The sequence below is a fragment of the Magnolia sinica genome, chromosome 12 (genome assembly GCF_029962835.1).
Source record: "Magnolia sinica isolate HGM2019 chromosome 12, MsV1, whole genome shotgun sequence".
NCBI classification, from domain to species: Eukaryota; Viridiplantae; Streptophyta; class Magnoliopsida; order Magnoliales; family Magnoliaceae; genus Magnolia; species Magnolia sinica.
In genome coordinates, this window is record NC_080584.1 from 67,722,315 (window position 1) to 67,794,403 (window position 72,089).

Sequence of the window (72,089 nt, forward strand, 5' to 3'; positions counted from 1 at the left end):
AACGTATAACCTAAACCTATAACCTAAACTCAATTCCCTAAACCTTAACCTATACCCTAACCTAAACCTATACTTATAACCTAAACCTATCCTCAAATCCCAAAACTCATAAACCTAAACCTTAACCTAAACCTAAACCTAAACCTATTACCTAATGCTATAACCTATAACCTAAACCTGAAATCTAAACCTAAACCGACACTTATAAGCTATAACCTAAACCTAAACCTAAAACCCAAACGTAAACCCGATCTCGAACCCGAACCCGATTTCCTAAACCTAAACCTTAACGTATTCTCAAATCCCTGAACCTAAACCTATAACCTAAACTCAATTCCCTAAACCTTAACCTATAACCTAATCTAAACCTAAACCTAAACCTATTCTTATAACCTAAACCTATACTTATAACCTAAACCTATTCTCAAATCCCAAAACCTATAACCTAAACCTATAACCCAAAACTTAAACCTAAAACCTAAATCTAAACCTACACTTATAACCTATAGCCTAAACCTAAACCTAAAACCCAAACGTAAACCTAATCTCGAACCTGAACCCGATTTTCTAAACCTAAACCTTAATGTATTCTCAAATCCCTAAACCTAAAACTACACCTAATCCTAATCTCAACTCCTTAACCTAAACCTAAACTTAAACTTGAAAACCCAAACCTAAACCCGATCCCAAACCCGAACCCGATTTCTTAAACCTAAACTTATAACCTTAACCTAAACCTATTCTCAAATCTCAAAACCTATAACCTAAACATAAACCTAAACCTATATAACCTTAACCTAAACCTAAAACTTAACCTATAACCTAAACCTTAACCTATAACCTTAACTTATAACCTAAACCTATAACCTAAACTCAATTTCCTAAACCTTAACTTATAACCTAACCTAAACCTAATTCTAATCTCAACTCCCTAACCTAAACCTAAACCTAAACTTGAAAACCCAAACCTAAACTTGATCCCGAACCCGAACCCGATTTCCTAAACCTAAACTTATAACCTTAACCTTAACCTAAACCTATTCTCAAATCTCAAAACCTATAACATAAACCTAAACCTAAACCTAAACCTTAACCTATAACCTAAACCTATAACCTAAACTCAATTTCCTAAACCTTAACCTATAACCTAACCTAAACCTAAATCTATAACCTGAACCCGATTTCCTAAACCTAAACCTTGACGTATTCTAAAATCCCTAAACCTAAACCTATACCTAATCCTAATCTCAACTCCCTAACATAAACCTAAACCTAAACTTGAAAACCCAAACCTAAACCCGATCCCGAACCCGAACCCGATTTCTTAAACCAAAACTTATAACCTTAACCTAAACCTATTCTCAAATTTCAAAACCTATAACCTTAAACTATAACCTTAACTTATAACCTAAACCTATAACCTGAACCCAATTTCCTAAACCTAAACCTTAACGTATTCTCAAATCCCTAAACCTAAACCTACACATAAACCTAAACCTACACATAATCCAACTCTCTAACCTAAACCTAAACCTAAACTTGAAAACCCAAACCTAAACCTGATCCCGAACCAGAACCCGATTTCCTAAACCTAAACCTATAACCTTAACCTAAACCTATTCTCAAATCCCAAAACCTATAACCTAAACCTAAACCTATATAACCTTAACCTAAACCTAAAACTTAACCTATAACCTAAACCTTAACCTATAACCTTAACTTATAACCTAAACCTATAACCTAAACTCAATTTCCTAAACCTTAACCTATAACCTAACCTAAATCTAAACCTATAACCCGAACCCGATTTCCTAAACCTAAACCTTAACGTATTATCAAATCCCTAAACCTAAACCTACGCCTAATCCTAATCTCAACTCCCTAACCTAAACCTAAACCTAAACTTGAAAACCCAAACCTAAACCCGATCCCGAACCCGAACCCAATTTTCTAAACCTAAACTTATAACCTTAACCTAAACCTATTCTTAAATCCCAAAACCTATAACCTAAACCTAAACCTAAAACTTAACATATAACCTAAACCTTAACCTATAACCTTAACTTATAACATAAACTCAATTTCTTAAACCTTAACCTATTACCCAACCTAAACCTAAACCTATAACCCGAACCCGATTTCCTAAACCTAAACCTTAACGTATTCTCAAATCCCTAAACCTAAACCTACACCTAATCCTAATCTCAACTCCCTAACCTAAACCTAAACTTGAAAACCCAAACATAAACCCGATACCGAACCCCAACCCGATTTTCTAAACCTAAACTCATAACCTTAACCTAAACCTATTCTCAAATCTCAAAACCTATAACTTAAACCTAAACCTAAACTTGAAAACCCAAACCTAAACCCGATTCCGAACCCGAACCCGATTTCCTAAACCTAAACTTATAGGTTATTGTTTAGGTTTAGGTTTTAGGTTTAGTTTAGGTTATAGGTTATAGGTTATAGGTTTTAGGTTTAGGTTAAGGTTTAGGTTTAGGTTTAGGGTATTTTTGTTTATGATGTTAAGCTTATATGTATTTATGTGTGAATGAATGTGATGTGGATAAGATTGTTTGTATTTGGATGAATGTAGTTTATGTTTGGATGGATTTACTAGTTTCGGTGTAGATGGATGTGAATGTGAATATGATGAAATATATTATATAACAGTTGTATATCAGGATGAATATGATGAAATATATTATAACAGATGTATATCAGGAATTTTGTGCGAAATTTTACGTTGGAATATTTTTTTTAAATTTAAATTCAGAATTTTATTATTATTTATTTTTATTTCTAAATTTAATAAGTTAAAGGAAGTTATTAATTTGAACTTTGGATACTATTTTTTTTTTCAATTTTAAAATAAATCTTTTATATATATAATTAATTCTAAGTATTATAAATTATTGGAATTTAAATTTTTGGCTTTTTTTTTTTTACTTGATTTTTTTTATATAATTCGGATTAATTACACGACTAAATTTAATAACTAACATACTCATTAATTAAAAATATTTTAAAAGTAATTCAAATTTACTAATTTAAATAAATTCATAAATTAATTTGAATTTAATCTATTTTTAATAATTTACTTTCATATTAATTAATTTTTAAAAATTTAGGAATAATTTATATTTAATTTTTAATCTTAACAAAAAAATTTAAGAATTAATAAATTAAAATATAAACTTAGATAAATTATATATTTTATTCTGTATAATTTTTTTTTTCTCTCTCTTTTCAAAAAGGACAGAAATAAAGCAATTAATATTTACTCTAATCAAATAAACTTAAATTAGATATTCTAACTTAGAATTAAAGTCTAAATTTAATAAATTTAATTTAATATACCTAAAACTAAATTTCAGATCTGATGTTAGAATAAAATTGAACTTTATGAATAAATAAAATTAAATTAATATTAAATTAAAAAATATAAACATCATGTATAAATGAATTTGATAATTCTATTTATAAGAAATTTATTTCAAATTTTAATTCTCAGAAATATATAAAAATAGAAAATTCATAAATAAGTAGGATTACCCATATAATAATCAACTGAAATAATAATCCTATTAAAATTTTGAAAAATAAATTTTATAATAATTCACTAAAAATGATAAATTTCAGGATAAGATCACCTACCTCAAAAATCTGATGATCCGGCCCTGCTCCAGTCTCTCTCTCTCTCTCTCTCTCTCTCTCTCTCTCTCAATCTACAAAGTTTTCTCTCTCCCTCTCTCTCATTTCGATATGATTAAATCTTTGTTTATATCTTTCCTTCGTTTTTAATGGATGTGAGGAACGAGGCGGAAGAGTGGGGAATGTGGGCAGTTTCGTTTCGTGGGAGGGTTCGGAGCCCATTACCGTACGAAAAGGAAGGAAGAATGGAGAAGGTGGGTTAGACAGTGGCGGAAGATAAAATTTTTATTTTTATTTTTTTATTTTTATTTTTTTAAGATATGGTGGGTCCCACTAACATTGATATAAATCTACTCCGTCCATCATCTCGACTTGGCCATGAGAATATATAAGGTCAAAAATGATGTTGATCCAAAACTCAGGTGGGCCACACACAAGCAGACGGTGGGGTTGGTTTCCACAAAAAAAATGGGTTGTTCTCGAATTTTATTTTATTTTTTAACAACAATTTAGTGGTTAAGATCAGTTTAATCTTAGTGCACAATTAATAGTTGACGTTGGCTAGATTTGGATTAGTTAATAATTAAACATGTGGTCTTGAGTATATGAGTTGAGAGAGTGCATTATAAATAAACTTATATATATTCTACCAAAATCATGTAATCATTAATAACATTAATTAATAGTTCGCACTAAATAAAACGATCACACATATCAACAGTCACAATTTGCATGAGTCGATAAATGCATGTGTGCATGGATGCGTGGATGTATGCATGGATCTATGTGTGTATACTCCAATGAAGGCAATTGTACATACATGTATGTGTATGCACGTGTACTAAAATCCTGGGTCATTACATCCTGTGGATGGGCTGCGTGCCCTTTTGTCCTTTCCTTTTTTATTCGGGTATATGATATGTGAGGTCTGAATCTTTTTGTTGGCTCCCGCCTGAAAGGTTGTAAATCTTTTACGATTAATAATTATAATACTTTCCACAAAAAAAAAAAAAAAAACTCAAGTTCCACTTTTGGGTCCAACTCTTGAAAAGACATTTCTACACAAAATCAATCTTTTCCTCTAATAAATGAAAATTAATCCAATTAGTTTTCATTGAGTGGGCTTTTATAGATTTGGAAAAAAAAAAACCATTCAGGATACAAGCAATGACCCTCGATATTCTATCCCGAACCAGGGTGTCGACTGAAAACATCTTACAGTGTGTCCAAACGAGTCCTAATGCAACTCGACTCAAGCCCTAAGGGTTCGGACCAATTGTCAACATTTACAAAATCATTGCTTACCGGAGGGAGCATCAGTTGATGATGAAGGAGGATGACGAAAGGCGGACAGTGCAGTAGCAGAAAAAGGGAACACCTTGTACCTCATAGCACAACTCGCCTCTACAATAATAGCCCTGTCCTTTCCGTAGCAGCACACCGGAATCTTGGAAATAGTTGCTTCTAGGCATGTGTTGCAGTCACTTCTTGATAAATCAGCGGTACACTGCATAATCGCATATATCTTCTGAGATGCTGTAAAATTAGCTTCTCCCATCGCCAACATCCGAACAGAAGGACTAAATGCGACCTTTGAAGAAAGATTTTTCAATAGACCATTCAGAGTGTTTGGTTAAATTGTCGTGGGTATGATATATTGTGTTGTCTTCACATTAACGCTACCGAATTGATTGATGGATCATACACGGATTGGAAGTTATGGTCTGAGTAAAGCAACATACAGATATCATACCATATGACTGCTTCTCTCCTGTTGGGACACTTCTGTTTGATATCTTGAGTCGCCTGGTTGATGCAGGCATTGCAAGTAGGGGTGTACACGAGTCGATCTGAGTCGAACTGGGCTTAACCCGGCTCGACCTAGCCCGGTCACTAGCCACACCCAGCCCGAACCAAGTTCGCCCCGGTCACTAGGCCAACATGTCCAATCCGAACCCGACCTGGTCAGCAATCGGGCGAGTTCGGGCCACTTTTGAACCTTACAGCAAGTTCATGGGAAGGGCTTTGGCAGGTAATCCACATCCCATTATAAGGCCCTTGAGTATTCCTTTTTGTATTTAGATGAATCTAGGCCGTTCAAGTTATACGTCTGTGAGGTGGATGAGTCACTGTCACTTCAAAGATAGGCGGTGAACTATCCCAGAAGGGTAAAGAGGAAAGGGACATGTAGAGTTTTGAAATATATATATATATATATATATATATATATATATATATATATATATATATATATATATAGGGAAAAGGTACTATGCGGTCGACCTCACGAGTCCGTCCCATGAGGTCGAGCTATGTGGGCCCCACCGTGATGCGTTTTGAACATCTACCCCATCAGTCAGATGCACCATTCCATCGTGGGCCTAGGTCTCAAAAATCAAGTCAATCCGTGACTTGTGTGGGCCACACCACATACAGAAGTGGGGAGGAGCCGTGCATCATTAAAACATTCATAATTATTTTTTGGGCCCACCAAGATATGGTTTGCAAATCCAGCCCATCCATTATGTGTGTCCCACTTGGATGAGGGTTTAGACCAAGTTTCAGCAGCATTCAAAACTCAGGTGGGCCCCACCAAGTGCTTTTATATGTTTTAACGATGTCTTCACATGATTTTAGATGGTATGGCCCACCTGAGTTCCGTATACGGCTGATTTTTGGGATATCCACATCAAATGCATGGTGTTGATGGTCGACACACATCACGGTGGGGCCCACAAAGCTCGACCTCAGGGGAGCTTATCGTGAGGCCGAGCACATAGTACATTTTCCCTATATATATACACACACACCTATAAAATGCAGTAAATCATGGAGGGTAGAAGGGTTGAAAGAGGCATTAATGCCTAGATATCAGCTATCTACGGGTAGCGTGTCAAAACTCCGACATGATTCAGTGTGCAGAGCATGCGAGAGAGATAGGCAGAGAGAGGAAGGAGGGGCTATAAATCCCCCTTTTGTAATTGCAAAATGACCGTTTTACAAAAAATTATCTTCTAATCGAAGCTACAATTGAAATCAGAAAGAAATTGAAGAGTCGATAAGAAAAAAGATTTAAGAGAAGTACGAAGAATAAAAATTAAAAAATTAATATATATATATATATATATATATATATATATATATATATATATATATATATATATATATATATAATTGAAAGCGTCATTAGAAGTTACCGTTTTTGTTAGATTTTTTTAGAAATATAATTTTTTAATATATTTAAAAAAACTGCTGACGTGGCAATACAATGATGTGGAACAAAAGTCAGCCACTCGTTGTTTCCAAGAAACTGATGATCCGCACTCCCATATGAAATACGTTTTTAAACAAGTTTCCTTGCACTCAGATTTTATACTCTCTTTTCTCTTCATACAAACCAACGAAGAAGAGATGCGTAACTTCCGCTCAAAGCCGTTGGATTTCCACCTCCATCTAACTTACTTTCTTCTTCTACTCTTCCCTACCCTTTCTCATGCCCAACATCTCTACCATATCTGCTCAACTAGAGCTAATTACACTGCTAACAGCACCTTCAAAACTAACCTCAACCAGCTTTTTTCCGTTATAACTAACAACGCTCGCTTCATCAAGTACTTCTACGATACCAAGGGCGATGATGCGGAAATTGTCCAGGGCCTCTTCCTCTGCAGAGGAGATATCACTAGTGACCTCTGCAACACCTGCGTCAACCAGGCCTGTCAAGAAATCCAACAGAAGTGCCACATGACGAGAGATGCAGTCATATGGTATGAGAACTGTACGTTGCGTTACTCAGACCATAGATTCAAATCTGTATACAATCCCACATATAATTCCATAGAGCTGTATATGTGGAATACGGGTAATTCGTCAGACCCACAACAGTTTAGCGCGACACTGAGCAGTTTGATGAATAATATTTCTTCTGTGGCCGCGTTCGATCCTTCGGTTCCGAAATTTGCAACTGGAGAGGCTAATTCTACGGTCAATCAGACAATATATGGACTTGTGCAGTGCACCCAGGATTTAACAAATGAAGATTGCATCGCATGCCTGAGAGATGCCATTTCTAAGATTCCGGTGTGCTGTGATGGAAAGATAGGTGGGCGAATTCTCGGTGCAAATTGTATTTTGAGGTTCGAGGTCTACCCCTTTTATGAATCTTCAGCTGCCGTTACACCAGCCGCTCCACCTCCACATCCACCTCCACCTCGACCTCCAACTACTGCCCCTACTGCTGGTAAGCATCGTTTCTAAGCTGTTCAGATTATAAAACGGCCGTTGCGTGTCAATATTTCTTTCATACCCTATTTCATATACAATACTTTATTTCCGTTGCGTGTCACTTGGGTGGAATTTCCCAGTAGTGCAGAAGGTGGGGCGCACCAGAAAGCCCACCAATGATAAACCCACTCATTAGGCGCGAACCACATCCATTCAGGTCATCGGCTGTCCATTGACTTCAGCAATGAAGGCTGCCATGCACACCTTGGGTGGGAGCACACCCATACATTAAGTCAGACTATTTTCCGTCCATTCGTTTCAATAGGATAATCATGCTTTTTAGACGCCGGTGAATCCTGTATGAGTCATCCAAGTTGACTTGGACTACCCGGCGCTCGCTCATGGAAAGGAAAAATGGAAGTAGGTGAGTTTCAAGTGGGATAGATACCCAAAGAATGAGAAAAACTGTATTTCATTAATCTCACTTATGAGAATTTAGAACAACTAGAATTTACAGTTTAGGGCTTGTCACTCCCAACACAGGTGAGGCGATCCCATTTACCCTCAATCCAGTTTGAGTCACAGCTCAATTCAAGACCATATGAGTCAATCTGGGTCGCCAGGTCAATTAAGCACTGGAGTCGATTAGGTAGCCTGCCCCATGAGCATGATCATCAAGGGTGTTCACCATAAGTTAAAAATTCGATATTTAGGTGGGGCTACACCCATACATAGAGTCAGGCTGCTTGCGATCCCTTCATTTCAGCAGTAGCCGGCACACTTTTGGATGAATCATATTTTCTACACAAGTGACGTATTGGCGATAAGGAGAGCACTATCAATGAAGGTACAACATTTCCGTGTAACATTTTGCATCTACAAGATGCAAATGATGCAATTTTAATAGGATTTTTCAAATGGGACCCACTAACAACTCTTGAGTACTATTCTAATTTTGATTATTCAAGCATGTATGGATTGCCGGTGAATATTCAAACTTGTGGTACCTTCCATCCTTGTGCAGTGCATCAGTGCTATCAAAATAGTAGGCCCCACGACGGAGATTTTTTGGGACAAAAATTAGATTGTTATGCGCATAAGTTCGGCCACATAAATGGAAGCAACCGACAATTGATGGTTTGACTCAATATACAAGTATGCCATATCTGTTGATCATATTGTCATGACTTTCAAGAACGTTGATCTTGATCATGGGGCCTACTATTTTTGTGGTGCTACTGTTCTACACGCCCAACTTAGTGAATAGTGGATATTGATGGGCGGATGAATAATATTTTCTACAACATACACGTTTCTGTATGAACATCTTGTAAATTCAAGATGCAAATGATGCAATTTTCTAATTTAAAGTGGGTCGCGGACAGTTTTTTGGCCAAGATGGATCAAAAAAGGCCCGGTCAACAACAGAAGTGATTTGAACCGTCGGACCTTAAATTGGACGTATCTCGTAATCCGGAATGAGTTATCGGACGTAAAATATATGATTTTGGGGTAGAACGAGCTACTTTAGCTACCCAACTCCACTATGCCAGGTTGCGCAAGCCGGATTTGCGAAATACAACCAGATCGACGGTCGTTTCCCTATTTTAATTTCAGTTTTACTATAAATAGTAAGTTTTAGTTTGTTTATAACTCTTCATCCATTGGGATTTAGAAGTGCTTAGAATAATTAGGTGAAGCCAAATAAGACACTTACTATTTTTGGCAGAAAACCTTGCAGACTAGTTGACATCACGACCGTCTAGTAAACTAGTTTACTACTTATAGTAAGTTCCGAATTCTAGTAGTTTTAGTTATAGTTTGATTCTGCTTTCCCTCTCATTACTTGGTATACCTATTTAAAGGGTTGTCAAATATTTTTTTTTATTCATCAATCAATTTAGAAATTTATTAGAATTTATTTTTATTTTCTTGCTTTCTTTCCTCGTGAATTTGAAAATTTTATGTGGAGTTCAGAGAAGCTCCATGGATTCGAAATAGTTATCCTTGAGGAAGACGGTGATCGACCTCATCACATTCATCCCTAGGTCATTTTCATCAGATTTTTCAAATAGGACCCACTAACAATTCTTGAGTACTATTTTAATTTTGATTATTGAAGCATATAAGGATGACGGGTGAATATTCGAACTTGTGATACCCTGCCATCCTCGTGCAGGGCATCAGTACTATCAAAATAGTAGGACACTTTAGGTGATTTGTGGGACATTTTATAGGATAATTTTAGGGCTTTAGACCAAAAATGAAGTATATCTAAACCTAAATTAGACTACACCACAGGAAACAGTGTGAATTGAACATCTACCATTGAAAATTTCCAATGGGTAACAAAAGTTTTGGATCAAGCTTGTATTTTTCTTTTCCCTACATCCATGTTTTTGTGATCTTATGAACAGGTTGGATGAGAAAGAAACATCACTGTGGGCCCTATAAAGGTTTCAACGGTGGAAATCATTATTCCAACTGTTTCCAATGGTATGGTACACTTGATCTTTGGGTATACTTAAATTTTGGTCTCAACCCCTAAAATAAGATGAAAAAATGGATGGACGGCGTGGACAGACCAGATACATTCACGGTGGACCCAACAGTGTTTACGCAGTACGCTCTCAGCATGCAATCCGATTTCTACGTCGTGTCGCGCACCTGACCGGAGGAACGCGGATTGCCTAGTGTGACACACCATCGATTTCCGTGGTACGTTGACCTGGCAAACTGCTGTGGGCCCCAACATATTGTTTGTGTTATATCCACACCATCCATCTATTTTATGAGATGGATGATGGGACCCGCAGACGGTGGATGGTGCTAATTTTTGGGCCCTAGGCCTAACATAGCATGACCCACATAGTGGGCAGTCGTGAACTCATATCATGGTGGGGCTCACGACAACCGAACTCCTGTGATAATTGCTTGGTTAGTAAAGTAGCTTATTAAAATCTTTATTAAAAAGGTGTCGGCACATGCAATCCGCTCTCAGATGAGAGTGACAGTCCTTGCACGTGTGCCTGCAAGTTTTTCCACACCGCGTATGGTGCGGGCATATGCCTTTTTCCGTATTTTCTTCAAGATGCGACATGGCAGTTGTACAAGTTCAAAGTTACAGTCTCAATCAAAATCGAATGGTCAATAACCGATGAGTCTTGTGAAGATTAAAACTTTGATTGAGAGTGGCGGGCGCGACTTTTCTGGATGGCCGGATCCACCGTTGTCGATGGGATGCCTGACGGTGGGCCCACTGTGATGTGTGTCTTATATCCATTCGTTTTGAAAAATTATTTTAAGGCATGTCAGGTGGATATTAAATGAGGAAACGGTGGAATAAACAATTAAAAAATTTGTGTTCTACAAAAGCTTTCTGGATCTGCTTCATTTTTTGAATCATCTAAAATGAGGTTTCAAAAGTAATGCATGGTGTGGATGTGAGGGGCATACATCACAGAGGACCCTACAGTTACGGATCAACCGAAGCTGCGCCTCGTCTGAAGCGGATTGAGTGACGAGAGCGCATTAGGTGAGACCACACGGCCTCAACCAACACGGTGCGGCCCTTACCGTACGTGGGATTACCGTGGGGGTCACCTTTATATATATGTATTATGTATCCACGTCGCCCATCGTTTTTCCTGGAACATTTTAGGGCATTATTTCAAAAATGAAGTTGATCCAATTGTCATGTGTGCCATACCATAAAAAAACAGTGGTGATTGACCGTCCTATTATTAAAAACATCTTAGGGCTCACATTAATATTTTCCTAGTGTTTATTTATTATCCAATCTATTGACAATGTCTAATAAAGCCTGTATGAAGGGATAAAACAAATAATATCTTGATCCAGAATTTTTGTGGCCTATTAATGGCCAACACTGTTTCCTATTATACGGTGCACTTGGTAATTGGATCTGTTTCAATTTTTTATTTTTATTTGGATAATGTTATAAAATGATTTGGAATAACAGATCGATGGCATGGATACATAATACATACATCAAGGTGGGCCCCACGGTAACCCCACCATTAGGGCCACCATCTTGGTTGAGGCCTAATCCGTTCTCTTGAGTGATGTGCCACGGACCGCTAACCTAGGTGGTGTGTTGGCGTGGCCAAGTTGTGTGGGCTTTATCATGGTGTATGTATTATATTCACATCCTTCATTCCTTCTAGGGGGATCATTTTAGGACATGAGCAAAAAAATTAGGCAGATCCAAACTTGCATTGGACCATACCACAGAGAGTAGTCAGGACAATGATGCCCACTATTGTAACCTTCCTATTAATAAGGTCACAACTAGGTTGGAGGAAAAACATAAATATCAGCTTGATCTAAAACTTCTATAGAATTGTTTCATCTCTCCCGGTCTTGCCTCCAGTTATTCTAGCATTGATTGTAATGAGAATTTTTGTGATGTTTGAGGCCTTACTCAATTTCTTTGAGGTAGTCTCAACAGAGACGCCTACCAATATTTGATTTTGAAATATATTTCAAAAGAAGACACTGTCAGCGGAGGAAGTACCTGATTACTTTCGTCAACGCGTTGTAATTGGCATTGGCCAACTCACTGATGGTGGTTGTGGAATTGAACCAGTGAGAGGAAAGGCTAGAGTAGGTAATTGTAGACTTGGACCGAGAGGAATCACCTAATCGAGAATCCTTCTGGGAGTGGATGGAGATGATCGATGTGGAGATTTGTGTAGAACAGGTCATTTCACCACAACTTTTTGAGGTTTTGGTTTCAAAGTTGTCTTGGTCATTGGAGTTGTTGCAGTTGTAATATTGACAGGCATATTATTCGACTTATTTATTTTTGACTGGAAGTCGTGGCCAATTGGGATATCGCTCTCTTCTTTTATTGCAACTCTATTGAGAAATAAAGCTGAGCAGTGATGAGCTTAGGAGATTTATTAAGCAGTCGCTTATAATGGTTCTCCCATCGATCAAAGAAAGTATCAATTATTTGTGGTTGGTTTGGAAAGCTGAAAAGCTTAAAAGCCATGTTGGTAAACTAGAAAGTAGAATGAATGGAGCGGTAGATATCGATTTGATCGACAACCGGCTGAGAGAAAGGGGGTTGATTGCAAGTTTTCTGAGTAAATGAATAGAGAATGCATTAAACAAGACGAAATTGGTGAGCAAGTAAATTCGGATAATACTGGTTGATTCTAGTTGGCATTTTTAACAGTATCTATGGTACTATCATAAGAAAGATCCATACATATGTGGTAGCTTTCTTAGGTGGGAAGCATCTAAGAAGTTTATTGTTCATCAGTATCCTTATAACGGTTGGTTGACGAAGCTGGGTCAAATTCTTTGAGACAGAAAGGGGTAAAAGTTTAGCAAGTTTACCTATATTGAAGGGAAATAATAAGGACTACATATAACTGGAGAATGTACAGTTGAAAGAATAAGGAGTCCATTAACTGGAGAATTTATGGATCTCCTGAGAAAAATGAATGGTATAGTGACCATAAGGAGTATAAACAATATCGGAAGGAATAAGATAATGTATAAAAGTATGTGGGAAAATTCATAGATCCACATCTGGAGAAACCATAGTGGTCATCCGCCAAGATATAGACCTTTGGTAGTTATTTCAGAGATGCTTTTGTATAGGTGACCAACTACAAAAGGTGCAAGGACAACTTTTTGACCTTATGCGAGTGCTTCGGCCAGTTGAAGGTACTTATTAATGATCCGGATCTAGAGCATTTACACAGAATAAATGACAACAGAGCCAGAGTAATAAAAAGGTTGTGTGTTCTTCATACTCAACTCAGCCTTCATGTTTACGATACATTTTCATGATGTGAGAATAAGCCTTGTCGGTCTTATTGTGAAGTGCCTTTATTCCTTTTGAGCAAAGCCTAGGAAGATTGCCTTGCTGAAGGAAAGAATTTGGCTGAGAGTAGTAATGTCCAAAAATGTTGGACTCATAGGACCACATCCAAGGAACAATGTATTGGCGGATGGGCTCCAAAATGATGACAATATTATAAGAAGAGGAGGATCTGATGGATAATCATATAGAGATAGTTTAATACATTCATAAAGGCCAGATTCTCTCCAAGACATTTCATGTTGGACGGCGATGCGGTTGAACCAATTGTCCCATTTTGGTAGAGGTTTTGGCCAGGATATTGGATTATTTATAAAGTTAGAGGATTTTGGGACAGATTTGGATCGAACCTGTATTGCTTTGCTAGGACAGATAGGGAACAAGGGATCCAGCAAGCAAATTTAGTCAAGTTCGACTCCAGAAAAGAAAGATGGTCCCAAGCAGTACTAGTAATCTCTAATTGGTAATTTGAAGATAATTTCATTAGCAAACTTTTTGAAGAGGCTATCTAAGACAATTATCCGATCGTCTTGTTGGAAAGTTGGAGTAGAAGATGAGGAGACCACCATTACAGGAAAGAGAATATTAGTTCAAAGTTTCAAAAGACAAAAGAATAAGGAAGAACATGAGAGGTGGGAGAATGTTTTAAAATGAAGTATATATAGGCTGAAAATTCAGTGTATTAACTAGGGCATCATTAGTTTCTCGTTTGGTATGATGATTATGCATTCATCACCATTGGGAATTGCTCTTTATTTGAAAATTGGAAGTCATAATCGACATTCGGGATTATCGCAATTAGCAGCGGTAGCTGAAACATTGTCACGTGGTTTGAAGGATGGTCGCATTTATGAGGAGTCATACATTGCTTTTACCTTTTACTAAAAGGTGAAGCGACGTGGTGGGCAATGTTTGTCCTTATTTTTGTCAGTTCATACAAGAGTCATTCAAGAGAGTTTACATTAATCGGGAACAATTTCTTGGTGCATTTGAAGATCTTTAGGGATATATAGAGAGAGGATTTTATGACAATACGGCTAGTATTTATCGAATAGACCACATCATCAACTAAGAGAGAGTGGCAGAGTGAAAAATAGTCATGTTGAAGTACTTATCAGGACATATGGTAGGTTTAGGAATAAGGAAAGTAAGTAGTTACAGTTATAATAAGCGACAGAATGTGGAAACCATCTAAATAATCAACTTAAGATTATAAATAGTAAGGGAAGTTATTAGAAGAAAATGTCTTATACTAACCAAACAAACTAAATTAAATTTATCTTTCAATTATCTTATATTCCTTAGCATTATCAGTTAATTATATTCCATAGTGTAATCAACATTTACATTTCATAGTATAATCCGCAGTAATAATCAAGTAGTTGTTGACTCTATTTATGATTCGAGTCTACCCTCACGTGCTAGATTCAGTTCAAGTATCAAATAAAGTTCTCTATTTAAAAAGGTGCACTGCAATTGTTCTCTGTAGTCAATCAACTATAAGAATTTCCTTTCTATTTCTCATTTATCTGTATTGAAAAGTTTTTATGTACACAAGTCACGGGTGAAACCCATTTTTAAAGGACAAACTCTACTCTCTAATAATTACCGAATTATTTTAAACATTGTGTGAGTGGCTGAATAAGTGACTAATGTTATTCAGTTTGAATCACATGTAACGTAGCTGCCTATCTCAACGCTTGGGGTTCTAATAGTTCAGATTGAATTGAGTTGCACATTCAATTCAGGCATGCGGTATTTATCACATTACCAAATTTTAAATTTAACCACAGCAAAAATATTATACTAATCCTTGGGTTTGCTGTTGCTACAGAGAAACGCAGGAAGCTAGCAACGGCTCTGATCATCGCTATTGTGGCAACGGTTTCAGCATTTATTATCTTTGGTTCTTGTATCTACCTCTATAGTCAGGCAAGTAAGAAATTACACAAAGGTAAACTCCAAAATCCAAAGAAACCAATAGCTCCCGATGGAGGGAAGAGATCCAATCTCCATCCCTCTCTACAATGTTGTGTGTTTTACATGTGGCAAACGTGTATAATTATCAGAATAGTGCATCCGCCTAGTTTCCTCCATTTGTTCGCACGGACCAAAATTTCCAGATTAGATCATCACATGTAATCTAATGAACTCTCTCTCTCTCTCTCACCCAAAATGAGACATTGCCGACTTGCCTTAAGTATTTCAATACTAGAAACAGTGTGATACTTGGTATCTGTGATGCCCACTATTACCCCAATTAAATGAACGGTTCTGATCTCGCCCATGGATTCCACGTGAATGGTAATCATATGGAAGCATAGTTCTTCCCATGCTCTCCTGTTGAATACAAAGTTGAGAGATGACGTTTTACTTCACCTGCACATGCCCTTCCATTGTCCTTGGCCATTTAATTATGGCCCACCTGACTGAAATATCGCATAACACAGGTCATCCCTCTGTCAGGTCCTATTGTACATGGCCACCTTCACGCAAAATACAGATAATGCCAGTTCCTCTGCAAACCGTTGTGGTATGGCCCATCGAGGTGTGTGTTTGTAACATCCAACCTGTCCTATGGAGCTGTGACACCATGATAATGAAAGTTGGATGCCCACAAAAAAATATGGCTTATCCAACCATCAATAGTGAGCCACGAATATTATTTTTTTTTAATTAATTATTGAATGGGTGGGGATTCAACAATGATCTCATGCCATGCAAAGTGCCTCTAATCTCTGGTAATTCAAATACAGTATCCAAAATGCATAACTACCAGATATATAGGCCCCAATTTCTACAACTTCCAAACCTGATCTATGCTATGGCCCACCTAATTATTGAATAGATCATATTTTTGGGCATCTCATCATCATATTTGCCTCATGCAATTTGTGGTTTGGATGACATGCACTCAACACTGCAGAAGGGTCCAACAAAACAATAGGACAACCATCTCAAGATCAGTTCCAAATTTGAACGATAGGCAACATCATGATCGACTTTTGAGGCATTCAAGTTTCATTGTTGGGCTAACATAATGTAGCGGCTGGGATGCGATTCACACACCCTGGTAGGCTCCACGCCCAGCGCTTATAGAATAACCATATTCTGCGAGGACTTAGTAGAGGAACCCGCCTGAATACCTAATGCAAAACTTATGGCATTCAATTTTCTTCTTCAAAACTGTAGAGGTGACCATTATTATTATTATTATTATTATTATTATTATTATTATTCCATCCATTATCAAGGGGGCCAACCAATGAAGACCCTCTAACCATTGGATCTATATATGTATTTTTATCCCTCGAAAACATATGTAGAACAAGCCACTGGCAACTTCATGAAGGGCCAGGATCATAAGAGCCAAGACTGAAAAGAACAAAAGGCCATAATGAACATTATAAATTCCAACAGACATAAATTTATGTCTAATTATCAATATCGCACGTATTATAATATCTCCTTGGATAACTACCTATGAGCCGAATGACGTGCCAGAAGAAATGCATCTGCCCTAGTGCGCAATGGCTCTCAAAAAGTCAATTGGCCTGCAAATATCTTGAAAAAAGGTTGTTCTCAAGGACAAAGTTCTACTTTAATTTAAAACTTATATTTTTAGTAAGTTTTGCAGTTGCTATTTTTTCTTCAATTTAGGGTTTTGAGTATCCTATCTTGTTTTAAAGTCCGTTTTGGATTAGCTAAAGGTGGTTTATAAGTTTGAATTGGTTTAGACATTTTGAATTAGTAGTCATGAATGTCATGCTTATATAAGTCACATCAGGAATGTTGAAAACAACAATTCATTCTTATTCACAACAATATTCTTATTTTTAGAGAAAATATTGCGATTAAGGTTGTTTATGGATTCACGGATCATCATATAGGAAAAGGGCAATCACCTACTCCTCTCCTTTGCATCATGCACTTACTATATTTGGGTATGATGAATGTGATGAACCACTTGATCATAAGAACATGTATCCAGAGCGAGGCATAGATAGGTAAATGATGGACAATCCAAAAGGTACCCACAGGTCCTAATGACAGGCCTAGTGATGGACTATCCAAAGATCTACTAACGCATCCTCAATTTTCATTCAGTGGAAGAGAAAAGCCAGCAAGGTCTGTTACACGGTTTGGATTCTCCAGTCGATCCGGAGTTCTTGCATGCAAGTATGGAAGGACATGATGAAGTGCATGCTCAAGAACTTCCCATGATCGACTTAGCTACAATACAAGCAGCTACAAATGACTTCTCAGAAGGAAATAAGCTTGGACAAGGTGGATTTGGCCCTGTCTACAAGGTAAGATTGGAACAAAGTATTAAATACAATGCCAACGCTAAATATTTCAGTTTTTTCAAGTGAGCTCCATGGTTCAATGATCAAAACAATGATATTTTGTCCCCATTGTGGGGAGTATGCACCAAAAGTATCCCAGATGAGGATATCCGAACTGTTTAGTAAGTCTCGAAAGAGTAGACAGTTGGGAAGAAAAAACAGCAGTAGGCAATTGACTTTCCAACAGAGAAAGTCCCAATGGAGGTCTAGGATCTTCCAATACTGAGGACTTCGTGCATAGTCCTGTTCAAGTTCAATCAGATCACTGAACCATGGCCCATTCATCGAAACTAAAAGCCAATATGTTCTCTAAATTAGTAACTATTGCATTGGAAAATTTTCAGGGTTTGCTTCCTGATGGGAAGGAAATAGCAGTTAAGAGGCTTTCAAGGAGTTCAGGGCAAGGCCTAGAAGAATTAAAGAATGAAGTTACCTTGATTGCCAAACTTCAGCACAGGAATCTAGTGAGGCTCTTATATTGTTGTATAGAGAGAGGAGAAAAGCTGCTCGTCTATGAATACATGCCTAACACTAGCCTTGATGTCTTTCTCTTTGGTATGTTCCTTCTTCGCTTAAGTTCTATAAAATTCACAAACTTAGAAACACACCGGTTGCACGGATGAATTGAATCTCAAAACATTCAATTTAGTCAAATAGGAAATGACAAGAATTAATTATGTTTCCTTGTACCCATTATGAGTAAGTAGACCTAGAAGATTGCATTTCAATTCGTTCCTGCATCCAAACGCAGCTGTAGTGTCCAATCTACCTGTGACCATTATAAACTTGTCAAATGCATGCTATTGTTTCATAAGAGAAGTGAGAAGAAAACAAGGGCCAATTGCCACTCGAACACAAGGGCCAAGTACACTGGTTGAAGCCAATTCTTCCATGGTACCCCAGTGGATGGAAAACCGTAAACACCCATACTAATCAATGATCTCAACCATTGTGTATACGGATTTTAGCCCCATGGATCCCTAGTAGTTTATATTATCTGGACCCTTTTCATTTGCGTTGTACTAACTAATGGTGTGACTTTTACTATTACCAATCAGTATGATAGGCATAAGTGAGCATATTGATGACTGATTTTATTTATTTATTTATTAAGGCTTGCTTGTGCACCATTAAATGCACACTCACAAAATTAGCACTCTTTGGCCGAACCCTAGTTACTTTGAGTTACAGTCTTCTAGGTCACCCTTGTCTAGGATCTGGGTCATTTTAGTTTTCCAGAAGCTATTTCGCTATACTGACCAAATAAATAAGTGGTGCCAGAGCCCTAATTTCACAACATTCTTTAATGGGGACAGAGTTTGAACTAGATGCAGGTCCGTTGATCAGTTGTGAGGGTTGGCCCTGGGCCAGACAATCCACCTAACTAATAAACACACTGGGCTTAGGCTGATCCCGAAACATTTTGTTGCCACCCTAACTCTCTCTTTCTAAGATATGTAGCTTAAAATAACCAGAAATATTTTATACAATTTTTGCTATTTTCTCTCAATGTAGATCCAATCAAGCGGGTAGAATTAGATTGGGAAAGACGCCATACCATTGTTGGTGGAATTGCACGGGGCCTTCTTTATCTCCACGAGGACTCGAGACTCAGAATCATTCACAGGGATATGAAAGCTAGCAATGTTCTTCTGGACGATAAGATGAACCCAAAGATATCTGACTTTGGAATGGCCAGGATTTTTGGTGGAAATCAAAGCGAGGTCAATACCAATAGAGTGGTTGGAACATAGTAAGTTCATTTCCATTTTTTACTTGAGAAATGCATGCCATATTACAATTAAAACCTTGCTTAGTCGCATGAGAATTAGTCCATCTATGCGTACGTATGCAGGCCCCAGGTGAGTGACTGAGTGATCATTATGAAAATATGCAAGCTTCCTGCTGCTCAGCTCACAGTTCCTCTATTCAAGATAATGCTTGGACATTCTAGTCTATGTATGGATGCACAATTGAATTTACTCATGAAAATTCAGTTTTGTCAAGAATGAAAGACAAAGATTAATGATGTTACCTAGCATTCATATTGGATAATTAGTACTCAAATTGCATTTAATTTTAAAGTAATTGCAATTTGGACCCTGGCCCCAACAAGAATTATAAAGTTTAGTATGGTTATTTCTACTTCACTAGATTAGTAATTGCAATTCAATTTGATAGTGCATCTAAACACAAAGTTAATGCTTCTAGTCTTTTATGATCATTTTATTTCCACAGTGGATACATGGCACCAGAGTATGCAATGGGAGGGCTATTTTCTGTGAAGTCTGATGTGTATAGCTTTGGAGTTCTACTGCTAGAGATTGTAAGCGGAAAAAGAAACACCAGTCTCAATCTCCCTGAACATGCTCAGAGTCTCCTCACTTATGTTGGTTTCTCTCTTGTTGCAATGAACTTTTTTTTCCCCTTCTTTCGGGGTTTCTGATGACGAACATAGTATTAAGATATAGCACTCCATTGCAGACATGGAGATTATGGTGTGATGGAAGAGCTATGGAGATGGTTGATCCTTTTTTAGTGGGGACATGCCCAAAAAATGAAGTTTTTAGATGGATCCACATTGGACTATTATGTGTTCAAGAAGATGCGGCAGATAGGCCCACCATGTCGACGGTTGTTGTCATGCTGGGAAGTGAATCTATGAATCTTCCGCAGCCTACGCAACCAGGATTTTTCGTGGCAAGGGCAATGGTTGGATCAGATAAATCTTCAGCCAGTGTTATAATCAGCTCTACCAATCAGATTACTATCTCTACTACTGAAGCCAGGTGAGTGAGACAACCTAGCACTCAGCTTGATGCTCGAACAGGTGATGGTTCAAACACAGCTTACAAAAAGTCTAATGTTCGCAAAGACACAATGTCCATATACAATTTCATTTCTAGCTCGGGGCTTGATGAGCCTACAGGATTCAATAATTTAGTTGCTTGAAGCCAATGTGTTCGTGTTGAGTTTATTCGCTGTGTTAATGCATATATGTACTTTCGTCGTCCATTGGGACACCATTTTATTTGCAATTGGGGTCTTCTTAATAAAAGAGATTAATGAGTTATTCTATCCCTGATAACAATTTTCTCCAAAACAATATCCTAAGGACTCTGAATTTTAGTGCACTTAGAACTAAAATAACTAGTTAAATAATTTTATTTTTAATTAAAAAAATCAATAGTTAAGTTGGTAGAGACATTCTTGGTGGAGAGAGAGATTGAGGGATCAACTCTTACCACTGATTGCGGGTGAGGTCGGAGGAATGTATTAAGATAGATCTGAACAGGTCATTTGATCCTAAGCATCAAAATGGATCACTGGGTGTATCGATGGTACAGTTCGATCAATGACAATCCATTGGAACATTTTGTTTGATTTGTAAATTTTAATATTTTAATGTGTAATGTAAAGTAATAATGACCCTCAATCATCTTAAAATGTTAGTGTGGTCAGATCACCATAGGTTAAATCAAGTGGGCCCTACAGTGAAGAATGACCATCCATAATCACATGTTAAGAATGGAAGTTAAAGGAATTCAAATTAATGGTTAGATTCCTCATGTGGGTCCTAAATTAGGTGATCAACAAGATGAAACAGATTATATAAACTACTGAAAACATAAATATATTTGATTATGTTATGTATTTAGGTGGTTGTTACTTGATTGATTTTGGGTAACGTCATACAATTTAAATCACCAAAATATTTGTGAGTAATCCCAACATGTTTCTTCTCTATTGTTATTAATTAAATTAGTTATATCATTGTTTTCCCTAATTGTGATTCCTTGTATTGAATGCTTGTTTGCTTAAAATTAAAATGACATGTACTGTTATATACGTGACAATTGTTTACACGATACAAAATCATTTTCATGCATCCATGTCATGCATTGCACAACTATACTGAATACCTGAGGGCACTCCCTAGATGACATATATGTATTTAATGTACCAAGTGATTTAGGGGACCATTCCTAGATGCTAACAATATGTGAAAGCCTACAAAGATGGTAGAAGCCTACCCCAAAAGGGGGAAGATGCAGGTTGATGATATTCAACTCAAGCAAGTGGACTGATCAACTCACTTGATGCATTCACACATCTATGCATCTCATGACATTCATGCATTTTTATTTTAATTATGATGTGCATGAACCATGATGGGTTCACTCACTAGGCATGACTAGTTGATGTTTTATTGATGGAAAACCGTACAGAATTAGTTGACAATGAAACAACTACTCAAGTTTCAGAATAGGAAGGTGAATCAGTGGATGATTCACAAGGGCTATTGCCCTATCTTGATGAAAATGAGTTGAATATGTTAAATCACTAACATATCTAATTGAACTCATGTTATTCATTTAATTATGTCTTTGAACAGATTTTAATTTCAATAATTGAATGTTATGAATATTAAATTTCAATAATTGAATGTTATGAATAATTAAAGCTTTTACTAGTAAATGGTTTAATGAAGCCTCAAATGGGTAGGTTGTGGTACTAAACTTAACTTTTGTGAATGTTCAATATACGAATTGAATGCCTATAAATGATCGTGATGGTAGATATATGAATATGTGATTGAAATAAATGAATGTGAGAAATTTTACTGAAGATTTATATTTGAAAACTTAGTGTATATTTTAACTAAGCCTCTGGAAAATGGTATAAATGAATAGTTTTAGTATACATGGTGTACAAGTCATGTGTTGTAACTTGGGTTTGAGGGTGCACAATCTGTATCTGAATTTTGGGGCGTGACAAGTATTGTATTAGAGCTAGGGTTATCTTAACTCTAGTTCCTTCTTTTCTAATATTTTCTTCCTTTCTCTCTTTTTCTTTTTCTACTTTATTCAATTTCTGTAACACCCCAAACTTTTCAATACCCAAGTTTTGAAAATTCTTGAGTATTACCATGAAATTTAACTTAGTATGTACACGTCTATACTACTAATTTGGTCAATCTTAACCTTACATATATTCTCTAACCAGAGATCAAGTCATCCGACCGTTGATTTTAAGACAAGATTATCATATATCCAAGTATTCTCACTAGTCCATCATAACCAACCATTTAGTCAACTATTCACCGCTACGTAAAGATATTTAATCATTCATTTTGAGTTTGGACCACCCGATTATAGTAAACTAACTACCTGATCTCTACATCCGCTCGTACACGTATTGAATTAAGATTTCGATCCGTTTATCTTGCTCATCAACTATGAATATGTTTAACCCACCATCAAAACTAAAATATAAGGAATTTACATATGGGAATAAGTCACTTGAATCTAACGATATACATGTTCTACCCCCTGATCACTCTAAAAACCCACTTTTATTCAACTGTTTACGAAACTGATCATATCTCCACCTACATACATGATCAAAGTATTAACCATTAAGTTTTTCTATTTTTAACATGTCATCTGAGTTTCCATCATATTTGTATCCGCCAAACTGGCTGCCCAAATATCAGAATAAACTGCTTAATTCGAAGATCGTAAGATGGCCCTAACTGTGGGGTCACCTTCATCTATGTATAATGTATCTGCCGTCCATACATTTTTTCCAGATTATTTTATTATATTATCTGGAAAATAAAACAGATGCAATTATCAGGTGGACCACACAATAGAAAACAGTATCGATTGACGATTAATGACTTAAAAAGTTTGGGATCAAGTTGATATAATTTTATTTTTTTTCCTTTCATCCAGTCTTATGTGACCTTTTCAATTTATTCAACGGTAGATAATCACTACAAAAACATTACGGTCTGTCTAAAGAAGTTTTTAATGGTAGGACAGTTAATCACCACTGTTTCTTTTGGTATGGTCCACTTGATAATTGGATCTATTTTATTTTTTAAATAATGCCCAAAAATGATCTGGAAAAATGGACTGCATGAATACATAATACATACATTGAAGTAGGCTCTATGGCAAGGGCCGCACTGTCTTGGGTGAGGCGGGGGTCTCACCTAATCCGCTCTCCAGGCTCATAGACATCTGCTCCCTTTTCGAAGGTGGCCGGGTCGTTGGTATGGAAGAGTAATGCTGGGGGGATTCGTTAAAAGCATTCGCCTGCACTAGCGAAACATGTCACCTCCCCCTCCCGTTTGAGGGCCCATTGTAATGTTCGATTTCCACCAGTTGCACCCAACTTATGAGGACATAGAATCCAAAAATCAGGCTGATACAAATACCAGTAGGCTGCAAGATATGAAACAGTGGAATGGATGTCCGTCATTAAAATTGACCTTTTTGGGCCCACTGCAACATTTACATGACATCTAAACCGTTCATTATAAGGTGAGTGCATCCTGGATGGAGGGATCAATCAAAGATTAGCCTAATCCAAAACATTGGTGGGCCTAGGAAGGTTTCAATGGTGTGCGTCCCATTCCCATTTTCTGTGCGGTGTTGTCCACTTGGGTTTGGATAGTTGATTTTTGGGATGATGTTGATGGACTGATCAGATTTCATACACACATTACGTTCGTCCCACATGCGTAGGAATAGAAGAGACAATCCCCGTAGCATTACTCAGTCTAGAACATACCATATGTCTTACAATGTCCACTGCCCAAAATTCTCTAAAAGAACAATCTGAACCTTTGAATTTGTTGCCTATGCCTAAATTTATGCAGTTCATCATGACGCTGGAAGAGGATTAGCTGCTGTACCACACACCAGCGTCCTTGCTGGTGTATGTACGCATGCAGAAGAGCCCGTCAGTCTTCAGTCCATAATGGAATGAACGATGGAAAGAATATCAAAGTTCTGTGGGGCCCGTCATAATGTATTTAATATATCTACACCATCCATTCATTTGGCGGTAGAACCAGAATAAGGTAAAGCAATAATGAAAGAGACAATAGGAGATGATAAGGTGGAGCGCTTTAGCTTGGTAGACAAATATAAAAGGCAATAAAGGGTGCATTTGGTTGCACCAGATATCATGAAATTTAATTATTTTTGGTACAACTAAACACAACAAAAGGAGAAGATTAAAAAGATAATAATAATAAGAGTTTCAAACCATTAAATGCTGATGAATTTAGGTGGGCTACATGGAGAAGAACGAGCACAGCGATGATGATGCTGGATCTGAGCTTCATTTTTCTCACAACTCAGTCCTTTCCGTGAAGGCAAACGGATTATTTTATTTCATGGGTTGTGGGTTATCAGCTTTTGGACTTTAAAACGGGTCGCCATCCCAACAGCAAGAGGTAACAAGCACAAAACACCTAACCCATCCAATGGAAATTAAATTTCCAGCGGGACAGACAGCCCCATGTGTTTATTATTATTGATAACATGGACATGATAGAATGGACACCCGCCTTCTTGCCTCGCCACAGCTACCAATCGAGAGAAGTTCTATCCATAGGTCTCTGAAAAGGCAGAACTAGAAATGACTTCTCAATTTGTTATTTTTACCTCTTTTCCCTATGTCAGAAGAAGTGACATAAATATAAGAAGGAAAAGAAGAAATGGCATGTGGCTGTTCCTAGCTTAGAAACAATGTCATAGATCATGCAACTAGAAAATAAGCAATAAGAATGTGCACACATAAAGGCTGGTGGAACAAAAGCACCAGCTTGTGCATGTCAAGCTTGTCATCAATCGTGTAGAAACCATGAATTCCTCAATTGCGTAGGATTCGCATCAGCTCTCGAGACCATGCAATGAAACCAAAGACATCAATCAATCATATGCTTCTTATGATTAAGAAAACTAGATAAAATCAACTCAATGAGGGATTTTAAGAGGTTTTAACCTCTTCGAGTTAGCAATGTCATCTATGAGAAAAACTACATATGAATCAGAGAATCATGTTAAATGGAACAAAGGGAAAGAGATATGAGGAGTGATAGCTTACACAAATTCATCTCAATCACAGTCAAATGGTTGGGAAGATTCGTTTGGGAGAGAGTTATACTCTGTACTCAATGCCCTTGACCTACACACAAACATAGATTTATGCCTAATTGAGAAGGTAATGTCATCAATTAGTTGTAAAAACAAATCAAATCATGACAGAATAAGGACATGTGAATATACAAAAATAAATAAATTAATGACTGAACAAAGATTCTTAGGTGTTTGGATAATCTGCCTGATGACTTCCTGGTTGCCTGCTGGTGCTGATTTAGCAGGGTGGCTTTAGTTTGTGTGTGTGTGTGTGTGTGTGTGTGTGTGTATAAAGCAGCAAGAAGGCTGCTGAAAAACTAGTGGCTGCTGGATTAATGGTGCAATTTCTGCTTCTTATCCGCTTGCCAGCTCCATGCTTGGGAGAGACGCATGGGGAAGAATTTCCAAGCCGCTGAAGTTGTTGCGGATCATTAGTCGCAGCCCAGTTTGGAAGTACTGATTCTTGATGATTATATATTCTGGCTCTTGTGCAGCTGTGGCCACTGTTCTGAGCGGCCAGTGAGTTTAGCTATATGTCCTCTGTTCAGGTTTAGGCCTTTTTCAGGTTTTGGCTTTTCAGTATTGTATATGTTTTCATTTAGTTAGGTGTGGCATGGCCCCTTTTTTGTACTGCCCACCTATCTGGTTGTACAATCCATTTTTCAATCTATACAGATTCAGGTGGTGTGCTCCCACCTTCTTGGAAAACAAAAAAAATCCTTCCCATGAAATTCTCAGGTACTCTTTCTACTGAGCAACACCCAATACCCAATTTCCATCACTGATATTACCAATTTTGCAAAACTTAAAAATCGATATTATTTTCAATTCTTACCAAAATCTCCGATACAATGATTACTGTTAACTAATATGGAGAACTCATTTTTAAGTGACATATTTTCAAAGGGATTTTTCCTCGACGATGTTCCATATTTTCAAAGGGAAAAGTAGAAACAACCGTCAAAAGTAAAAGAACCATAACATTCAACCAATTTTAGGCGATCATTTCCCTTTCAAAAATTGTAGATGGAAAGGATTATGAGTAGTAGTAATTAGAAAGTTGTTCAGCATGCAATTTGACATACACAAGGAAAACCGGGAAAAGGAGGAATACAAAATAATGGATTATTCATGCTAAAGTCTCCATGCAATAACAATAAAAGGAGATGGAAACCTGAACGTTAGTGGTTTAGATTTATGATAAACAAAACTGTGTTTGAAATGCAAATCATGAAGCATATATTATAAGAATCTTCTAGAAAGATCAGCTGAAATTGATAACTCAAAACATTGTGACTACATTCCTAGCATATAAATCAGTGACACATTTAATTAAATTAGAGTGTGGTTGACATTCTCAATTCACTTACCCTAATATTGGCATCGTCATAACTTCTTGTAAGAGAAATTCAGCATTTCTATCCGACAATTTTAAAATAGCCATATCACAGCATTTTCTAGTGTGTATGTGAATCTTTTCTATATCGCATAATTAAAATAAATAAATAAATAAAAATAAAATTGGCATCTGCAGATATTTATTTGGTTTGCTATGACAAAGGAAACCACAGCCTCACCTGACGAATCCACCAATATACATAAGTTGATATTTTGTACCCTTTTGAAGAATCAAATTTCTCTATCCGATGCGGTAATCCAATCAAACCCCCTACATTCAGAAAGGAAGTTAGCTGTGTGATGGACTCAGGTACAAAAATCTGTGTGGCATGTTAACAGTCTAGAAAGAGGAGCAAGTTCAAAATGCATTGGAGATGGAGTTAGTGGTAAGAGGTATCACCTGAACAAGGTCAGCCATTTCAGCCCCCATGTTATCATATTTTTGAGCGAAATCAGGGCAGAGAGATAGAGAGAGAGAGAGAGAGAGAGAGAGAGAGAGAGAGAGAGAGATTCCTTTTTCATAATTCAAATGAACCATTGAAATCAATTAACTTAATTAGATTAATGCTATCATGTGATGCATTGTCCTGCATCCTATCATGTCTACTCAGCTGGTGAACATCAAAGCCACAGGATGCCAACTCTGAAGCAGGTGCTGTCCCCTGATACTCAAAATTATGGCATGTAAAGCAAATTCTAGCTGTATTCAAACCTCTAGGAGCATACAAATCCCAATAGAGTGGTCCCTGAGAAGCCAAGTTTACTTATTAGAGGGGGGGAAAAACATTAGAAATTATTTATGAAAAGGAACTAGTGAAATTCTAACTGTTGCCAGTGCATACAACAAATGTTGTCTGCCTGTCATGGCAATGGATTATATTTGGTTTCTTGCCGGCTCGAAGAAGCAATTCAAGTGCTGCACGACTAAAGAACAAAAAACACTTGAAATCATCACTCTCCATAAAACTGTCCTCTCCAGAAGAATTTAGCCAGATGATGAGGCTCAATGAAATAGACAGGAAGACCTGTTAACAATTCTAATCAACATGAATCATAACATCATTTGCAAATGGAAGCTTAGAATTAATGAGGAACTATCGCTGACCTTCGACTGTTCCAACCCAAATTTTATTTCGGAATAGCTTATCAGCTATTGGAAATGAATCTGTTTCTAGAAGACAAAGACAGTGAAGAACATGGAATCAAAAAGCTAATGATGCGCCAATTTGGTCAACCCTTGCAAAGGCATAAGTAAAAGCATACTGATGAAATTCTAAAGACAAGATGGCAATATATTCTATATGAAAAGTAAAGCAAGCCTACATAAGCAAATGCTAATACTAAACAATGTTGTATATTGGAGGCATTTCATTGTACCATTATTGTGAAAACCGAACATCATTACAAGAGGACCTTTTTTTACAAGTATGTTCAAAGATGATAGATCAATTGACACTTGATGTAAACTTGACTGATGATCACTTTACAAAACCATTATCATGAAAATTGCACAAAGCGGATGTGAAGAACACTTAGTATCCAGACTTCTTGAATGTAATGAAGCACATCAAAATGCAATGAAATTCAAATTCAAAATGCAATGGAGCACATCATGATCATTTAAATGAATGCTTGATACACAGAAATTTTTTAGAGGGAATGCTGCAAACCTGGGGCCACAGCTCTTTCAAGAAAACAATCATCATGCATACTGGGTCTTGATACCTATCCAAAGATAAAGTAGGATAAGAAGAAGTGAATGATTTGAGTCCTAGCTCATCTATTTTAGAGTGAAGCATTCCCTTATAAATGAATAGGAAAGCTGAACAAGGAAAATCATGAAGCATGCAAGAGGTAAAGACAAAGGCTGCAAAAGGTTCATGGATATTTCCTAAGCCGACATTCAAGTTAAAGTATTAAGAGAAGAAATTCAAAGGTTTTATAACAATGTTTTGACAGAAAAACAAAACTACCAGGCTACATGTTGAGCCCATAGACAATTACATGAGCAACGGAATCATTTTACCCCATATTTGCATAGTTCCATGTCAGTTCATCCTTGCGATAGACAGTTCTTCGAAATTCTTATTTCTTTAATATTCAAATTGGGTTCAAAGGTGACTATTACATGATTTGATTGATGCACCATGGTTCACACTTTTTCCAGTTCCAGCACGCTACTGGAGAACAATTTTTTTAGTGCACATAGGCAAGAGGATCTTCAAGTGCTTGGGTTTCATCTCTTTCATTGTTTCACTATTTACCATAGTAATGCATGCCAAGAATATTTTACTAACATCTATAAGCTAAGAAGATATTGATTTAAAAAGTTCTAAAACATGAGATGGAGGATACAAGACTTGAAGGCACACAAGAGTGTTTGTCTGTAACAATCATAACTGTGACAAAATAAATAAATAAATAATCATTACACGAGCTGTCAGTATAATAAAGGGAAGACTCAAAATGCATGAGTTACCTGATAAAAGAAGACGCTCTGCCTTCTAACAGCTGAAACCAGGTCATATTTGATGTTTTCTACACTTTCAGAAAACTTTTCAGCACCACCTTCTGAGAAAGTAATGTTGAAGGCAAGCTCATATGGCTCTTCTGGATATAGACTACTCCAAATTTTTGCCGTTTTCTGCTTGGAAGTCCCTTCAACAACCGATACAACATTGCGGTTGTCAAGGATTCTCCCATAAAACTTCTCACAGTCTGTTTTGTATTGTACCTAAAATAACATGTAAGGATCAAGAGTTAGTTATCTTTCATAAGTTTTTCTTTAGCCTACACACACCTCTTGACATGTGCTTTTAGCGTGTGTGTGTGTGTGTGTGTGTGTGTGTGTGTGTGTGTGTGTGTGTGTGTGTGTTTGGGGGGTTTTTATGGGACATCCAAAAAGCACATCAAGTGGACCACATAACGCAGATGACATGGCCACAAAACAGGCCAGTCTACTCACCAGGTGTGCCATATAAATACAAGAACAATGGATGGTTTGAAAAGAGATGAAAATGGTCCACATTAGACATACATGTGTTGCCCACCTGATCAGTCATCAACTGACCTGGTTTCTGGGTAAGGCCAACTACATGGTGGGACCAACATCTCAGAGCTAGAATAACATTTATGATAAGGACCACAAACACATCCATCAATGTACATCACAACCATGAATACTCAACCTGTCACGCCCCAAACCCAGAAATCGGATTCACAGGAATCCCGATCGCCGAATACGGTGCCGACAGCCTCCGTAGTACCCCATTCTCGATTCCTAGCGTCCATATGCTAGATTCCGATTCTGGGATCCTACAAGGAGAATTTTTTATTTTTATTTTTATTTTTTTTGTACATTTAATTCATAATAAGCATAACCACAAGATTACCCAAATTACAAAGACAACATCATCATCACATATCTACTAATATAATCATTTGAGTACAATGCTGAAAGGAAAATACATAAATCGAATATCAAGCTCCAGAAGACTACTGCACGCTCCAAGCTCAACAATGCTGCAACCTAACATCTCCTGCACGCATCTATCGTGCATAAGCTTATAGAAAGCTTAGAAGGTGGCACAAGATAAGTGTCAAGTATTCGATATAATGCCATCATCATACAGTACCAGAAATACCGATAATCCATAAATCGTACAATATCGGAATAAACAAATATATGGACAAGATCATGAATTATCAAAGTAAGCAGAAGTACTAACAAGATCACAAATCATAGGATAACAGAGTAAGCGGAAATACTGACAATTAGAATACACAATACGAATCAACTATGCAATAAACATTCCTGATGAGTAACACAAATAGCGTCATCCGTACCTAGACCATATAAATACAGAAACACAGTAACCCAGGTTGCCATATGCCGCAGATATAATTCAATATGCGGTGCGAATGGAGTGACCATGCTAGAGTGTGAAGTCGAGATGATAGTACATAGTATTGCAGGCTATGGGGTCCATCACAAGAGACTTCTATCCAAACCAGTCCCATACCTAAATTTGGATAGTCAGACTCAATGTGGTAAACTCCTGATCTCAGGTTACTCACGTGCCCCAACCGAAATCCTGGCCATTACGAAGGCACACGTAACAAATAGTTACGCACCACCAACCCGAGTGGATAGTGAATGAATGCATGTATGAATGAGTATGCAACTCTTGCTCACTATATCCACATATCAATACAGTTCATCTCTGGGATCATCACCGGGGTTTAGTACACTCCAAATGACACTGTCTCTCTCCCAGCAGCACAGTTTAAGTGAGCGTAAGAAACCTCACTATCTGCCTAGCCAATAGTCTGTCAATACCTATCCGACACGCCAATAGCGGACCCATTCACGAGCTAATCAAACTCAGCCTAGTAATGCCCCTACCCTCGGGCGGGTAAGGCCACACTCCCTCCCAACCGACCACGATACAGTGGGAGACGCGGCCTCCTGGTATTCGGCACTCGGGCGCTCATATATCCACTCGGTCTCGACGTTGGGGCATCTCCTGACCAAGGAGGTTTAGAGATTTTCACCCAGGGACATCTATGGCGCCCGTATGCTAGAACCAACATTTTCGGTGTCCCATCTGGCCATCCACGATATGTCTGTGGAGGCTACGACCCTGATGTCGCTCGGGCGTGCAGTAATCATGATGCAAGATGCATGAGTCATACAATCCAGCCATGCATCAATCCTGCGCATACCGTGCGCTCATGTGAGATAACCTCAACCTATCAGGGAGTCTTATAACAACCTGTCCAATGACATATGCAATGATCAACCACATCTCATAACAAACATGCAGATGATCCGTATGGGCATGTAACATCCCAAACTTTCGATGCTCGAATGTCGAAAAGTCCTCGAGCGTTACCAAGAAGAGTAGCACGATCTATGCATGTGTGCAATACAAATCTCACCATTCGTACCTTACACCTACACCGGGACATGAATCTAACCATCGGAAGTGACAGCCGTTCATAAAACCCTTAAACTAGCAATAAGTACAATAACACTGTTGATATAGACCGTGATCACTTGGTTCCCACAACTAGTTGGATATGAAAATGTTATACCATGCCTTTATACCATAATGTAACCGTACACATAAAAATTAAAACCCTTTATTCATCGTAAAACTGACTCAATAGACAGATCAACCTTTAACAATAAAATCTAGGGCCACCTGATCTTTGATATACCTCAAATTCGGACTCAACTCCTTAAATTCGATAGGTAAACGAATGGACGGTGTAGATTTGTCACTCGAGCAGCACAGTGGGCCCGCAGAGCTTATGCGTGTGCACCACAGCGGTGCTATCGCCGTGCACCGAATCAAGGAGGTCGGTCAGTGTACGCTGACCCGACTCCGGCTCAAAACCGGATACCCTGTTTTCGTCGCCGCACGCAACGGACGGGCCCTGTCCATTTTGGGAGGTGCTGTGGGCCACCATCATGGGCCACTTGGTTAATCCAGACCGTCCATCTTGTAGATGAGCTCGGAACCGTCAGAATCATGCTGACCAAGTGCGCCTATGTATGCACACGTGCCTGCATCAACAGCCCGATCTGCTGCGTTCAATCTACTACAGCACGTTTAATTCCGTGAGGCCGCGCCAAATGCAAGACGAAGTGGCCTATCCCAGACCGGAATTCCATCACGCAGCTGGTGGAAGGCATGGATTTCGTAAACACCAAGGAGTACGGGCCCCACAGACCCCACCGCAGTCTCCCTTACGCACAAGAACGTGCGTCTGAGCCTTCCGCTGCGCATGATGAGAAATTGTCTCCGAACGAGACTCTGCTAGAAACCGAGCGCCCCACCTATAACAGGGGGCGTGCTGTCCAGCGAAGGAAGGAGAAAACGAGAAAGAGAGAGTGAGGGAGAAGACGTGCAGCAGCTCTGTTCGCCCCAGGCTTGCTGACGTCCAGCAAGAAAGAAAGAAAGAAAAGAAAGGAAAAAGAAAGAGGAAGAAAGGGGGCAGGCACGCACGATTCTTCAGCCTGAGATTCCGGTTGAGGATTTCCATACCACAGCTCGGTAAGGATAGAACTCCTCCCTTTTCCTAGACCTTCTTCTTTCTTCCTTCCACGGTTAGACATGAAGTGATTCACCGGTTGAACCGAGTCAACTCAGTAAAGAGAAATGAGTGGAAGTTCCTAGACAGGGGCTATAAGGAACTTCTAGCTTTCATGTCATATGACGCGTCTAACCTTAACCGAGATCTTTTCCCAGAGCCAATCACCCCTAGCAAACCGATGGAATCTAACTTTTTCCTAATAATGTGAACTAGGACACAATCAGGTCTTAAGGTGTGTAACCAGACAATTAACATTGAACTAAACAATCAGACAACCCAAAGGTGAGGGTTTTATCCTTTGAGCTTACTCTAATTTAAGCTATTAAATTCATCCTAGTTTTATACGTAACTGTATGGTTTTGATCTCGCCTTTACATGTATTTAATCTGGCTTTTCTTCGTATTACCCGAATCTTACATGTTGTTATATGTTTCACCATCAATTACTGGCCTCTTTAGTGCCTTTTACAATATGAATTAATGTGGATTATTCTGTATTTCCTATTTACATGTCCTCTGGAAATTATCCTCTCAATTGATTTATTTTATATTATTGGCCCTTTTGGGATTATGACATGATGTCAACCACAAAGAGAATTTCTCTGCATTTATGCGAGGCCATGGATGCAAGCCTTGCCCTGCCTCATCAATTATTGAGTTGGCTCTGCCACTCGTCTCTATATTTGAGATGACTCTGCCACTCCTCTTTATATTTGAGCTGACCATTGTCACTCTTCTCTTATTTTATTGGCCTTGTGCCGTCTATCTTTACGGCACGGGCACGTGTCCTGTTATTCCAAAACCTTCATAATTCAGTTGATATTCTTCATGATTCAAATTCAGTTATATTCGTTATGATTCAATTTCTCTCTGTAAGTGCAAGTGATGTAAGGTATCATGACTAGTGATTCGACTATCTTATCATGGACGTAATGCATTACGGGTAGCGGCCCTCTCGGTCGGCACGTAATTTCGTGGGTTGGCTGGCGTGGTACACAAATCGATGTATGTAAATCGGTATACGTGTTACATCAACTTTTAGGGATTGGATGTCGCAAATAGTCGCTCCACGAAAATATCGTGTTACGTAAATCCCCCAATCGCGTGTTATGTTGCCTTGAGACGTTCGCATAAATCCACGCTAGTGTTGGCCATGCCGGCGAATATCCGTAGTTATGGGATGCGGGTCGAGCCGGTTATCTAAAAGTCGTATTCCACATTATAATGGTCACTACGTATGATGAGCCCCACATACTTTGCTAATCAGACCCTTACTTTATTTTTATGAGTACTTTTGAATTATTGATAATCTTGAAGGATGACCATCACTATGAGTAGGGCGTTAACCCTCTCCCAACCGTATAGATGATGCAGGTGATGAACAAGTGGAAGAACCTAAGGATCATCAACTTGAGAATGAATGCGACGAATAAAGTAGAGAATAGGAATTTAGTTTTACTTACGTTTCTGCTATTCATGGAATTGATGTTGTGCTCTCATTATAGAGCCTTTGACAATTTAATTATTTTATTTTGAATAAGGAAGACAGTTAATATTATTCCCATGGCTGGTTTCCATCTAAAGTATAATTGAATGTGATGTCGATAGGAGAAAATCTCAGAGCAAGTCCTTGGGACATTCTCACTTTACAATATTAACACCTGGTTTCCTCGGGCACGAGTACATACTCTGGTCGTGAAAATTCGGGATGTTACAGGGCATGTATCATGATGCAATGCTGTCATATACTCGTAATCAGTATCAATAACTGGCATCAATAATCAGCCTCGACAATGTGGACATTTAACCAGCATTGCCCCGAGGGAATGACCCACATAGACCCTAATATACAGTGGACCCATAGCCTCACACGAGGGCCAAATATATGACACAATATGCCCCACTCAAGAGCTTAATAAACACTACGATGGGTCTTTCACATGGGCCTAACATACATCACAATGGGCTCCATCGCCTGGCCCTTAAATGCATCACAATGGGCCTCATCACATAGGCCTCATATACATCACACATTGGGCTTTAAACACGGGCTGAATGCAGGTTATAGCGGGCCTCAAATATGGGCCGCATATACATTACATTGGGCCCCGACAATCGGAATCGACAATCGGCCACGATAATCAAAATCGGCAATCGGTTACGATAATCGACATCGATCGATAATCGGTAATCGACTACGACAAATCAGAATCGGTAATCGGCTTTAATCGATAATCAGCCTCGATCGATAGTCGGCAATCGGCAATCGGCCACGACAAATCAGAGTCGGTAATCGGCCTCGATCGATAATCAGCCTCAATCAATAATCGACAATCGGCAATCGGCCACGACAAATCAGAATCGGTAATCGGCCTTAATCGATAATCAACGCAAGGTGGGGCCCATAGATGGACGATCGATGATGGTCCAAGCAATATCAATGGGGCCCATTCGTTTGGGTTAACCCACTAGAGAATGATAAGAATGGGCCTAACCAGGCTTAAGGGAAGGTCACAATGTGGACATCCAACCATCATTGCCCATCAATGTGGACATCTAACCAACACTACTCCCAAGGAATAACCTAGGGCCAAACATATGGTGGGCCCATGGCCTCACATACCATCACAATGGGCCTCATTTACGTCACATCGGCCTCGTCATATGGGCCAACATACACCCCTTTGGGCCTCATACAAGGGCTACATACACATCACTATGGGCCGCATTATATGGTCATGATACACGTCACAGTGGGCCACATCTCATGGGCCTAATACACATCATGATAGGTTGTACCACATGGACCTCGACTACATCAATGGGCCGCACTATATGTGCCCCATAAATATATCAAGGTAGGCCTCATAGATGGGTCACAAGTATATGAAGGTGGGCACCTTGAATGGACCACAAAATACATCAAAGTGGGCCCAATCATGTGAGCCTCATTTATATCCAGGTGGGCATCAACATCGGTCCATAAATACATCAAGATGGGCCTAATCACATGGGCATTATATTCATCAAGTGGGCCACATCAATGGGCCGCACTAATGGGCCTTATGCACATTATAATGGGCTACGCCAAGAGGCCCTAACTATATCAAATAGGCCACATCTAAATACAAGTGGTGATAATGATTTTCACCATTTAAAATTCCCAAGGCCCACCAATTCATGTATTTCCCATCCAATCTGATCATAAGGTTTCATGGACCCGAATTAAGAGGGAAAGCAAATATCATTTTGGTCCAAACCTGGTAGCCCCTAAGATTTTTAATGGTGGACAATCAAACTCACTGTTTCCTGTAATATGACCCACTTGATCCTAGATCTGTCTTTTATATATATATATATATATATATATATATATATATATATATATATATATATATTCCATTATAAGCCTTAAAATAATTTGAACGGTTTGGATGAAACACATGCATTATGGTGGGTCCATAGGGATGGACGACATAGATGAAATACGACCTCATGGTGGGGTCCATACTAGTGGAAGGTGTGGATCACAATACATACATCAGTGGGTCCCATGTGGGGCCCACCATGACGTTTATTTTCCACCTGACCCGTTGACGAGGTCATAAAAATGTGGCCCACTATAATGTTTATTTTCCTTCCAACCTGTTGATGAGGTCACGTGGGCCTGGGGCCCACCAGAATGTTTGTTTGCATCCAACCTATTGATAGGGTCACGTGGACCTGGGGGCCCACTGTAATATTTGTTTGCCATCCAAACCTGTTGATAGGGTCACACGTGACCTGAGTTGAGGGATCCAAAACTTCTGACCCCCAAAAAAAAGGGTTTGCAATGGTATACATTCAATCCCACTATTTCCCATGGTGTGGGCCACCTGAGCTCCAGATTGAACTGGTTTTTGGGGTGGGGCCCACTGCCCTCACGGGCCATCAAATGCATGGTGTTGATGTGGGATCCACATCACAGTGGGGCCACAGCTGGGACCCATGCTTTGGGCCAGCACATGCATTACGGTGGGGCCTGCCTGGCAACGCACAGCGCAGCAGGTGATGCTGTTGTGTTTATATATATATATATATATATATATATATATATATATATATATATATATTTTAAAAAAGGAATTTTCATGGTTTTTCCCAGGTGGGACCCGCATCAGGTAGATCTGGCCCAGCCATTGGTCTCCATAGCTCTATACAAACTCATCAAGTCTAATATTGGATGGGTTTTGATGTATAGCAACATTAGAATGTATTTCAACGGTCAAAAAAACTTATTTACTATGCTATGGCCCACTAGAATCTCGGATTGAGTTCTTTTTTTGGCTCAACGCCTAAAATGAGCTGAGGGACAGAATAGACGGTGTGGATTGAATCAATGCATCAGGGTGGGGCCTGTGTGAGCAGCCCACCCAAAAGCCTTAAAATCGTTTTTTTTTCTGGTTGTTGTGTGAACCACGTCCAACGTCCCCGGATGACGCTGGACGGACGAAGTGAATATATAGATTCTTCAAAGGTGGGTCCCACGTGGACATGGCCCACCCGACAGGATCAACTTCACATTTGTGCTTTTCCTTTGCCTGGGACATGCCAGTGGGCCTGCAGCCGGACGGTCTAGCAAGGTGGGCCCAACAAAAGGATGGCATGGATAAAATACATGCTCCACGGTGGGGTGCATCAGGGTGGGCCACACACACATCAAAAGAGAAAGTGAGAGAAAGAGAGAGAGGGAGATCAGGTAGCGGAGGGATCCCACCACTATGGGCCCCTCAATTCATCAAACCACACAAATAAATACTAGAAAACACCCACCATTTGCTTCTTCTTGGGCTCCTCTTCCTCATCTTAGCTCCAATGAGACATGATTCAACGGTCGAGATCGGTTTTGAAGGGTGGGGATGTGAGATAGGAAGGTGGGCCACACCTAGCTCTCTCATGGAGCATTGGTCGTGGGTTGCTTGAGAGGAAAAATGAGAGAGAGAGAGAGAGGGATGAGAGAGAAAGGTATAAGGGAGAGAGATGGGTAAGTGATGGGTGAGTGATGGGTGAGAGTTGACTTTAGGAATGGTTGTTGTACTTAGGGATGGGTGTGAGTGATGGTGAGTGATGGGAGTGTACTTGACATTTGATGTGATAGATTCTCTTGAAATTTGCAACACACGGTGTTTTCTTCGAACTGAACGCGGGCCTACATCTCCTGGTCAGGGTACCGCATCGGCGTGCAAGACGCGGCATCGGAACCGGGGCGACGGCGCGGTCGCACTGGTACAAGTCTCGGGTTGAACCGACTCAGATCAATAGGACGTGACTCAAGATTGCATGCAAATGCCGATAATAGACCGCGGGTCGCCGAAATTTGATCGAGAGGACCGCGGAAGCATATGGAATGGTACGGGCTAAGATACGGGTCTTACACAACCCACCAAAAGCATGAACTATAAGATCAATAGAGATAATGCAAGGAGAGAAGAAAATAAAATCTTCAACTTATAGATCTGCCTTATCTTTAACATATTTGTTTTGTTTGCATGGCAGTAGTTCCTGTTGCACGGTATCCTGAAAGTGATTGATCTACCATAAATAAAGCAAATGTTACTTTTCTTTTTTTGGCCATCAAATAAGGAAATGTTTGTTAAATAAATAGGGATAGAACATAGATGTCATCTCCAACAAACATATCCATGGATGAGTGCATCATATATTTAAAAGTAAACAGTTAATTATTATTATTATTTTTTATTTCAGGGAAGTCTCATACATTCAAAACAACATTTGGATGGTAATTCAAAAGAGAGCTATCTATACACTGCAACTGTAGAATACAATGTCAATTGCTGCTGGATGACAAGCTAGTAAAAAAACCATATGTTACAATAGCATTTCAATAGATATAACAGATTTGTAGAGATAATATGAAGGTTTACATATTAAGCAAAACAAACATCTAATGGCAAGAGGTTTGCTAGCCCAACATGCACCTTCACGATAGCACAAACATGGCACATCTGAATGTCTATAAGGTGGCGGCCGCTGTGCATATTACCTAATGTAAAAATCAGGCCTGCCTGCTCATCAGGTGGGCCACACATGTACATTAAATGTGGAATTCGGACCTATAATGTTCCCATCTGTATTTCTTATTAGTTACATTCATCGAAGTGAATAAACAGAGGAGGAATGCCCTATCTCCACAAACACATGGTCTAAAGTGATATGTGTGTGGGATCACTGCCTCCAATGAGGTGGATCAATGTTGATTGTTCCCCTCCCATATATCAGGCTAGTCCACTCATGGATGGGCCAAAAAAGTATGAATGAAACAGGGAGATTAAATGTGCAACAGTGGTACACGTTATTGGTTGAAGCATTTCTTCAAACAACTAACATGCAGATATCGGCGCCCATGGACAGCAGCGGATATGGCTGCCGCTGCGATGGTTGCTGCCCAAATTTTGATAATCAAAAGGGGATGTGAGAGAGACAGAGATGAAGGGAGAGAGATCGAGAGAAAGTACCTTCGATTTTCTCTTCTTTCTTCTACTTTCTTCGATTGTTGGAGAGAGATCGAAGAAGGAACAACACGTTGAAGAAAACGAGGGAAAGAGAGATCGAGACAGAGGGAGGAGAGGGACATCGAGAGGGGGAGGGAGAGGAAGGGAGAGAGATCGAGAGAGTATGAGGGAGAGAGATCGAGGACGGGAGAGGGAGAGACGAGACGGCGGAGAGGGAGAGGGAGAGGGAGAGATAGTGAGAGGTAAAGAGAAACAGAGAGAGGGCTTTTCATTTTAAGTTGGCCGAGCATCCGGCAGTTGGTGATGGCCGCCGGTAAAAAAGCGCCGGATATTCTCCACTTTCCTGTAGGGAGCTGGTAGAACTGGAATATTGCAGATCGATTCCCCATAGTACAGGTGGCAGTGTATTGAATCAATCAGGTCCATCCATCCAGTGGCCCCTACCTTGAATAGATAACCTTTCCAAACGCACAATTATCTAATCATTCTGTACGTCTGGAATGGACGGATGCGAGATGAAAATAGATCATTCCCAAACAATAATTAATGGGAATTAGAGAACATGAGCCACCATCATTCTTAATGGATATTTGTAGTCGTTCAAACTCAGCTAATAGAACTGATGTGGATGAGACATACGCATTGGATCATGCTTTATGGATGATCCTAATCGTTGATTTCATGTGGTGGATGTTAGTGTTGAATTTTCATCTCAATGTCCAAAATTCAACTATTTATATTAATGATTCCAACCACCCAATCACCATCAGCTATGAATTGTGAGCCATCCACTGCAAGAAAGAAGATGGGAGTGCTCTAGTCAAATCATCTCTTCATGTGCGGCCCTATGGTGTGATAAATACTGCAGACGAGATCATGGAAAATTTATACAAGTTTCAGAACGAGGTTTTGTGTTCTCTTCCCTTTCCATGCTATCCAAGGAAGAAGAGATGCATATTTTCCAACTATCTTTCATTCTTCTTTTTCTCTTCCATTCCCTCTCTCAAGCATAGCAGTACTTCTACGATGAGTTCTACAACTCTTAACTACTCAGTAGCTGAATTACACTCCTAATACAACCTTTGAAACTAATCTCAACACCCTTCTCCCCATTCTAACTTTCAACGCTCATTTTGTCACTTTCTTTTACACTGAGAGGGGTGGAAATCCCAACACTGCCTTCGGCCTCTTCCTTTGTAGAGGGGATGTTTCTTTTGACACCTGCAATGCCTGCGTCAACCAGGCGACTCAAGATATCAAACAGAAGTGTCCCAACAGGAGAGAAGCAGTCATATGGTATGATATCTGTATGTTGCTTTACTCAGACCATAACTTCCAATCCGTGTATGATCCATCAATCCCGACTCGACTTGGCCCGACTCGGTCGTTTGGGTGGTCGTGAGGTCCCGTGAGGTCGAGCTGTGTGGACCCCATCGTGATGCGTGTCGACCATCAACACCGTCCATTTGATGGCTCCCCTCTAAATTATGGGATATCCTAAAAATCAGCCGTATACGGAACTCAGGTGGGCCATACCATCTAAAATCATGTGAAGACACCGTTAAAACATATAAAAGCACTTGGTGGGGCCCACCTGAGTTTTGAATGTTGCTGAAACTTGGTCTAAACCCTCATCCAAGTGGGACACACATAATGGATGGGCTGGATTTGAAACCACATCTCGGTGGGCCCAAAAAATGATTATGAATGTTTTAATGGTGCACGGCCCCTCCCCACTTCTGTTGTGGTGTGGCCCACACAAGTCACGGATTGACTTGATTTTTGAGACCTAGGCCCACGATGGAATGGTGCGTCTGACTGATGGGGTAGATGTTCGAAACGCATCACGGTGGGGCTCACACAGCTCGGCCTCATGGAACAGTGGCTTTTCTCTTTTACCTAGGCACTAGAACTGGCCACGACAAAATCTAACACAAAATACTTGCTTGCCGACATGGTCCCATCCAATACTACCAGGGTTTTACAACTTGGTTTCTGAGTGCAACTTGTCTTAGTATCAGAGCACGTCGCATCCCCGATACTGATACAACTCATCCTATACACGACGAGTCGCACAGATGAAAAATAAAAATAAAAATATGATTGTTCTGACTTATCTGACCACGTTTGAGTCGTTCATATTGGTCTGACATGGTTTGCATTGGTGCAACTCTTCCTGATTCAAAACAAGTCAGGATGAGTTGAGACCAAGTCATCAGATTGTGATGTATAGGTGGTCTGATTTAAACCACCCCCACCAAAATTGATATGACTTGAGTGATACTTTGTCGTATCGAACAATATTGGAAACCATGAATTCCACTAGAATCCCGTCTAATACATACACACCCTAAAGGGCAAGCAAGGAAAGTAAGGTCATGGAGGGGTAGTTGCTAGACACATTGCTGAGCATGAGGCGGACAGTACACGTGGTCAATTATTTTTATCCAATTTTTAATTCCTTGAAGCTGAGAAAGAAAAGAACTTGAAATCAAAAGAAAAGAAAATGGAATAGGTTGTGAAACAAATGACCTAATCTTCGTGACAAGGATTCTCCATTTTCTAGAAAATTGCCATGTTCAACAACCATGTTAATGCCGGATGCATGAGATGGATGGTGGAATTCAACGGATAGATGCTTTGTGATAGATTCATGAAAGTTTGAAGGATAATCGCACACTTAAAATTGAGAGATAAACTCACTGTTAGTCACCTTTTCTACAATCTCAAGAAACAAAGGGAAAGTTCTAGGTTTTTTAAATCAATTCAGGAGGTGCTTAAATGTCTCTAAAGTGTTCTTATATGAGGAGGGTATCCAAATTAACCAAAGCTACTGAAATAATCCAAATTACTATTGTTAACTTTCTAACCAAGTAACTAAGAAACCTTAAGATAAATGACCCAAAATACAATAACAATAATAATCATGCATGTGGGACATTGGCCCCAGTTGTACGACAATATACACGGTTGTAAAATAGAGATTGGAGTGGACACTGCCTTAAGTTTAATGTCCCCTAGCGGGTATTTTTTTTCAGTGGTTGTGGTGATTATGGTGCTTGAATTCGGAGGTTGAGGTGATGATCTTAGATGAATGAGAATGAGATGGGTATATGCACTCTTCTAATGTGAAGCCACATGGACCTTTTTGTTGGACGTAGGCCAGTGGGGCCCACTTGTGAGCAATCACTAGTGGGTACATCCCATGTTTTCTCCAGTCTCTTCCTTTGAATTAAATTTCAAATTCAAATATGAATTTGATTTTTAATTGAAGATAGGGATTTGATCGGAATATTTGGCCTTATCCCAATCCCACCCAAACTCTCCTTCCTCTGTTATAAAAAGGAATGCGCTTCTCTCGTGTAAAGTATTGAGTCATACGATAAATCGAGAGTATACAGAGAGATATAGTGTGCACTATAGTCTGTCCATTTTAGATTGTCCTTGGGACGATCTAATCCATAGATCGCAATCCGAGGCCACTATATACCGTAGGATCAGAGGTGTGAATAGTTCCATCTGCTCCAGTAGTAGATAAGCGGGCCGTTGAAGCACCATTCTTCTGCTTTGTGAGGGTTCCAAACTTCGTGTAGACCATCAGATCTTGAGGGCTCACCTGCCGACTTCCCAATAGTGGTATCAGAGCATTTAACGGCGGATCTCCAATTATTTTCATATAAAAAGGTACGTGGCCTATCCTTTCTTTTTGGATTGGAATCCAAGGCTTTCAAATGGTATGGGTTCATGTATACCATTTTGTTGATTTATGAATTGATCCAAGTAATGTGCCACATGCGTGTACATCATAATAGAAAAATAACACATGCGTGTACATCACAAATATATGTCATACCATAACTTTTGTACACGTGGGGGGTCATAATGGCTAGTCTACGTTATGTCATATCTTAAGCATACGTAGAGATCAATTTGACTGATGTTGTTGTATTGAAATACAACATAGCTATTAGCGGCTAATGTTGTTGTATTGAAATACACCACTAGCTGATGTATTAGAAAAACGGAATGGCTAAGTACACGCATTCTTATTCTGATAAGTGGGTCCATATATGATTACTATACAATAAAGAATCCACGTGATGTACCCCATGAATATACATTACAACAGATATATATTCCCACTTTACTGCTGAATGTGGACTGTTGTTGTGTTTTTCTACAATCGACCGTCCATTGGTAGACCACAGATGGAAAGGTTAAGATTGTCCCATGAAGAAAAGTTTGTAGGGTATAATCGACCAATGGTGCAACTCAATCTACCAGCGATGTGAATTACCAAACCATGAAAGTATGTAGCATATACCCCATACGTGTGCATCATACCAACTAAAAAGTTGTTGAATTAAAGTCAACCACTAAAACATAGCTACTGGTGACGTATCCCACCATACTTGAATTGTTGGTTGTTGTACATGTGATGACTGTTGTACACATGATGACTCATGTACATGTACACGTGTGATGGCTCATGAATTGTTGGCTACTGTTGTACACGTGATGGCTCATGTACATGTACACACATGATGGCTCATGTACATGCACACAAGTGTATATGCACGTATGTTAGCTGATGTACATGTGTACACATGTTTAGACTAATTTCTTCATATGGTGGCTGATGTACACATGTGCACATATACTTGGCTGATGTGCACATGTCACTACAAGAAAAGTCACTTTTACCGATGACAATTTTCGTTGGCAAAAGCCTTTTTTTCATAGGCAAAAACTTTTACCGACGAATATTTTCGTCGGTAAATTCGTTGCTAAAAGACCGAGGGGAAAAACTTTTACCAACGAAAAAGAAATTTCGTTGGCAAAGGTAAGACTTTTGCCGATTAATTTGTTCATTGGTAAAAGTTTTTACGGACGCTTTTTTCCGTAGGTAAAAATATTGACAAGACTCTTACCCTACGAATATTTGTGTAGCTAAAAATATTTACAAGATTTATATATTTTCAAAACCTTTACCAACGAATAATTTCGTGGTTAAAAGTATTTATAAAACTTTTACCTACAAATACTTCCATAGGGAAAAATATTTTCAAAACTTTTACCTAAAAATATTCTCAAAACCTTTACCAATAAATAATTTCGCAACTAAAAATATTTTCAAAAATTTTACCTATTAATATTTTTGTAGGTAAAGCTATTTACAAAACTTTTACCTGCGAATCGTTTCGTAGGTAAAAGTATTTTGAAAACTTTTATTTATGAATCTTTTCATAAGTAATGCTATATACAAAACTTTTTCCTACGGATTTTTTCGTAGGTAAAAATATTTTCAAAACTTTTACCTACGAATGTTGTTGTAGAGGATGAGACTTTTACTTACGAAACGATTCGTAGGTAAAAGTCTCTTCTTTTTTCCACACAAATAAACCTGTTACAATATATGTCATCATATTCTTCCTAATATACACCTGTTATGTAATATATTTCATCATATTCACATTTACATCCATCTAAATCCAAAATACGTAAATCCATCCAAACACAAACAATCTTATCCACCACATTCATCCATATATAAATACATCATAAATAAAATACAAAAAATTATTCATAGTCTATTTTCCGGTGGGGCTCACAAAATTTAGTGTGGTGAACACATCACCGACTGTGCACACACACCTAGGTCCTTACTCATGCCTTCATGGAAGATTCAAAATAGTTTCAGGTTATAGGTTTAGGTTAAGGTTTAAGTTTAAGTTGTAGAGTTAGGTTAATTTTTAGGTTTAGGTTATAGGTTATAGGTTATAGCTTTAGGGAATTGAGAATAGGTTAAGGTTTAGGTTTAGGAAATCGAGTTCGGGTTCGGGATCGGGTTTAGGTTTGGGTTTTCAAGTTTAAGTTTAAGTTTAGGTTAGAGAGTTGAGATTATGATTAAGTTTAGGTTTAAGTTTAAGGATTTGAGAATACATTTAGGTTTTAGGTTTAGGTTTAGATTATAGGTTTTGGGATTTGAGAATAGGTTTAGGTTATAAGTATAAGTTTAGGTTAATGTTGTAGGTTATAAGTTTATGTTAATGTTGTAGGTTATAGGTTTAGGTTATAGGTTTATGTTAATGTTGTAGGTTATAGGTTTAGATTATAGGTTTAAGTTTTAGGTTTAGGTTTAGATTTAGGTTTTACGTTTAGGTTATAAGTGTAGGTTATAGGTTTAGGTTAAGGTTTAGGTTACAGGTTATAACTTTAGGGAATTGAAATAGGTTAAGGTTTAAGTTTAGGAAATCGGGTTCGAGTTCGGGTTCGGGTTCGGGATCTGATTTAGGTTTGGGTTTTCAAGTTTGGTTTGAAAAGACATCGAAGGCTCAAATCACGCAAGGAGTTGTGCCACAAGAAAGCAAGTAAAGTTCATGAAACAACAATGGTTCAACTTGCGGAGGAGTCTAAGTTGAAGGTAGAAGACTTCATCATTCCCGTGAAATAAGCTTCATCCCATGGCTCCAAGTCTGCACAATCTTCATTGCATATTTTCCTCTTGAAATCCCTAATTGCCTTAAACTCCTACAAGGGGAAAAAAGACATCCAGAAAGTACCAAAAAAACTTCACACTCTACTACAACTGAAAAAATTGGGAAAACGATCAAAAGTACACCTAAGAAAGGACACAAATTTACCTCATCAGCCTTATGCATAATAATCTTGCTTAAATCAAGCAAAAAGGGCATCACAACATCTCGTGATGATGCAATATTCGGATGAACTGCAAATTGAGCGTAAGATTTATACCCCATTATCTGCATACAAAAGACAACAACAAAATAAAATAAAATAAAAAATTACTGGTTTATAACATAAAAGAATCAGCTTAGAGAACAGATTTTCAATTTTGATTTAGCACAGAAATTGTGGAAAATCGCCAAACTTTCAAAACTAAAGATATTGAATGACGGGTTGAAGTGAAGGAAATGTAACCTCTGCAAGCTCATGACGAGCTGCAATAAGCTTATCAAGGACACCAAGGTTTGCACGCGGAACTGAATTTCCTGATATGTATGATTGTTTCCTGACCTGTAAAGAAATCCCAAAATATTCCAAGAACTTGAATTAACACGAAAAAAAAAAGGAGAAAAAAACAAAATGAACAATATAGCCACAGTTAAAAATTTGAAACTGGATATGAACAGAAAGAAGCAAAAAGCTTTCATTTGATCAAATAATCAATCTAGATCTGTACAATGGCTATGTATATATAGCTTTATACAACTCCTAAAAATAAAAGAAGACAATACTTCAATCCTATTGGCCCACAAAAAAGAAATATTTCTAAATTGTCTCGAACTTGCACTAAAAAGAGATGCTAAATGAAACTAAATGAAGGGTTCTACTCACCAGATCTCTCTGCGAGTCTATTGGATATATACCTAGCCATATGGTGTATATGGCCCATATAGTTGCAGAAACTCATAAAAATCTATATGGTTTGTATATAAAGGTGTTTACAGTACTCGGTTGGACTTGTAAATCCCAGTCCAAACAATGGTTATTTTTGAGCCATCAGATTAACCTTGTGGGGCCCACATGTCAATTGGACCATTGATCTCGTCGAGATTATTCGACAGGACCGTTGATAGGGTCCTTATCTTTCATTAGCTTGATTTGGGCTTCTGAAGTGGCCCAGATTTTCAATTGGACAGTTGTGGATGGCTATGAACTTCAATCGACCAGCAATGGGACCACTTGTGATCTCCCATTAGATGATTGAATGGTCCTGCATCATATTGCTATTTTAAAAAAAAAATTAAGATTACTATTAAGAGATAGAGGAAGACATCAACTTAAGACAAATATAACAAGCTAACTACACCAGAGGTACCTCAGCATCTGATGCCCATTTCAGTATAGAGGATAGAGTACCCGGATCTGTTGTCACACGGAATCCCTTTTCTTTTACCGTATCTCTTGATCCTAGTGGTTCCTTTGATGCACCAGTCATGGTGCGATAAATGGGCTTAAGAAGATGTTGCATATGTTTCGGAATTTGTGAGGCTGGAAATATATCCACAAAACCAGGATCGGTGATAATGTTTTCACTGAAACTGAAACCAAATGAATGAGAAATAAGCTCAAGATCAATACACAGGTCACATAGGCACGCTGACAAAATAGAAGGTAAAAGAGAGGAGCACATGGTGCAAGCAATGACAAAGTTATGCACAGAATTGAAATGTAATAATATGAATCCCTTGAAGAACATGGCCCGGTTATGGGGACGCCAGAACTGACCAGTCATGAACAATATGAAAAATACATTAGCAATTAGCTTTTATAAAAAAAATTAATAATAATAACAATAAAATTAAAAAAATTAAAAAAAAAACCTCCAAAAATGGCATAAGTTACTACAATAGCATATACAAGGAGATTAATATGACAAAGAAATAGATTATTTTTTTAAAAGGACCCTTAGATTAACAATAGATAGGAACCAATGGCCAGATTATCCAAAGAGAAGAAAACATATGTAGAGTAGTTCCACAGAAACATCAGGAAAAAAAAAAAAAAAAAAGCCCTTGCCCATGCAAGGAAAAAATCATGATAGCAATACAACAGAGAGAAGAACACCATGTGCAAATACCAGACAAAGCTGTCCACAGACAAGAATCAAATAAGCAACAAAAAGTATTTGTAGATTTTTCAATTTTTTTATATTAAATAAAAATATTTTATATAGTTTAAATGAACATAATTTACTAATCAGGGAAAAGAAACAATATGCACAGTGCAAATCAGAGAAAAGCACAAATTTTCAAGAGCAAGATAGAGACCCAATTATCAGCAATTATCTCATAAAAAGCTCCATCCTTGGCTAATGGCCTGCTGTGTAATTAGCTTCCAGATACATTTTGGAAGGAAATCTCAAGTCGGGAAAGATCAGAAATCTTTTCCCACACCTCTAAAAAGATAAGGTCCTCAATTCCAACCAGTGTTCAAAATATTGTTATCTTTACATGTATTGGAGTCCTGGGAGATGGAAACATGTATTGATATCATCAATAATATCACAGATACCGGAGAATGCATCACCGTCATGCACTTTAAAAATCTCAAAGTTACCATTCTGTTTTCATTTCTATACTACGATATAAAAGAAAAGATAATTTAGTGTTTTAGAACTTTTAAATGACTAAAATACCCCTATTTAATTGGGGGGAAAAAAACAACCAACTACCTACAACCCATATCTCACAAGACTAAATGTGTAGGAAGCTACGCCAGTTTCTCCATGCATGGGGCCCACCTGGGTGTGTGTGGCATCCAACCTGTCCATCAGGGTGAACTGACCCATGAGGGATAGACTGGGCCCACATGATGAAAGGCTGGATTCCACAACCCTCGCGAGTAGTGTTTGCATTTCTCTATATAAGGATAAGTTTCCAAATGGAATTCACTAAACATGGAGGAGTTAAGTCCACCATATCTAGAAGTACTCACCTTCAATGCATCCTAAACCAATTGGAATTCAAGAAGGCTATTGAAATCCCAACACAATGAGAACTACTTAACATCTACCGACTCAAAGGGAAAATATCACCGCATTGACACTGACAAGAAGAGCTTTTCTCGGGCAAAATGGGAGACCATATTTGACCAAAGGTAGTCAGAGTCGAAAAAAGAAAATACGGAAGTTTGTAAACCAGATGCCCCACAATGTGGAATGGCCAGAAAATGCTGGTTTGGATGCAAATCACAATCCAGTTACTCCTCTTGATAGAACCGAATGTTCACAATTCAACTTGAAATGAATATAATTGTATTTGGGTCATCTCCTCTTGATAGAACCGAATGTTCACAATTCAATTCAGTTATGTGTCCAAACAAGACCCAAGCAAGAATAAAAGCCACATTCTGTTACTAGAAAAAAAAATCGACAAAGCTCCTACGCAAAACAGAAATGGGACTGATGGGATTCATCAAGCTTGGATGACTCAATTCCGAAACAGGACTGTAACATCTGGCAGAATTAAAGATACAACCAACTACAAAAGCCGGTGGCCATGAACTCAAGAAACTATGCCATTGAAAAAGCCCATCAAAACGAATTGAAATTTTAGTCTCTTTGATTTTGCTGAAAGTGATGAAAAAATTATAGCTGTGTTGGATGCACAAAGTGATTTGAATTGCAGACATTCAGATTAACAAAAAGTAGTGATCTTCCAACTTGTAAGTGACTCGATTGTACATCCAAACACAATCTAAAGTAGTAGAAACATGTGGGCAGCCACTCAAGCTGAGGAAATCAAAAACATTTTTGAAATAACAAAGACAATCATGGGAAGGCCCCACCAATATCAGAGATGGAATTCAAAAAAGGCAATCACTAAAAATTTGAAATGAGTCCCTCCAAACTATAACTTGAGAGATGAAAATTCCAGGTAAAATCAATCAATCTAAAAGAGACGAACCCACAAATCAAATACTCCAAGAAGGCAACTATGATCTAAAACGGGTGCATGAAAATCAATCAATTAGGGGTTTATAACCTTTCCCCAAGGGGAAAAAAACACATCAAGAGCAATTCCAATTCCCAAAACCTAACCTAAAATGGGTGCATGAAAATCCATCAGGGTGGATGCAAATATCATTTCCAAAATACAAAGTAATATCAATAAAGATGAAATCCACCATATCCATATCAAAAATCCAAAATTTTAAAAATTAAAAGAAAAAAAAAATTACCAGCATGCTTGGAGAGATGATGTGCTTCTGCAGCCTCCCATTTCCCAAACTACTCTCCACACTTATGGCAACTCACAATAGAAGAAGATCCATTTGAATCAACCTCATGAGAAGCTCTTGGAGCTGATGAAACAGCAGCAATTCCACCACCACCACCACTAGAAATAGCATTTGAAATAGCAGAACCTCCAAAGTTAGGGACTTCTCTATCTGAAAGGAAGCCAGGAGTAGCCGTCCGATTGGAAGAAGAGAGATCGATGGTGGAGGATTTCTCTGATTGGAGAAAAGATGGATTTGGTAGTGCGGCTTGTATTCCATAAATCTCTGATCGGAGAAATGAGTGTCGGGCGCGCGCGCTAGAGAGAGAGAGAGAGAGAGAGAGAGAGAGAGAGAGAGAGGGTTTGGAAGAAGGGTGGGCGCGCGAGAAAGGTTTGAGGGATTTGGGTTTTGGGAGGGGCGGGCGGGCGGGCGCGGGATTTGGATTTTTAGGAAACGGATTGGCTACTCCCCCTGCCACCAGCCATTGGCTGGTGGTCGGTGCTCTGTGGGCCCCACTATGATGTATGTGTTGCATCCATTCCGTCCATCTATTTTTATAGATCATTTTATAGCATGAAAGAAAAAATGAGTTATATCTCAATCTCAAGTGGACCACATTACAGGAAACAGTGTTTAATGAACGTTGACCATTAAAAACGTTTTGGGGGCCATAAAAGTTTTGGATCAAGCTGATATTTATTTTTTCCCTTCATCTGGGTATTTATGACCTAATCAACAGATTGGATGTCAAATAAACAGTACATAGGCCTTAGGAGGATTTTAATAGTGGATATCCAATAATTTTTTTTCCTATGGTGTGGTCCACCTAAGATTTATATCCCTATAATTCTTTTTTGTAAATTACTAAAATCATCTGTAAAAATGGATGAACGGAATGGAAGAAACATATACATCATGGTGGGCCCCACGGAGCACCGACCACCAACCACGGGGTGGGTGTCAAAGGGACTAGCCAATTTGTCTCCTAATTTTTAAGTCTTGTGGGGTTGCGGGGTCCACCGTGATGTATGTTATTTATCCACTCCGTCCATTCATTTTAACGGATCACATTCTAATGTATCATATGGTCATTATTGTGGAACTATATAGGCCCCACCTAAATGACTACAACTATGACCACTGTTTCCTATGGTGCGGTCCACCAAAGTCTCCTATCTACCTCCTTTTTGGTATTATAACTTAAAATGATCTGTCAAAATCGATGGACAGAGTGGAGGTGTAGGATTTGCACGTGGTTTGGCAAGTGTTTGCCCAACTTGTATGATTTGAATTGAGAGTTGGGATTCTTGGGTTGAGTCAGGTGTGGGTTAAGTCGGCAGGTTCTTGGGTTGAGTCAGGTGTGGGTTGGGTGTTGTGTTGGGTCGGATTAGGAGCATGCTCAATTCGACTCGAGGTAAGCTCGTCTCAACTCAATCTAGAACTGCATTTTTAATGCCCTGAATTTGGAATTGCATTTTTAAGATAATGCCCTGAATTTAGATTTCAATATGAATGGACGACGTGGATGTAGTCACATACATCACAGCGGCCCCATAGTTAGGGTCCCACCCACGTCTGTGGATCCGCGGTCTCACCTAATCCGCTTTCGCAACCCACGGGAGAGATTTCAAACTTTTGGCCAGCCAAACCTTGACAAGGGCATTTTCACTTTCACTGGACGCCAATTGGACCAATCCCTAACTAGAATCAGGCCACCATGATGTATGGTTTCATTTGGGCCTGTAATGACCTAATTAACAGATTGGATGTCAAATAAAAAGTACAGTGGGCCTTAGGAGGGTTTTAATGGTGGATATCCAATCACTATTGTTCTCACTAATGGTGGATATCCAGTCACTTACATGTGAAAGTTACTTACAAGTAATCTGTTTGGTTGTAAGTTGTAAGTCACTTACATGTAAGTTAGTTTTTCTATTTGGGTAACCTGTAAGTTACTTACAGGTAAAAAATTGTATATTCACATCGAACAGAACTTAGATTACTTACAGGTAACCTGTAAGTAATTTAGCCTAGATGATGGGAAAAAACAAATATCAACTTGATCCAAAACTTGTATTGCCCATTAATGGTCAATCACCACTATTTCCTATGTTATGGTCCATTTGATGATTGGAACTGCTTCATTTTTTAAATAATGCCCTAAACTGATCTGAAAAGTATAATACTTTCATGAAATTTATTGAATTGATATTCTCAGCTATGTTTGGTATTACGTAGATGGAATTCATGTATAAAAAAAATTATGTAGAGTCATGAGATCAATTTTAGGAACTCTCAAATGTGGCCTATATGATGTTTATATGAAATTTACCTTGATTAGTAGATGCATCACTTCATTTTAGTAGGATCCACTAATTCTTGAAGACAAATTCAAGCCATTTTTTATGTAAGTTATTGACTAGACTACATACACATTTAAAAATTCTCATATGTAGCCCATCATGATGTTTATGTAAAATCCACCCTAATCATCAGGTGCACTACCCTATTTTAGTGATAAAGACTAAAATTAGCCTGATCCATAATTTAGGTGGGCCATTCAAAATAAAATAGTAACACTCATCTTCCAAAATATTTCCTGTTGTGTGGCTACCTAAATTAGGAATGGGTTTGATTTTTAGTTTCGATGTCTAAAATTTAGCTTGGCATTTCACTACAAAAAAATTGCCAAAAGATACAAACTAAGCAAGGCTTTTGTTACGAATATAAAATCTTACTACGGTTTTAATCCGTAGCTAAAGTATTGCTACACCTTTAAAAATTACCGGTGGTGTAAGGGGCCTTATAGGGCCTTAAAAAAATATATATGTTATATCTAAGCCATCCATCTATTTTTAAATATTATTTTAGTATAGAAAATAAAAACTCAGCTACATCGAAGGCTCAAGTGGACCACACTGTAGGAAACATTGAGATTAAATCAAATTTGCTTCCAATGGTGTGGTCCACTTGTGCGTTCAAACTACTTTAAGTTTGGTATCATAAACTAAAATAAATAATTAAAATTAATGATTGGAATGGATAACCCAAATACATCATGGTGGGCCCCACAGAGCTCTTGATAGGACTGTCCAGGTCCGTCCCACGAAAGGAGCGCTCAAAAACGGAGCCGCGTCCATTACTGTCTGTCTCTCTGTCTCTCTCTGTCTCTCTCTCTCCCTCTTCGTTCCCCAATCCTCTCTCTTCCTCCCGATCTCTGCTCCATCTTCTCATTCTCCTCCCCCTCTCTCTAACGCATCTCCGCCCTCTCTATCACTCTCTCCCTCTCTCCTTCTCAACCCAAACCCAAACCCTCCTCTCCCAACATCCATGTCTTAGGATGGCGCTCTCTCCTCTGTTCGATTGATAGTCAAAGGCAAAAATCATGTCCGGAGATCGGGAAAGGCCCGAAGCCCCACAGGTGCGAGGTGCATGCAATGGCATTTCCGTAGTTCTGATTCTGGGTGTCGTTTTCCGATGGAAATTAGGGTTTCGAGGGAGTGATTGGCGGTAAAAAATCAGGTATATTGTTCTTCCTTCATTTCCTTTCTTGTAATCTATGTTGAATTGAGATTTAATCGGAATTAGATTTATCTTTGTTGAATTCCTTGTTCTGCTTTTTGAAATGTTGATTTATGGTTTTAGTGGAGAGATCATTGATTGTAGAAATGAGTCATTTTTGGTTATGAGATCATTAAGGATAGAAGCTTCTTCAATGATCTGATTTGCATGATTTTTGATTCTTATATTTACAATAATGATGCCAACTGTGGTAGAGGCTGTTTGGTAAAATGTTTGAGAGAAGGTATTTATAGCTTTTCCACAACTTCTGAAGCACTCAAGCTCCCCACCATGATGTTTGTTTCTTTTGACTTTAAATATTGGACAGGTAAATGACAGTAAGTTCAGGCAAGAGTATAAAAAAGTGTCATTTCTTCCCCATTTATGGTAAGCTCCAATAAGAACATGCAGGGTCAGATTTACTTTTCAAGTTACTGTACAAACCTAATTAGTATATCAAATATAAATGGTTCAAGAAGCTTCGTTGCATGACTAACAAACCTAAAGTCTGCTTATGTTAGAATTCTAAGCTTCCCTAGCAAAATGAGAATGCCTATGCTTCTTCCTATAAATAATCTGGATAATGACTGAACTTTACTTTTTGAACTTAAAAAATGGATTAAAGAAGCTCAGGCTATTCAGCTATCAATGTTTTACTCCTTGTTCAATCTTAGATATGATGGTTGACTAATTGGTGTTCTAACATTTGCAAGGTAAGTTGTTGTTCATGGATATTACTACATTAATGTGTGGTTTATTAGTATTCATGTATAATTCTTATTGGCCACGCCTGATATCTGTTGTTTCGGGGCCATCTATCTTACCCAAGCCCATGGTTTATGGTTGAGTTTAGAAGTTAGGAACTCAAGAAAAGGTGCGGGAAGGCAATTATTTATGATTCCATAGAAATGGAGAAATAAAAAAGTTTTCTTTATTCTTCCTTCCCTTGTTGTTGCAAGAATTGGTCAAATGAGATCTAGACATTGCTCATGGTTTTATTGTGAAATATAAAATATCTTAGAAAATGATCTTTTTGGGCGTTTTTAGGTTCCCTCTCTTAAATTGCTTATGTGTTTCTTTTCATGGGCAAGTGTGCACTCATGTGTATATTTCCACCGCATCTAATTTGGTTCTTGATTTTAAGTTTCTTTTCATGATTCTACGGAATCTCAGTTAAATTTTTGTAAGATAAAATATAAAATGTTTTCTTGTTATAGTAAAATTTGGAATGCTTTTATGGATGGTTACGATAATATTGATTTATATGTATTGTAGAATGATGCTTACAAATCAAATATCTTTTTGGCCGTGTAGCCCGCCTTATCCAACAATCCGACCTAGAATTGGGGATTTTAGGGCTTACAGATTTGAATGTGGACCCCAATTTGGTGTGCCCCCCCCCCCCCGAAAAAAAAAAAAAGGTAAAGGAAAAGAAAAACCAAAGTGAACTCTTGTGAGGTTGCCGACAATGCCATAAATTTTGGAATTTACATTCATGCTCTAGCTTTTATTTGTTTTCCACCTACCTTTTTTTGCTTTTTCATTTTTCCATTTCAGATACTCATTGCTCTGATTTACAAGGGACTTCATGCTTCAACTATCGTTGGAATGCCCAACAATCCGACCTTTTATCATTTCTTTTTCAACTGCCCTTCTCTTGTTGTAGAAGGGTGGGTCACATATAGGCAGAACAACCATTTTTAGGCAATGACATGATAAAGACCACCTGATGACTAGCTTACATCTTGCACATTTTGGCATATGGCACATGTGCAATAGTCATAATAACAATGGTTACTTATTCTCGCTGACACACTCCCTTGCAGCTACAGTACATTTTCCACTAGAGGATGCAACAGGTATGTAAACGTGAATTTCACATGGGAATAAATATACATGCTCATAATGGTGGGGCCTACTTTCTTACCACTAAAGTGAATTTCTATAGCTAGGAAACAACCACAGAAACCATAAAACTAGAGACTTCTTACTAGATGTTGTATCCATGCCAAGAGTTTCTGACTTGCATGGAAAAAACAAAACTATTAGGTGTCTATTTAGATGAACAATCAAGCAAAAGAGGAACCGAGCAAGGAATGTTGGCATTTTAAACAACTCGATCCCCCGTGGGAAAATGGAAGTGCAAATAAAAAATCTGTGTATGTAATCAACCTCTTCCTTCTATTCAGCTTCCGGCTTGCTTGGATTGATCTCTATAGTGTTTATTCGAAGCACTTAATTATGGTTTTACCTGTAAATGCCTTTCAATCAAGTAATTGTATTGCCACAACATTTTTTTTTCTTCAGTCCAAGTAATTGTATTGCAAAACAGCATTTAAACTTGAAGAAATGTTACAACTATTTTTTACTTCATGTATAGTGCATGATTGGCATACCGTAGCTTAAGTAGATTATCCAACACTTTTTATTTCCTTATTCTTTATCTTCATTTGTTGTTATAGTTAGAAAAGGTCTATTTAATAGATAAATAGACATCACTATTTCCTTTTCATAGTTTGTAAATATTTCCAATATGGTTGCGGCAGTTGAATTTCAAAACTTGTAATGCTTTTTGTTAAGCTTACCCATTAAAAAAAAATTAAAAAAGAGAAAAGTCATGGAATGTTTTGAATTATCTCAACCATATTGCTAGTCGCAGCTCATGTGCTAGTTTGGATGGAGCATTGTGCGTGCATGGTGAACCTTTTGGGAAGAGCAAGGTGAACCTCGAAAGAAAGAAAAATGGTCCTTGTTACGTGTCATAGATTAGAGGCAGTTGGAGACCTTTCTATTTTCAATACTTCATCTAGGTAGGCAGGTAAGTTCCTCCTAACTATGTCTCATAATGTTCTTTCAAATTAAAGGTTTTGTTCCTCTCCTAATGAGGGGAAGTTAAGGTAGTGCTAGGGGTTTATGTTGATGTGTTCTACTTTAACCTAGAAGTGTTCTTCTAGGTGATCTTATAGATGCCTAGCTTGTTTTTAAATGTATTAGCTCGAAATTGATGGAGCAGACCCGGATGTGTGTCGGAGCTATCCGGATGTTGAGCGAGGGTCCCTAGAAAGTGGGAATCGCTGTATGACCATGATGAAGCTGTCCATTTCCTATGGACAGCATTGGAGGAGCCTGGCCATTTGGACAGGCTATGTTTATGTATTTGCTTGAAATTAATGGAGCAGGCCCGGATGAGCGGGGGTCCCTGGAAGGTGGGAACCACTATTATGACCATGATGAAGCTGTCCATTTCTTATGAACAACATTGGAGGGGCCTGACCATTTGGACAGGCCGTGTTTATGTATTTGCTTGAAATTAATGGAGCAGACTCGGATGTGCGTCGAAGCTATCCGGATGAGCGGGGGTCCTTGGAAGGTGGGAACTGCTGTTATGACCATGATGAAGCTATCCATTTTCTATGGACAGCATTGGAGGGGCTTGGCTATTTAGACAAGCCGTGTTTATATCTGTATTTGCAGGGACCATACCCTTAACCTAAACCACACCCTAAACCTATAACCTAAACTTATTCTCAATTCCATAAAGCTATAACCTATAACTTATAACCTATAACCTAAACCTAACCCTAAACCAAAACCTATAACCTAAACCTTAACCTATAACCTAAACTTATAACCTATAACCTAACCTTAACCTAAACTTATAAACTAAAACCCCAAACCTAAACCTATAACCTATACTTATAACATATAACCTAACCTTAACCTTAACCTAAAGCCTAAACCTAAACCTATAACTTATAACCTAAACCTAAAACCTAAACCTAAACCTAAAACCTAAATGTATTCTCAAATCCCTAAACCTAAACCTACACCTAATCCTACTCTCAACTCCCTAACCTAAACGTAAACCTAAACTTGAAAACTGAAACTCAAACCCGATACCGAACCCGAACCCGATTTCCTAAACCTAAACCTTAACCTATTCTCAAATCCCTAAAGCTATAACCTATAACCTAAACCTAAACATAAACCTTAACATAAACCTAAAACCTAAACCTCAACCTATAACCCATAACCTAAACTTATAACTTATAACCTAACCTTAACCTAAACCTAAACCTATAACCTAAACCTATAAACTAAAACCTAAACCTAAAACCTAAAACCTAAATGTATTATCAAATCCCTAAACTTAAACTTACACCTAATCCTAATCTCAACTCCCTAACCTAAACCTAAACTTAAACTTGAAAACCCAAGCCTAAACCCAATCCCGAACCCAAACCCGATTTCCTAAACCTAAACCTTAACCTATTCTCAATTCCCTAAAGCTATAACCTATAACCTATAACCTAAACCTAAAACCTTAACCTAAACCTAAAACCTAAACCTAAACCAAAACCAAAACCTATAACCTAAATCTAAACCAAAACCTAAACCTTAACCTATTCTCAATTTCCTAAACCTTAACTTATAACCTAACTTAAACCTAAACGTATAACCTACACTTATAACCTAAACCTAAACCTATAACCTAAACCTAAACCTAAAACCTAAAGGTATTCTCAAATCCCTAAACCTAAACCTACACCTAATCCTAATCTCAACTCCTTAGCCTAAACCTAAACCCGAACCCGAACCCGACTTCCTAAACCTAAACCTTAACCTATTCTCAATTCCCTAAACCTTAACCTATAACCTAACTTAAACCTAAACCTATAATCTACACTTATAACCTAAACCTAAACCTATAACCTAAATGTAAAACCTAAACCTAAACCTATAACCTAAATGTATTCTTAAATCCCTAAACATAAACCTACACGTAATCTTAATCTCAAATCCCTAACCTAAACCTAAACCTAAACTTGAAAACCAAAACCTAAACCCGATACCGAACCCGAACCCGATTTCTTAAACCTAAACCTTAACCTACTCTCAATTTCCTAAACCTTAAACTATAACCTAACTTAAACCTAAACCTATAACTGACAATTATAACCTATAAACTAAAACCTAAACCTAAATGTATTCTCAAATCCCTAAACCTAAACCTTCACCTAATCCTAATCTCAACTCCCTAGCCAAAACATAAACTTCAAAACCCAAACCTTAACCCAAACCAGAACCCGATTTCCTAAACCTAAACCTTAACCTATTCTCGATTACCTAAACCTATAACCAAAACCTAAACCTATAACCTATAACCTAAACTTATAACCTATAACCTAACCTTAACCTTAACCTAAACCTAAAACCAATAACCTAAACCTATAAACTAAAACCTAAACCTAAACTTAAAACCTAAATGTATTCTCAAATCCCTAAACCTAAACCTACACCTAATCCTAATCTCAACTCCTTAGCCTAAACATAAACTTCAAAACCCAAACCTAAACTCAAACCCAAACCCGATTTTCTAAACCTAAACCTTAACCTATTCTTAATTCCCTAAACCTATAACCTATAACCTAAAACCTAAACCTATAACCTAAACCTATAACCTTAACCTAAACCTAAACCTAAACTAAAACCTATAACCTTAACCTAAACCAAAACCTATAACCTAAACCTTAACCTATAACCTATAACCCAATAACCTAAACCTAAAACCAAAACCTAAACCTAAAACCAAAACCTAAACCTATAAACTAAAACCTAAACCTAATACCTAAATGTATTCTCAAATCCCTAAACCTAAACCTACACCAAATCCTAATCTTAACTCCCTAACCTAAACCTAAACCTAAACCTAAACTTGAAAACCCAAACCTAAACCCGATCCCGAACCCGAACTCGATTTCGTAAACCTAAACCTAAATTTTAACCTATTCTCAATTCCTTAAACCTATAACCTATAAACTAAACCTATAACTTAAACCTAAACCTAAACCTAAAACCTAAATGTATTCTTAAATCCCTAGACCTAAACCTACACCTAATCCTAATCTCAGCTCCCTAACCTAAACCTAAACATAAACTTGAAAACCCAAATCTAAACCCGATCCTGAACCTGAACCTGATTTTCTAAACCTAAACCTTAACCTATTCTCAATTCCCTAAACCCATAACCTATAACATATAACCTAAACCTAAACCTAAACCAAAACCAAAACCAAAACCTATAACTTTAACCTAAACCAAAACCTATAACCTAAACCTTAACCTATAACCTATAACCCAATAACCTAAACTTATGACCTTAACCTAAACCTAAAACCAAAACCAAAACCTATAACCTAAACTTATAAACTAAAACCTAAACCTAAACTTAAACCTAAAACTTAAATGTATTCTCAAATCCTTAAACCTAAACCTACACCTAATCCTAATCTTAACTCCCTAACCTAAACCTAAACTTGAAAACCTAAACCTAAACCCGAACCCGATTTCTTAAACCTAAACCTAAACCTTAACCTATTCTCAATTCCCTAAAGCTATATAACCAATAACCTAAACCTAAAACCTAAAACCTAAACCTAAACCTAAACCTAAAACCTAAATGTATTCCCAAATCCCTAGACCTAAACCTACACCTAATTCTAATCTCAACTCCCTAACTTAAACTTAAACTTAAACTTGAAAACCCAAACCTAAACCCAATCCCGAACCTGAACCCTATTTCCTAAATCTAAACCTTAACCTATTCTCAATTCCCTAACGCTATGAATAATTTTTTGTATTTTATTTATGATGTCAAACTTATATGTAATTATGCGTGGATGAATGTCATGTGGATAAGATTGTTTGTGTTTGGATGGATGTAGTTTATGTTTGGATGGATTTACGTAGTTTGGGTTTAGATGGATGTGAATGTGAATATGATGAAATATATTATACAACAGGTGTATATCAAGAAGAATATGATGAACTATTTTGGAACAGGTGTATATTAGGAATTTTGAGCTGAATTTTTTTTAAAAAAAGACCCTACGAAATATTTCGTAGGTAAAAATGTCAGAAACGTTTTTACCTACGACATATTTCGTAGGCAAAAGTCTCAACGTTTGAAATTTTACCTACGAACTATTTCGTAGGTAAAAGTCTGATACACGTTTTTTTAAGTCTCATACAAGTTTTTTAGCTACGAAATCATTCGCAGGTAGGTCTCAACTATGTTTGAAATTTATGTCTGAGATTATATTTTTGCCTACGACCCATTGCGTAGGTAAAAGTCTCATACAAGTTCTTTCACTACGAAATATTTCGTAGGTAAAAGTCTCATCTACGTTTGAAATTGAAGTTAAATATTATATTTTTACCTACGAAATTTGTTGTAGGCAAAAGTTTCATACATACTTTTTTACCTACGAAATCGTTGGTAGGTAAAAGTAAACTTTTCGATTTTTTATTTTTTCAAAAATTCAAAACACCTTTACCTATGACAAGTTTCGTTGGTAAAGATAGCTCTTACCTACAAAATTAAATTTCGTCGTTAAAAATAAACTTTTCAATTTTTTTAAATTGTGAAAAATTGAAAACACCCTTTACCTATGAAAGGTTTTGTAGGTAAAGATGACTTTTACCTCAATAAAAGTAAACTTTTCGATTTTTTTGTTCTTCTAAAAAACTCAAAACACCCTTTACCTATGAACATTTTCGTAGGTAAATATGGCTTTTACCTACAATAATAAATTTCGTCGGTAAAAGTAAACTTTTCGAAATTGAAAACACCCTTTACCTATGAAAGATTTCGTAGGTAAAGATGACTTTTACCTCGGTAAAAGTAAACTTTTCGATTTTTTTTTGTTTTTATGAAAAACTCAAAACAACCTATGAAGGTTTTCGTATTTCAAGATGGCTTTTACCTACGAAATTAGATTTCGTAGGTAAAAGTAAACTTTTCATTTCCTTGTTGAAAAATTAAAAACACCCTTTGCCTACGAAAAGTTTCATAGGCAAAGATGTCTTTTACCTACGAAATCAAATTTCGTCGATAAAAGTAAACTTTTCGATTTTTTATTTTTTCAAAAAATTCAAAACACCCTTTACCTACAACAAGTTTCGTAGGTAAATATGGCTTTTACCTACGAAATTATATTTCGTAGGTAAAAGTAAACTTTTCGTTTGCCTGTAGGTAGAGAAACCAAAAACAGCCTTTACCTACGAAAATTTTCATAGGTAATGATGACTTTTACCTACGAATTAATATTTCGTTGGTAAAAGTCATCTTTACCTACGAAAATTAGTTTCGTCGGTAAAAGTTTCGTCAGTAAAAACCATATTTCTTGTAGTGTGTACACCTGTGTACATATGTTGGCTGATGTGCACGTGTACACATGTGTACACATGTTGTTCTGATAGATAACTTCAACTATATACATAGCATCTGTACACGAATTGGCTAGTGTTTGCCATGGTTGTATTCATGTACGTCAACAACCCATGAATTTCCATCGTTGTATTCATGTACGTCAGCAACCCATGAATATTCATATGTTGTATTCTTGTAAGTCAGCAACACATATGGATCTTATCACGAGGTATGTGTTGTATCCAAACCGTCCATCCATCTGGTGAGCTTGAATTTATGACAAATATAATTATCAAGTGGGCCACATGGATGCACGACATGGATAAACCATATATTTTTGAGATTGGCTCAAAGGAGTTTACTAAGTACGCAATCTGATTTCCATGTCGCCTGTAGCAATGTGGCACATGTACATGGAATAAGGGCCGCTCATCTGGTAATGATGATGCACATATTACAAATACATAATGATGCATAAGTGAAGTACTGTGTGTAATGAATGCATGTATGCTTATGATATGATGGGCCCATGAATTCGAATGATACCCCCCTTGTGTAATGTGGCATATGAATGATGTTTTCTTTATAACTTTTTCTTCACTGTTGATCAAGAGATCATTAGTAATCGAAATGATCATCGACCATGATGATCAATGTTGATGAAAGGATCCATCATCAACAATGATCATTAACGGTGATGATCAAATCCATCTCTAATGAAAATGATCACAGGTGAAGAAAGAAATCTCTTGATATCTTAGCACTTTATTTTTCTTTATTTTTAATGATGTTTATATATGTGATATAATTAGGCTTGATGTGTTTAGATCTAAGCCCTCCTTATTTTTCATTGGAACATATAGAAGTACTTAGTGCTTAGATACTCCCTATACACATAAAAATAGGTTGTGCATAACCTGAGTGGGAGTTTATTCTCCTCTACCAAATGATGCAAATAATTAAGTAATGGTAGGTTGCATGTTATATAAATTTATTCTTATAAAAGCATTAAATCTCATCCTAAAAGAAGAACTTGATTGTTCTACACCGCCCATTCGGGTATGTGAACTTTCAGATCTCATTAAGATGCGTTTACTACTTTTATACTTTGAAAATTTGTATAACACGTAAAAATGTTAATGATTAGTGTCAATACCTTAGATCATAGCTAAGTAGCGATACTCATGCAATGTAGAGATGGCCACCAAAGCGTTAATCGCTGAACAACTGAAAGGACAACATTTCGACGGCAACAACTCCGAAGACTGGTCCCACGTGGTGCGATGCCTTCTGGACGATGACGACATATCTCACACACTCGATGTAGTTCAAGAGGAACCCATCCTGGCTGAAAACAGAAATTTATAAGAACATAGGGTTGCGATGACTCGCTATAATAAGTGGCGAAAACAAAATCGTTCAGCCCGTAATGTCCTTCTTAGCACTATGCACAAAGAACTCATACCTACGTATGAAGTGCATGAAATCACTAAGGAAATCTGGAAATCACTGATAGATGCCTATGCACAAAAGTCAGATGCGAGAGTTAAGGCAATGGAATTAGAATTCCACGAGTACAAGATGCCTGTCGGCTGCCCCATCAAAGATCATATTCATAAGATGAAGCAAATGATAAGTGCCCTTAGGAATGTTGGGTGTAAATTGACTGAAAATCAGAAGATTATAGCCATGCATCGTTCCTTCCCTGAATTTTGGTCCCAAATCAAAAGAATTCTGAACCATACTGATTTTATCACTACGTTTAGAGACTTTTGTGGCCACTTGGTACGTGAGGTTGAAATGAATGCAATTCAGCCAGGTTTAGCTAAGACCTTTGTAGCAGAGACCTATAAGCGAAAAGCTAACAATAAACGGTTCAAAGCTCGCAAGAAGGCGAAGAAGAATAATCAAAAACAGAAGACCACAACACCTCCTTCAAATCTCAAGAAAGGGAATGAAAAGAAGAAGCAGAAAAAGACAAATATAGTCTGCTTTATTTGTAAAAATTTCGGCTATTATGCTTGGCAGTGTGCCCACAAAAAGACGATAATTTCTCAGTCACAAGATACTTTGTATGTAGGCGTTTGTTCTGAAATCATTTCCGTTGATACTATATCTAACTAGTGGATTTTGGATTTTAGCGCAACAGAGCACGTGATACTGAGTCGTCGATGACTCGAGGAATTCTGGCCTGTAGCCAAAGGAAGTTACAAGCTGTACATGGGCAATAACGCTGTTGAAGACCTACTAGGGATTGGCGTTCTCCATCTCCGTACGCGCATAGGATAAACAATAATCCTTCGTGATACTCTTTTTGCACCGGGAATGCGTCGAAATTTAATTTCTGTTTCTAGGTTATTATTTGATAGTTTTGATATTCGATTTTTCGAGACAAGAGTTTCTTTGAGACTGAATAACCTCATCTTTGTATGGAAAAATTTAATTTCAGATTTATTTATTCTAGACGTAGATTGTGATAATGCTCCTCTTGCTTTATCTGCTATATCGAATGAAACTGTAGTATCTGAATCTCAAAAATGGCACGTGAGGTTAGGTCACATAGGAAAGGATCGTATGACAAGACTAGTACGCTCTGCTCCATTAGACTCCTTTTCCAAAGTTAATTTACCATTTTGTGAACATTGTGTGTCCGGAAAAATTTCGAAGAAACCATTTCTCAAAGCGGCTAGGTCTAAGGGCACCCTAGAGATAATTCATTCAGATATCTGTGGACCCTTTAATGTACATGCTAGAAACGGATGTCAATACTTTGTCACTTTCATTGATGATTACTCGCGCTATGGATATGTGTATCTCATCTCATACAAATCTGAGGCTTTTGATTGTTTTCTTAAATATAAAGCTGGGGTGGAAAATCAACTTGAGAAAAAGATTAAAATTCTTCGATCTGATAGAGGTGGCGAGTATACATCTAAAACTTTTAAATTATATTGTGCAAACATTGGAATTGTTCAGCAGTACACAATGGATAGGAAAGCAGCTTAATTAATTCCAAATTACACATCTGCGTGGGGAAGATCCCGTGGCAGCTACACCAAGTTTCTAGAACTATAAATACGCACTTGAAGACTTATCCACCGGCAGTATCGAGTTGTTTTTATTAGACTTTTGCAAACAATATTTTTCTTAAAAAGCATATATATAAGTATTACTTTAAATTGGTTTCAATCGAAGTTTGTGAAAAATCAAGTTTTCAGAATAACTCGATAAGTTGGATAAGTGCGTATGTTGGCCGAGCACTCCAGATCGGGAGTTAACTCCATCCGGTGTGGTCATGCGAACTAGGACAAGCATTGCAAAGCTTAGGTTATTGAGTACTAGTTAGGTGGTTACTTAGTACTTAAGCACCTGTGAGGAGATTATGGTGATCTAGCTGGTCCCATGCCTCTAATCCTTTTGATCGCGATGTTTGGTTCTTTGATTGTTATTAGGCAAGTTAGATGGACAAATTTATGTGTTTATCCCACAATGTGATTGAGTGGGAGATGTTGGACGTAGGCCAGTGGGGCCCACTTGTGAGCAATCACTAGTGGGTACGTCCCATGTTTTCTCCAGTCTCTTCCTTTGAATTAAATTTCAAATTCAAATATGAATTTGATTTTTAATTGAAGATAGGGATTTGATCGGAATATTTGGCCTTATCCCAATCTCACACAAACTCTCCTTCCTCTGTTATAAAAAGGAATGCGCTTCTCTCGTGTAAAGCATTGAGTCATACGATAAATCGAGAGTATACAGAGAGATATAGTGTGCACTATAGTCCGTCCATTTTAGCTTGTCCTTGGGATGATCTGATCCATAGATCGCAATCCGGGGCCACTATATATCGTAGGATCAGAGGTGTGAATAGTTCCATTTGCTCCAGTAGTAGATAGGCGGGACGTTGAAGCACCGTTCTTCTGCTTCGTGAGGGTTCCAAACTTCGTGTAGACCGTCAGATCTTGAGGGCTCACCTGCCGTGCTTCCCAACACTTTTTGCATTTCAACATCTAACATGCCTATACAATCAATCTCAGACCATCTATTCGTGTTATCATTGATATGATTTTTTATGCCAAACATGCCCATATGCAACTAGATGCATGAGATTTTTAATTTATAGCCCATTTCAAACTGACCTTAAAAGTCTTTTTCACCAAATGTTGACTGGTATAGACTTTGAGCATTAATTTACTTGAAAGAGTTACAAAACATGATACAAAATGACTTTCTTACAATTGCAGTTATATTAGTAAAAAAATAAAATAAAATTTCATTGGCGGTTTTACTTTAGCTAATGTTCGGCAGTGAGTTCTCTCATCCATCATTGCACATTTTATGCATTTCTTTTTAATTTTTTAGAGTTGACTTGGTTGAAGTTATGATTAGTTTTTTTCACCCATTTTTTTTAAATTTATAGAATTTATTATTAACCTATTTAATTAGTACCAAATTCAACACAATATTGTTTGGTAATTGTACACGGCCCACGACATTCGCTTGAGTTGATGGTCATTTATGTTACATATGTTCTTAGTAGTTCTTAATCAGATTATTGTTACAACTGGCAGACTGAGTGGAGATACCTTTTTTCAATACTTGAAGTCTTGGTATCGATCACTAGTGGGGGTGGCTAACATGGAGTGTGTGTGCTGACATAGGTGTGTACTAACAAGCTAACCCAAGAAAAGAAAAAAGAAAAAAGTAAAAGTCATTTATTTTCAAACACTATTTTTACCTTTCAGGTCAATGGAAAGTACATGTACTTGTGGCTACCGATGGTCCTCCTTGCGGAAATCGTCCAAATGTTTATTTTAGCCCTACAAACCATATGGTGAGACCATTCTTTTTGTGTCAATTTCATTCCTCTTTGAGTTTTTATTAATTAATTAAGAAAAAAATGGTTATACATGATGTACTTCTTTTACTTTATTTTTCTTTCCCCCAATGGTAATTCTGATTTATGAATGCCATGACTATTTGTACGATGATGGAATATACGAAGCTATTGCTGGAAGTGACTTTGTCATTACTAGAGTTGCATTTCGAGAAAACTCTTCAAAGTATTACATAAATGACCATGAAAGTAATTTTATAGAGGTCACTAAGAAATTGAAAGGAAAATGAGTGGACTTGGACAACAATCGGTTTTTGATTCTTCAAGTGGGTAATGGCTGAAAAAGGCCTATTTACTTGTGAAAAAAATATCATACCGTCAAAATATATCTTCTCTTTCAATTCTTTATCATTGAAATTGTCACCCCCCAAACCTGAAAATCAGATTCACAGGAATCCTGATCGCCGAATTTGGTGCCGACAGCCTCCGTAATACCCCATTCTCAGCTCTTAATGTTCATACGCCAGATTCTGATCCCCTTGTGATGGACCCCATAGCCTGCGATACTACGTACTATCATCCCGACTTCACATTCCAGTATGGTCATTCCATTCGCACCGCATATTACATGACATTCGCGGCATACAAGATTTTAGGTTATTGCGTTTCTACATTTATATGGTCTAGATTCGGCTGACGCTATTCGTGAACTCATCAGGAATTGTATATTGCATCGCATCCTCGGCATCTGATATTTGGCTTCTTATGACTCCTTATTTGTATAGTTGTTTTATATTACTTACTCTGATATCTTATGATTTATGATGTTGTCAGTCTTTCTGCTTATTCCGATAATGTACGATTTATGGATTACCAGTATTTTCGGTATTGTATGATGATGGCATTGTATTGAATACTTGGCACTTACCTTGTGCACACACTTACACCACCCTCTAAGCTTTTTATAAGCTTATGCATGATAGATGCGTGCAGATGATGATAGGTTGCAGCGGTGTTCAGCTTGGAGCGTGCAATGGTCTTCTGGAGCTTGACTTTCGATTTATTTATTTTCCTTTCAGTATTGTATTCAAATGTTTATATTAGTGGATATGTGGTGATGATGTTGTCTTTGTAATTTGGGTATACTTGTGATTATGCTTATTACGAGTAAATATACATAAAAAAAAATTCTCCTTATAGGATCCCAAGATAGGAATCTAGCGTATGAATGTTAGGAGTTGAGAATGGGGTACTATGGAGGCTGTCGGCACCAGATTCGGCGATCGGGATTCCTATCTTCTCTTTCAATTCTTTATCATTGAAATTTAAGGGTAAAGTCGAGCAAATTTCTCTAATGAAGCCAAAGATTTGTATTTTCAGCATTATTGTAATTGATTGAATAAAGGATTGTAATTGTAATTTATTGAATGAAGGATTGTAATTGATTGTAATTGAATGATTGTAATTGATTGTAATGCAATGAATGAATGATTATGCAGGTGGTAATTGAATGAACAAATGATTATTATATATTTTTTATGTACGAAATAGCTACGGATATTGACCGTAGCCGGTAATCCGACAACTGTAGCCATTATTAAATTTGGCATATTGCTACAGACTTTTAAATACAAATAATATCCGTAGCTGAATATACTTATCACTATAAATATAATTGCTACGGATTATATCCGTAGCTGTTGTAACCTATAGTTACGGATTAAATGCGTAGCTATAGGTTCCAGACCTCTTGTTACAACACCTACGACTATGGTCGTGCTACGGACTAGAACCGTAGCCATAGGTCTAAGGCTACGGATTTTATCCGTAGCCTTCACCCTTGTTTCTGATAGTGACATTTCTTCAAATCATGCAGACCATGTGACGTGGAGGACATGTCTCAATCACGACCTCATATAAACATCAAATCAGAAATGGAAATAAATGAATTAAGGAGCTCTAATGCATTTAGGGGTGATTTAGGCAATGATAAAAATGAATCGAATCTAAAAATTAGTATGAAATTTAAAACAGAGGAAAATGCATACGAGTTTTACAAAAGTTATGGATGGAAAGTCTGTTTTAATGTTCAAATTAATAGTAAAAGTATATACCACAAGACGCGAGAACTGAAAATGAGAAAATTTGTATGCTCTAGTGAAGATAAACGATCATTTGGTAAACGCAACGTAAATGTAAAACAACACCATGATGAAACAAGAAAAGGTTATGAGACATACATGATCATTACATTGAGAGTTAACGGTAAATATCAAATTACTAATTTTAAGAGTGATTTTAATCATATAATTGGATCTCCAGAAGAATTTCATTTACTAAGATCACAATGAAAAATTTTCGTAGCTCAAGTAATAGTAGCTGATTACTACAATAGATCGGGTATAAAGCCAAAAGCAACATTTGATTTAATGAGCAGACAAGATGGTGATTGACAATATGTTAGACATAATATGGTAGATTATAAGATTTACTTACAGACAAAAAGGCCGAATACAATAAAATAATTTGATGTTGAAGATCTACTTCAATTTTTTAAAATAAAGCAAGTTGATCAATATCTAAAGTTCTTTTACTTTATTCAAATTGAGATTAGTTTCAAAAGTTGTATTAACAGTGTAATCATATACTAAGCAGTTAGAGTAGTAGAACTCATTGTAGAACTGCTCTGCTTGAGAGAGGGAATTGAAGAGATAAAGAAGAAAGATTATTGGAAAATATGCATCTCTTCTTCCTTAGTATGGAAAGGGAAGAGAATATGAAATCTCGTTCCGAAACTTGTATAAATTTCCCAGGATCTCGTCGGCAGTACTTAGTGATACCATAGGGCCGCACATGAAGAGACGATTTGACTAGAGCACTCCATATTCTTTCTTGCATTGGATGTCCCACAATTCATAGCTGATGGTGAGTGGGTGGTTGGATTAATCGTTAATATAAATAGTTGACTTTTACACATTGAGATGAAAATTCAACACTAATATCCACCACATGAAATTAGGATCATCCATAAAGCATGATCCAATATGCGTGTCTCATCCACAGCAATTCTATTAGCTGAGTTTGAACGACTACAAACATCCATTAAGAATAATCGTGGTTGGCTCATGTTCCCCAATTCCCATTAATTTCAGACGTACATGATGATTAGATAATTGTGTGTTTGGAAACATTATCTATTCAAAGTAGGGGCCACTGGATGGATGGACCTGATTGATTCAATACACTGACACTTGCATGTACCGTGGTGAACAGATCTGCAATATTCCAGTTCTACCAGCTCCATTTTATCATCTCCCATTGTCTCTCTCATTTCTGCTCTGCCTTAATCGGTTCTACCGCCTACAATAGTGATTCTATCATCTGATACGGTGGTAAAATGATCTGGCCAAAAGAATGGATGATGTAGACATAATAAATACGTTACGGTTGGGCCCACAGAGCTTTGATCTTCTTTCCATCGTTCATTACATTACGGACTGAGGACTGCCGGGCTCTTCTGCATGGGTACATACACCAGCAAGGACGCTGGTGTGTGGTACAAGAGCTAATCCTCTTTGAACGTCACGATCAACTATATAAATTTAGGCATAGGCAACAAATTCAAAGGTTCAGATTGTTCTTTTAGAGAAAATTTTGAGCAGTAGACATGGTAGGACACAACATAACAATGTTCTAGACTGAGTATTAATGCTACAGTGATTAGCTCTTCTGTTCCTACACGTGGGACGAACGTGATGTGTGTACGAAATCTGATCAGTCCATCAACATCATCCCAAAAATCAAGCTATCCAAACCCAGGTGGACAACACCAAAGAAAAATGGGAATGGGACGAACACCATTGAAATCTTCCTGTACCCACCAATGTTTTGGATCAGGCTAATATTTGATTGATCCCTTCATCCTGGATGCACTCACCTTATAATGAACGGTTTAGATGTCATTTAAATGTTGCGGTGGGCCCAAGAAAGATTTTAACGGTGGACAACCATTCCACTGTTGCATATCTTGCAGCCCACTGTTTTTTGTGTCAGCCTGATTTTTGGATTCATGCCCTGATACGATTGGGTGTAACTGGTGGAAATCAAACATTACGGGCCCACAGATGTTTTTGTTGTGCGATCATTCCAGGTCCAATCAAACGGGAGGGGGAGCGGACATGTTTCGCTAGTGCAGGCGGACGTTGAAATCGGATTGCGAACTGAGCTGAGTAAACTATGTTGGGCCCACCATGAATGTACGTGGTTTATCCACACCGTCCATCCGTTTTTCAAGCTCATTTTAGGGGTTGAGCCCAAAATTCAAGCATATCGAAAGATCAATTGGACCATACCACAGGAAACAGTGGGATTAATGATCTCCACCGTTGAAGCCTTTCTAGGGCCCACATTGATGTTTATTTATCATCCAACCTATTCATAAGATCACCCAAATATGGATCAAGGCAAAAAAAACAAATACAAGCTTGATCCAAAACTTATGTAGCCCCTATGAATTTTTCAACAGTAGACGTTCTAAGAAATTTTCAACGGTAGACGTTCAATTCACACAGTTTCCTGTGGTGTGGTCCACTTGAACTTTGGATATCTTCATTTTTAGGATCAACCCGTAAATTTATCAGGTAAAATGGATGGACGGAGCGGATAAAATAGGTAAGTCACTGTGGACCTCATAGAGTTTAC

At 37.9% G+C, this 72,089-nt stretch overlaps 3 protein-coding genes and 1 long non-coding RNA gene across 8 annotated transcripts; 1 reads left to right on the forward strand and 3 right to left on the reverse strand.

Annotated features, from left to right (window-relative positions):
* The first annotated feature begins 6,944 nt into the window (after positions 1-6,944).
* LOC131221577 (cysteine-rich receptor-like protein kinase 15) lies at positions 6,945-21,175 on the forward strand. 2 transcript variants are annotated; one of them, XM_058216859.1, is made up of 7 exons: positions 6,952-7,897; positions 15,573-15,692; positions 17,846-18,048; positions 18,429-18,639; positions 19,600-19,837; positions 20,323-20,473; positions 20,569-21,175. In XM_058216859.1, exons 1-7 carry the CDS (start codon positions 6,988-6,990, stop codon positions 20,875-20,877), a joined length of 2,142 nt encoding a protein of 713 aa, XP_058072842.1. In that variant the 5' UTR covers positions 6,952-6,987; the 3' UTR covers positions 20,878-21,175. The 2 variants fall into 2 exon arrangements, with proteins under 2 accessions (XP_058072843.1, XP_058072842.1); XM_058216860.1 differs by lacking the exons at positions 17,846-18,048; positions 18,429-18,639 and having other exon boundaries at positions 6,945-7,897.
* A 3,850-nt stretch (positions 21,176-25,025) lies between these two features.
* LOC131221578 (uncharacterized) lies at positions 25,026-27,916 on the reverse strand. 2 transcript variants are annotated; one of them, XR_009159433.1, is made up of 3 exons: positions 27,820-27,916; positions 27,599-27,690; positions 25,026-26,070 (listed from the first exon to the last, which is right to left on the reverse strand). It is a non-coding gene; the product is annotated as an uncharacterized LOC131221578 (long non-coding RNA). The 2 variants fall into 2 exon arrangements; XR_009159432.1 differs by having other exon boundaries at positions 27,599-27,894.
* A 1,177-nt stretch (positions 27,917-29,093) lies between these two features.
* On the reverse strand, positions 29,094-40,559 carry LOC131221579 (uncharacterized). Of its 2 annotated transcripts, XM_058216861.1 has the most exons (3): positions 40,036-40,524; positions 29,899-30,153; positions 29,094-29,144 (listed from the first exon to the last, which is right to left on the reverse strand). In XM_058216861.1, the coding sequence occupies exons 1-2, from the start codon at positions 40,419-40,421 to the stop codon at positions 29,958-29,960; spliced, it is 582 nt and encodes a 193-aa protein (XP_058072844.1). In that variant the 5' UTR covers positions 40,422-40,524; the 3' UTR covers positions 29,094-29,144; positions 29,899-29,957. The 2 variants fall into 2 exon arrangements, with proteins under 2 accessions (XP_058072844.1, XP_058072845.1); XM_058216862.1 differs by lacking the exons at positions 29,094-29,144; positions 29,899-30,153 and adding an exon at positions 39,796-39,961 and having other exon boundaries at positions 40,036-40,559.
* A 5,753-nt stretch (positions 40,560-46,312) lies between these two features.
* Positions 46,313-48,329, reverse strand: LOC131220607 (mitochondrial intermediate peptidase, mitochondrial-like). Of its 2 annotated transcripts, none has more exons than XM_058215430.1 (4): positions 47,876-48,329; positions 46,975-47,100; positions 46,677-46,796; positions 46,313-46,563 (listed from the first exon to the last, which is right to left on the reverse strand). In XM_058215430.1, exons 1-4 carry the CDS (start codon positions 48,290-48,292, stop codon positions 46,429-46,431), a joined length of 798 nt encoding a protein of 265 aa, XP_058071413.1. In that variant the 5' UTR covers positions 48,293-48,329; the 3' UTR covers positions 46,313-46,428. The 2 variants fall into 2 exon arrangements, with proteins under 2 accessions (XP_058071413.1, XP_058071414.1); XM_058215431.1 differs by having other exon boundaries at positions 46,315-46,563; positions 46,975-47,070.
* Positions 48,330-72,089: the final 23,760 nt, after the last annotated feature.

Coding starts and splice junctions, on each gene's coding strand:
- LOC131221577 (XM_058216859.1), top strand. CDS start 6,988: ATGAAATACGTTTTTAAACAAGTTTCCTTGCACTCAGATTTTATACTC. Junction 18,640..19,599: donor CCTTGATGTCTTTCTCTTTG/GTATGTTCCTTC, acceptor CTCTCAATGTAG/ATCCAATCAAGCGGGTAGAA. Junction 19,838..20,322: donor AATAGAGTGGTTGGAACATA/GTAAGTTCATTT, acceptor TTATTTCCACAG/TGGATACATGGCACCAGAGT.
- LOC131221579 (XM_058216861.1), bottom strand. CDS start 40,421: ATGGGGAATCGATCTGCAATATTCCAGTTCTACCAGCTCCCTACAGGA. Junction 30,154..40,035: donor GAAAGAAGAGAAAATCGAAG/GTACTTTCTCTC, acceptor ATGTTATTTTAG/GTACAATACAAAACAGACTG.
- LOC131220607 (XM_058215430.1), bottom strand. CDS start 48,292: ATGACTGGTCAGTTCTGGCGTCCCCATAACCGGGCCATGTTCTTCAAG. Junction 46,797..46,974: donor CTCGTCATGAGCTTGCAGAG/GTTACATTTCCT, acceptor TTTTGTATGCAG/ATAATGGGGTATAAATCTTA. Junction 46,564..46,676: donor TTATGCATAAGGCTGATGAG/GTAAATTTGTGT, acceptor TTCCCCTTGTAG/GAGTTTAAGGCAATTAGGGA.